Source organism: Zea mays, chromosome 7 (assembly GCF_902167145.1).
Source record: "Zea mays cultivar B73 chromosome 7, Zm-B73-REFERENCE-NAM-5.0, whole genome shotgun sequence".
NCBI lineage: Eukaryota > Viridiplantae > Streptophyta > Magnoliopsida > Poales > Poaceae > Zea > Zea mays.
Genome location: NC_050102.1, coordinates 135,276,401 through 135,347,846, shown reverse-complemented (window position 1 = coordinate 135,347,846; position 71,446 = coordinate 135,276,401). Strand labels below are relative to the sequence as shown.

The 71,446-nt window shown below is 44.9% G+C and overlaps 3 protein-coding genes and 1 pseudogene across 4 annotated transcripts; 1 reads left to right on the top strand and 3 right to left on the bottom strand.

Annotated features, from left to right (window-relative positions):
- Positions 1-31,611: 31,611 nt before the first annotated feature.
- On the top strand, positions 31,612-36,344 carry LOC100279992 (uncharacterized). The gene is made up of 19 exons (NM_001361012.1): positions 31,612-32,014; positions 32,221-32,294; positions 32,420-32,545; positions 32,637-32,730; positions 32,831-32,914; positions 33,071-33,214; positions 33,285-33,401; positions 33,492-33,560; positions 33,654-33,734; positions 33,878-33,982; positions 34,064-34,204; positions 34,296-34,388; positions 34,588-34,665; positions 34,749-35,003; positions 35,089-35,191; positions 35,287-35,461; positions 35,549-35,654; positions 35,765-35,854; positions 35,937-36,344. The coding sequence occupies exons 1-19, from the start codon at positions 31,760-31,762 to the stop codon at positions 36,138-36,140; spliced, it is 2,394 nt and encodes a 797-aa protein (NP_001347941.1). The 5' UTR covers positions 31,612-31,759; the 3' UTR covers positions 36,141-36,344.
- Positions 36,345-37,186: 842 nt separating this feature from the next.
- LOC100383089 (uncharacterized) lies at positions 37,187-41,943 on the bottom strand. 2 transcript variants are annotated; one of them, XM_035960661.1, is made up of 8 exons: positions 41,632-41,943; positions 39,350-39,937; positions 38,929-39,159; positions 38,749-38,814; positions 38,573-38,641; positions 38,299-38,370; positions 38,028-38,204; positions 37,187-37,890 (listed from the first exon to the last, which is right to left on the bottom strand). In XM_035960661.1, exons 2-8 carry the CDS (start codon positions 39,923-39,925, stop codon positions 37,777-37,779), a joined length of 1,305 nt encoding a protein of 434 aa, XP_035816554.1. In that variant the 5' UTR covers positions 39,926-39,937; positions 41,632-41,943; the 3' UTR covers positions 37,187-37,776. The 2 variants fall into 2 exon arrangements, with proteins under 2 accessions (XP_035816554.1, NP_001353738.1); NM_001366809.1 differs by lacking the exon at positions 41,632-41,943 and having other exon boundaries at positions 37,257-37,890; positions 39,350-40,106.
- An 885-nt stretch (positions 41,944-42,828) lies between these two features.
- Positions 42,829-47,525, bottom strand: LOC103632897 (pentatricopeptide repeat-containing protein At2g29760, chloroplastic). Its single transcript, XM_008654612.4, has 3 exons — positions 46,429-47,525; positions 45,669-46,335; positions 42,829-42,894 (listed from the first exon to the last, which is right to left on the bottom strand). Exons 1-3 carry the CDS (start codon positions 47,417-47,419, stop codon positions 42,879-42,881), a joined length of 1,674 nt encoding a protein of 557 aa, XP_008652834.3. The 5' UTR covers positions 47,420-47,525; the 3' UTR covers positions 42,829-42,878.
- A 21,357-nt stretch (positions 47,526-68,882) lies between these two features.
- LOC111589832 (uncharacterized) lies at positions 68,883-68,981 on the bottom strand (annotated as a pseudogene).
- Positions 68,982-71,446: the final 2,465 nt, after the last annotated feature.

Genomic DNA, 71,446 nt, shown 5'->3' with positions numbered 1-71,446 from the left:
AGCTATCGGAATGAACGTAGATATTGAAATGGTTGTTGATGAGGAGGAGGATGAGGTGCAAAATGATAATGACTTAGTAATCCTTGAAGGCAATGACATTAATGACGAACTTGCGTCTTCTGATGGTGTTGACTATGAAATGGTTGATAGTGATGATGAGAGTTATGATCCGGCTAACCCCGACACATATGAAGATTATTTTTAATCGATGTAATGCTATATGACTTTTTATTTCGCACCTGTTTTTAAATATATCTTTTTATATGTGCTTATTTGTTTACTCTTAATTACAGGTTTTTGGACAAATATGGTGGGCGGTTGGCTGAGGAGGAGGAGGGGGAGGAGGAGCGGGACGGTGGACGAGGCGGAGCAGGATGAGGCACAGCAAGCGGCGCAGCAGGACGACCTTGTCCAGCAGCAGGCGACGCAGTAGGACGACGACGACCAGCAGCAGGACGACGATGAAGCTCAGCAGACCGCCTTAGGTTCTGTTGCCTCAGGTTCGAGGAGCATCTACCTGCGAGGTCCCGCGAGTCTCCCTCAGTGTCCCATACTTTGGGACAGGCGGCCGCTGATTCGGCCGGATGGAGAGAGACATGTAACTTTATATTCTTCATTCTTGTTCATATTATGTGTTTAAAATCATAATATAAACTAATACTTTTTATTTATCACTTGGACAGGTCTTGGACGGTTGTGGATTATGCTGGGGGTCATCGTCGCCTCCCCATTGGCATCATCGGCCTGCTGTGCAGGGAACACTTCCCTGGACTGGTTGAGTACGCCGGAGTGACGGGCCCAGCCTACACCTTTGACCACTACGCCGTCGCCCCCGATGCAGTAGTCCGGGACGGCCGGGAATTCAATAACAAGGCGGAGCGAGTGAAGCAAGAGCTGTGGTAAGTCTTAGTATAATGTAAAATATGTCGCATTCGTTGCAAATTCTTGAAATAATGTATGGATACATCGTTTTTGTATGCAGGATTTCTTCAGATGCGAGGCTGGATACGAGGCTAGGGCGGATGTGGTGGCCACCACGAGATGTAAGAAGCTCGCCGTCGACATGTACTATGAGGCCCGAATCCAGGCCATCGTCAGCTACCACGACTCCGTCCTTGTGGAGAAGGTGACCAAGCAGCAAGCCCGAACCATGTCGTTGACCAGGGACCAGTACCTGTAGGTAAAGTCATGCATGTTTGGTACCAGTACACCATGCATGAATTTTATTTTATCTTCTTATCTGCACTTTATGTGTTTACTTTGTAGATGATTCCACATTGGTGCGCCGCACATCCTCTGTGCTGGGAGCAGATGGTGGATAGGTGGTGTTCGGATGAGTGGGACAAGGCGCACAACGCTAGACAGGAATGGTGTCTGATGATGCAAGGTCCCTCCCACCACCAAGGCAGCCGGAGCCTGGACCAATATGCAGAAGCATGGGTCACAACAGGAATCCTAATGATTCCCGTCGGCCAGGGTAATTCTCGTCGGCCAGGGACAAAGCCGACGGAGATAATGTAACTCCCATCGGCTAAACCGCAGCCGACGGGAATAATTTAACGCCTGTCGGCCAGAGAGTAGGCCGACGGGAGTTAACTTAACTCCCGTTGGCCAGAGCATAGGCCGACGTGGATTACTTAACTCCTGTCGGCCAGAGCGCAGACCGACGGGGATTAGCCTTTTATGAGCACGGGTGAACCCGCGCGGGCTCATTCTTTCTGTCTTCCTGGTCGCGCCGCCGCCTCCTGCCGTAGCCGCCGTCGCCTCCTACCCTAACCGCCACCGCCGCCGCGCTGCCGCCGTGCCGTCCCCGCTGCGCCCGCCCGTCCACGCCGCGCGCAGCCCTGCCGCCGCCCGTCCTCGCCGTCGCGCGCCCGTCTGCGCCGCCGTGCGCCCGGACGCCCGTCCCAGCCGCGCGCCCGTCCCGCCGCCGTGCCCGTCCGTTTGCCGCCGCCGTGCCCGCCCTCGCTCGTCCCCGCCGTGCCCCACACCGCCCACATCGCCCCCGGGCCTCCCATCGCGCCCACAAACGTCGCCGCCGCCTCACGGAGCGTCATCGCTGCCTCCTCGAGCGCCGCCGCCGCGCCCAAGCGCCGCCTCCGCCCCCGACCGCATCTCCGAACCGACGTGAGTTAATTATGTGTGTACATGTTAATGCATGGGATTGTGAATGTTAATTATGTGTGTACATGTTTATTTTCGTCGATTTTTTATGGCCGACGGGAATTAACTTTCATGTTATTAGTATTAATTTAATAACACATATGATTAGAGTGTGATTAGAGTTAATTTAATATCACATGTGTGGCTTCATGTTAGGTAATTATTAATTCTATTATTATAGTAGATTTAACTTATACTATTGAATTGTTAAATTTGATGTTATTTATTGATTAGATTTAACTTATAATATTAGGATGTATGAAGGTTTTGATATTGATAAATTTGATGTTATTTATGTGTATATATAATTATTTATGTGTATATATAATTATTTATGTATATATATATATAGTTTTACTACTTACCTATAGATGTATATATGTGTGACGTGTAGAAACGTGATTGTCTCACACACACTCTTTACTCGTACACAGCCGCAATAATGGGTGATAGACGTGATTGGATGTATGAAGGTTTCAAGAAGGGTGGGTGTCACACTAGTGAATGGTTTGCCAAGACACAAATGTTTCTGGACCATGCAGCCGCTTTGTCACAAATAGATAATATTAGGTATCCATGCAATAAATGTAGAAATATGACGAGCCACACCAAGAGGCAGGTCACACTACACCTGTGCTCACATGGTTTCGTGCCAGGCTATAAGGTCTGGTATCTCCACGGTGAAGATGTTGAACGAGCAACAGAAGTAGAAGTTGATGATGGTGAAGATGATGTTGATAGGATGGACCAGATGCTTGAGGATCTGCAGCCTGAACTGGCACCAGATCATCATGATTCACCTACACCGGAGGTTCAGAAGTTCTTCGACCTACTCAAAGCGTCAGAAGAGCCTCTTCATGGGCACACTGACGTGACCGTACTCGAATTCATGACCCGACTGATGTCAATCAAGTCCAAGTTTGCATTCTCAATTAATTGTTACAAGGAGCTTATGGATTTGCTTAGCGAGGTTCTTCCTACGGGTCACAAGATGCCCAAAGACATGTACCAGTCCAAGAAATTGCTTGAAGGTCTTGGTATGGAGTATGAGAAGATTGATGTTTGCCAAGACAACTGTATGCTTTTTTGGAAGGAACATGGCAGAGAACAGAAATGCTTAAAATGTGGGAAGTCGAGGTACGTGGAGCTTGTAAATGAAGATGGGGAGAAGGTGGTGACAAAGGTTGCACATAAACAGCTTCGGTACATGCCTCTCACTCCTAGAGTGAAACGTTTGTTTCTCTCGTGGAAGACCGCTATGCACATGAGGTGGCATAAAGATTGCACGGACAGACCAGATGGGTTAATGGTGCACCCGTCAGATGGTGATGCATGGAAGGATCTTGACAAATTTGATCCAGATTTTGCCAACGATGCAAGAAACGTTCGTATCGGCTTGGCAACTGATGGTTTCACGTCGTTCAATATGACCATTGCGCCGTATTCATGTTCGCCTGTCATTGCCATACCGTACAACCTTCCACCTGCTCTTTGCATGAAATATGAGTTTATGTTCCTATGTCTTGTTATAACTGGGCCTGAGCATCCTTGCGTACGCCTCAATGTGATGCTTCAACCACTGATTGAAGAGTTAAAGAAGTTGTGGCAAGGTGTGGAAGCCTATGACTGCTTCAAGAAGCAGAAATTCAATCTTCGTGTTGCAAATCTGTTCTCGGTTCATGATTTTATGGCGTATGGTATTTTCTCTGGATGGAGCGTGCATGGTAGATTGACGTGTCCTTATTGTGCTAAAGATACAAATTGTTTTCGTCTTAGTGCTGGTGGCAAGATATGTTACTTTGATTGCCATAGATGTTTTCTACCCTTCAATCACCCCTTTAGAAGGCAGAGAAAGGAATTTAGGAAGGGCACCATCGTCACGAAGGGACCGCCCAAGCGACGTAGTGGGATAGAAATTACAGAAGAGCATATGAAACTTGTCCTAGACGAGAGTGGGAAAAGGTATCAAGGTTTTGGTGAGGAGCATAACTGGACTCACATATGTGGCTTATGGGAGCTTCCTTATGCTAAGTCATTGATTTTGATGCACAACATTGACGGCATGCATCAAGAGAGTAACTTTTGCCAAGCCCTCATAAATACATGCATGGATTTCCCTGATAAAACGAAAGACAATGACAAGGCACGCATGGACTTAGCAGTGATATGTGATCGTCCAACCCAAGTGCTTAGAGAAAACGGAGGCAAACCAAAAGCTGACTATTGTCTGAAATCTAAGAAACGGAAAGAAGTGATGAAGTGGATGAAGGATATTAAATTCCCCGATGGTTATGCCACTGGTTTTAGAAGATCTGTGAACTTGAAGACAATGAAGATGAATGGACTGAAGAGCCATGACTTCCACATAATTATGGAGAGGCTCATGCCTGTAATGTTTCGGGGGTACATTTCCGAAGCTGTGTGGAAAACGTTAGCTGAAGTTAGCTATTTCTATCGACAGTTGTGTGCTAAAGAAATCAGAATAGATGTGATGGAACAGCTGGAGAAAGAGGCACCGGTGCTTTTGTGCAAATTGGAAAAAATATTTCCACCGGGTTTCTTCAATCCTATGCAGCATCTCTTTATACATCTTCCATATGAGGCTAAGGTCGGTGGTCCTATTCAGTATAGGTGGATGTTTCATATAGAAAGAGCATTAAAGAAGCTTAGAGCAATGGTGGGCAATAAGGCAAAAGTTGAAGGATGTATTTGAAAGTTGCCTAGAGGGGGGTGAATAGGCAAGTTAAAACTTTTTCAACAAAAACTAGAAGCAAACTGGGTAAAACTGAATTGATCTCGAAATTCACCCAGTTAACTTTGGAAATGAGATGTTCTAAATGATCCACAGGGTTCAAAGTAGTAGATCTGAGAAGGACACTTCTCAAAATCCACACACCAAAAAGATATAAACAAATCTTCCACGCAATGGTGAGAGAACGAAGAACACAAACAAACACAATGAGCAAGAACACAAGAGACACCAGATTTATCCCGAGGTTCGGTCACACCACCAAGGTGCCCTACTTTCTCATTGAGGCGCCCACAAAGAGCCGGGTCTCTTTCAACCCTAATCCTCCCTTTGCCGACCACAAAGGTCAAGCCCACACAATAATCTTTGCTCAAACGAGCGGGTAATACAAACTTTCTTGTGGTCTTCCACAAGATTTGGAGACTCACAAGAGACACCTAGTCGTCTAGGAGCTAGAAGCTCCAAGAGTAATGAATCCACAAAGAACTCGATGTAGTACCAAAGCTCGAATCAAGAAGAGCAAGAGAGATTTGGAGATGAAGCACAAAAACCGCAGCTCTCAAACTCACTCAAAGATTTCTCTCCAAAGATTTGAAATGGGAGAGGCAAGAGGTGTGTGAGAGAGAGTGGGAGGTGTTTCTCAGGTTGGGAATGAAGTTTTGTGCATGCTCTGCTTTGGGGAAGAGTGTGGGAGGTGTATATAAAGGTGCCCCCAAAAGCTGGTGGCCGTTAGGGAAATCTGACTGAAATTTGGTTGAACCGGTTCTAAAACCGGTTGAACCGGATTCCACCAGTCGGTTTTCGGTTCACTGGCGGACTCAACCGGAGACTGGACCGGTCCCAAATTCGGTTGAACCGGTTTCAAATTCGGTTCAACCGGTTTCAAATTCGGTTGAACCGGTTTCAAATTCGGTTGAACCGGATTCAAAATTCGGTTGAACCGGTTTTCCAAAAATCTGCACATGACTTTTTCTGACAGGACTGACTGGCAGACTGGCAGTGATAGAGGGGAACAATGCAGAAACCGGTTGAACCGGTTTTAGGTCCGGTTGAACCGGTTTTAGAACTGTTGCACAGATTTTGAGAAAACCGAAGTGAAACCAGGGTAAAATGGAAGTTTTAGATCAAGGATTTTGAGCTTTAGTACCAACACCAACCTTCTTTTTGGATCCCCCTTGATAGTACGATGATTCCTATACTCAAGTTAAATAAAATATAATTAAGTAAACTCCTTGAGTAATTGGTGTCTCATGTGTGATTTCTCCATGGTGTTGCTTCATAAGGATCACAAACATCTTTGTCTCACCTTTTGAAGCAAACACAAATCGAGCCTGTGACTTGTGCCATTTCACCATATATGAGTTCAAATCATGGCTTCAAGTCACCTTACTGATGCATCAACATGTTGTAACTCTTCATAGCTGATTAGTTCATCGACTTAGTGCAAGTACTCTCTTCTTCACCTTAGCCATGGTACCTCGGTATACAAGCCGTCGCTTGGCCTTCTCCTTCGCTTAGTTCCTCGAAGCCCTTTCCTTGCTATCTTCACCCTATCATGCCATTCTTGAGTCACATCCTATTGAGCATCCATTGAGAGAATCATTTCTTCAATATTGTGAACCTTGCTTGAATGTCATCTAGATATAACTGCTAAGATCAATCAAGCTCTAGTTTGATTCTCATATATTCATATATGGACTAATAGTAATATGGTCAAGCCAATTCACGATTCCTCATATCTTATTCACTTTGGCTTGACCAATCCTCTTAATCACTTCAACCTCTATTATGATCATATTTATGCATAGTGATTTCTCAGGACTTGTCCATATATTCAAACCAATATAGAGACCATATTATATCCATTTGCATTGTCTCACTGGTTATTTGACCTTGTGTTGAACCTTGTTCACTGATCATTATACACTATTCAAGTATGTTCATCATACTGAATTTCCTGTTCAACACTTAGCAAACTTGTTAGACCTTTAAATGTGTTGTTATCCAAATCACCAAAACTCACAAAAGGGATGAATGCACTTTCAGTATTGCTGAACAATTTAAACTAAAGGAGGTAGCACACTTCACAAGTTGTTACTTTGCAGAAGAACATGATGTATTTGCTAGAAAGAAAAGGTACCATGATGATGAACGAGAGATGCCTCCGTGTAGTGATCTTTCGATTTTTCAGACAAACGGCAAAGCCGTTGGTCCACCCAAGGCATATCACCTCGGTATGGAAGAACGGAAGTCTGTTTTACTGTACATGTTCACGAATATGCCTGAGGTGGAGAAATACTTTGTGTAAGACTTATTTTCTTAAACTGCTCATATGTGAATTAGTTTATGTTATCAAATATCTCATGTCATACAATAATATTTGACAGCGAGTTTGATGAACAAAACATGAGTGTCTCGGTAGGCCAACAGCGAGAGACATAGACAAATTGCGACGCGATGGTATGCATGGGCGACCTAATTTCATTATGTGGCTTCGGGACCATGTAAGTTTAATTATGTGGCTCCGAGAGCTAATTTCAGTTAACTAATATTACAGAATTTGCTAATGCTTTGTGGCATAATTGATAGTTTGGGGAGGAAATGAATTTGAATGATGACTTACGTCGGTTATCTATTGGAAGTGTAACTGCCAAAAGCTATGGACGTTACGACGTTAATGGATATCTCTTTCGTTCAAGCATTTTCAAATCAAGTCATCCTATGGCCGCCACTCAAAATAGTGGAGTCGTTACTAGGGCAACCGACATGGAAGGACACGAAGCCTGCTATTACGGGAAAATCAAAAATATAATCGAAATTACATTTGCTGGAAATAAGCCTTTAACGCTAGTTTTCTTTGAGTGTAAATGGTATGACCCGAAGTATTATAGGACCGAATTTGGGATGTCACAGATCCAACCTGAAAATTTGCTTTAAGGACACGACACATATATCCTTGCCCATCAAGTAGACCAAGTTTATTTCTCGACATATCCATGCAAAAAGTTGTCTAAATGGAGGGTTGTGTACAATGTAAATCCCCGCGAACGCCTATACACTCCTGGTGAGGACGAATATCAAATTGGTCACCTTGAGCAGGTTGATGAGGTGTTTCAAGAAGAAGAGTTGCCAACTAGTTTTCATATTGATCCTACACCGACATTAGATTCACTAGTTGCAGACGTTAACGACTTAACTTTTCCCGAGAGACAGAGAAGACAACCTGTTAGGAGAAAAGTTACATGGCGACCTCTGCATAGAAGAGAACAAATAGATCCTGATTTTGATGTATTATGTCATTTTTGATGCACTAATGAATAATTTCTTATTTTTATGCAGGATGCCGCCAAAATCAAAGAAGTCAGTGAAGGGGCTGTTCAAGGGCCTGGGCCTTTTTCAGGGCAGTTCTTCGAGCAGCAGCAGACGTCGAGAGCTGTTGAGCGCGATACATGGAGATGAGGTAACATATCTTGTACAAATAAATTTGTTTACATATTTACAAATAAATCTTGAGTTGTATGTACCAGGATGAGCAGCACATTGAGGAGCAGCACATTGAGGAGGAGGAGCACAATGAGGCTGAGCAGCACAATGAGGAGGTGGAGCACAATGAGGAGGTGGAGCACGTGACATGAGACCAGGCCGCACAACATCACCAGCCATGGGACCAGTGGGACCACCAGAGAGAGCAACAACAGGCGTGGGACCAGTGGGGCCAACAAGGCGAACCGACTGACAACCCGATGGATGATGGCTCGGGAGGCTCTTCAGCGACGCGCGCACGTCGCTCAAGAAAAAGCCACTCAGTAAAGCCTCGTCACGCGATAGAGCGAGAGGCTGATAGGACTTTAATCATGCCACATGGAGATCGGTGAGTGTAATATATTAACTTATCTCATATAACTATTATGTGTATTGTTAATGTTTTTGTGTAATACAGGAATTGGGAGGACCTGTCCTTTGACGGCAAGGGACACCACACTCAGGTTAACCTTACGTTGGGTTCTCTTTGCCACCTTCACTACCCTGGTATAGTGAAGGTGTCAAACGGTGATACCGAGGATGAGGTGCTCGTCAGTACCTGGGACGAGTACAAGTTTAAAAAGGAACGAAACCACACCGACAGACAGGGACTTGTGCGTAATGACTTTTGGGTTTGAATTCTTTATTATTTTTGTTATGTTTCTTAATATTGTAAAGCTATGACTTATACCATTGTATTTGTATTCTTTATGTTGTAGCTTCGATATCGGTTGCCTGACGGAGAGGATTACATGGGGCACACTGAACGTGTCTTCCAAAACAATGCAAATAAGCTGGTGAAGGATGCCATATACTATGCGAGAATTCAGGCTACAAACCTGTATTTTCAAAAGCATCCGGAAGAAGCAGGCCCCTTGAATAAAAAGGAAGGGTCCTCAAAGATATATTTGACTGGGGATCAATATCGTGAGGTTAGTATTCAATTTGTTTTACCCTTTATATTGATTGTTGTGATTGATATAATATGTAACATTGTGTGTGCAGGTGATGGTTCCATGGATGGCGTCTGTGCTTGATGCGTACTATGCTTGGTGTCGATATTGGGCTTCCGAAGGCTTCCAGAAAGCGTCAGCGCATCACAAACAATGTCGAGGAACCAATCCTAACCACAAGTTTGGCGATGACGACATGATACAAAAAGCTAAAAGAATGGTAAGTTTGATCTAGCTATGTCGATCAACAAATAGTACGATTGCTTATGAATGTTTTTTGTTTATACAGGAAGCTACGAGTGGCCAAAAGCCTAGTGACATTGAGGTCTACTAGGAGGGCCACAAAGGACTAGACCCAAACAACCCTGACCAGCTCTGCAGCCAGACAGCCACGGATCGGCTGGTGAGTTTTGGCCCAAAAGTACAAACGTTCAAAGTATAGAAATTCCTGCATTTGTAAGGTTGTGAATGATGTATAGGCGACATATGGGGAGGATATGGTTCGTCTCCATGGCCCTGACTTTGACTGGCGCCATGAACTGGTGGATCCATCGGTGGTGTACGCAAGTGGTGGTGGCAAAGCACATGGACGGTAAGCTCTAACTTATGAAATTATATGGTTGACACTAAATTGATTATGCAGTAATCACATTTTTTGAATCACTTATAGATACGCACTCTTCGACGGATTCATTGACTCGTCATCGGTGAGATCTCAGAGGACGGGTTCGTCTTCCCGTAGCTCATGCTCTCGTCGACTGAACGAGCAGGAGTTGGAGATTATGAGGATGCGTGAAGAGATGAGACAACAACGCGAATTTATGGAGGCTTGCAATGCACATAACCAAGCGATGTATCAAGTGAGTACACATAATCCGAACTCTAAATTCTTATATTTCAATACAACATCTTCAATAGTAACACATATGTTTAACAGTTAATGCAGCAACAGGGCATGACAACAAATTTTCCACCGCCACCACAATGGAGCCAGTTTGCAAACACACCAGCTCCACCACCACAGTTCAACACCCCTCTGACACATATACCTGCACCTGGAGATAGGGTACGCTTGATAACTCTCGATTAATGTATACACTTGTATACTTTTTGATATTTGCATTTAACGTGTTGATATTTGCTAACTTGCATAGGTTACGCCCGAAGCGGGTGGTAGTGGGTCTGATCCCGCAGCAGGGACTAGATTTGTTGACTCCCTCTTCACGTTCCCTCCTCCTGGTGGTGGTGGCGGCAGCGGTCAAAGCTCTAACCACCCAAGTGGTGGTTATCTCTAAACACTTGAACTCGTGCTCGTTATGTTTTTAACTCGTGGACGTTATGTTTGTGTAAACACTTGATCTTAACTCGTATCAGAAATGCTTGTGTATGTTATGTGATCAGAAATGCTTGTGTATGTTATGTGACGGATTTAACCTATAATGCGTTTGAGATGTGTATGTTCATGTGGATGATATATATGTTTGTGATGTGTATGTTCATGTGGATGATATATATGTTTTGTCATATGTTTGTCTGTGGAGAAATATCTAATTTGGTGTTGCTGTTGCAGAATTATAGGTTAACTCCCGTCGGCCCAGTTAATCCCCGTCGGTTTGACCATAGCCGACGGGAATTAACTATTAACTCCCGTAGGCCCAGTTAATCCCCGTCGGCTGACTGGGCCGATGGGAGTAAATAGTTAATCCCCGTCGGCTGTCTGGGCCGATGGGAGTTAATTAATAACGCCTGTCGGTTGTCCTGGCCGACAGGAATTAGCCATAACTCTCGTCGGCTAGTTAGTGGCCGACGGGGATTAATTATTCCCGTCAGCCGCCAACGGGAATAACCTTATCCCCGACATCTGACGCCTGTCGGCTGACAACCGACGGGAATAAGCCTTAAACCGACGGGAATTACTTATTCTCGTCGGTTTAAGGCTTATTCCCGTCGGTTCCTCGCCGACGGGAATTAAGTGTTTTCCTGTAGTGGGTACGCCCTCTTTTTTATTTAGGTATATAGCACTGGATTAGATATTATTTCTAACTATCTCGTTGGTTTTCTTGCAGTTGGAGTCACATGGTGGCCGACCTTGCTCCATCTTCTCGACCTATGCTATGGCCCATAAGGGCAAGACAACGTCCGACGTCACCTACAACCCGGATGATGGGCCCGATGCCTACACCAACCCCGCCGTCTATAGTCGCCTTCATGACTACACTGCCATGGCACAGGAGGTTGATGGCCCAGAATATGGTCCGAGCACCGAGCAGATCGACCCTGATGTGCTCATGAGGGTCGGAAGAGGCAAGAGAGATGGGCGGTACTGGATTGCCGACGGGGCAATCGACTCGTCCTCCACTCCCACTCTGTCTCAGGTGTGAGTAAGGAGCACGGGCTCGAGTCCATCCATACGACCTCGGCACGATAGCTCACAGCATCGCATACAGCAACTCGATGTTAGTGCTTCTGTAACTCGTCCGTCCTTGAGTTATATACCTTCTCTTTGAGTTACTATAACATTGGCTTGTAATATTACAGACCCAACTATAAGAAGAGAGGAGGGAACGTCAAGATATTGAAGCGAGGATGATGGCGGAGCGGGAGGCAGAGCGGGAAGCTCGCCTGGCATATCATCAGAGGATGGCGGAGATGTTCCAGTCCATGCAGAGCCTTGGTGCCGCACAGGGTTTCGCTCCGTCACCTCCATTGTTCCCTGCAGTTGACCCTGCTCTGTTCCATACTCCCGTGAGTATCAAAATTGTAGTTAGATGTTGGTAATGCATCTGGTATAACATATGCAATATCTTCTCTGTGCAGGGCCAATCTGGGCGGCATCCAACAACCCTCATGAAGCGTACAACCCAACGCAGCACCAGTCCAACCACCCACCTCCATGAGAGTTATGTTTTTGGTGGTTCGACTACAAAACTTATGTTGAATACTTATGTCAGAGCTTGTGAACTTGTGTTGATACTTCTGAACTTGTGTTGATACTGTTTGTGTTGAGCACCTCTAAACTTATGTTTGTATATTAATGTTTGTGTTGGCTATATATGTTTATGATGATCTGTGATGTATATATGTGATATCTGTGAAATATCTTTTAATTGTTTGAATAGAATAGGAAAAACAAATAAAAATGTGTGTACTGGTCTCTTTGCCAAGTGTGACACTCGGCAAAGAGGTGCTTTGCCGAGTGTCAGGACCATAACACTCGGCAAAGAACCAAGACCTGGGCATCGGTAAAGGTTCTTTGCCGAGTGTGGTGGCTCTGACACTCGGCAAAGAAGCACGCTTTGTCGAGTGCCATACATAAGCACTCGGCAAAGAACCTGACATGAGGACCCCGCTGGCGGATTCTTTGCCGAGTGCTGGCCGGCAGACACTCGGCAGAGGTAACTCCTTTGCCGAGTGTCACCTAGGACACTCGACAAAGACGCCGTCTCCGTCACCCGGCACCGTGACAACTGCTTTTCTTTGTCGAGTACTTCCTGGTACTCGACGAAGTGCCCGAGAAAAAGTACTCGGCAAAGAAGGCTTTGCCGATGCACTGTGTGTCGAGCCCTCTTTGCCGAGTGTTTTTAAAGCTTTACCGAGTGCTTCAGGCACTCGGCAAAGCCATCGATTCCGGTAGTGGTTGTCAGCATCCGAGGAAGTCTATACTCTTGACTGCTGTCAAGATGCGTTCGAGAAATCAATGGTTCATATTCAGAAGAGTGACTTCTAGACCCACAATAGAAGGGTCACTACTCTCAGGATCCTACGACCAAGAGACCTCTATTGGGCTTGATTAATGAAAAACTCTAGCATTCACTCTAGTTTTATTAAATGTGTGAAAGAGAATTAGGGTTACAACTTTTTCCTAATTGATTTTGGTGGTTGAATTGCCCAACACAAATAATTGGACTAACTAGTTTGCTCTAGTCTATAAGTTTTACAGGTGTCAAAGGTTCACAACAAGCCAATAAAAAGACCAAAGATGGGTTCAAATAAAGAGAGCTAAAGACATCCCAAAGGCAGCCTGGTCTGGCGCACCGGACAGTGTCCAGTGCACCAGGGAACTCAACGCTTAACTCGCTACCTTCGGGGAAATGGGAGGTCGCTCCGCTATAATTCATCGGACTATCCGAAGAAGCACCGGACAGTGTCCGGTGTCACACCGGACTGTCCGGTGTGCCAGCGGAGCAACGGCTACTTCGCACGCAACGGTCGACTGCAACGCATTTAATGCGCGCCTGCGTGCGCAGAGGACAGAGCACGCGCAGAAGGCACACCGGATAGTCTACAGGACCTGTCCGGTGCACCACCGGACATCCCAGAGGCCCCACCAGTCAGAGCTCCAACGGTCAGAACCCAACGACCGGCTGACATGGCTGGCGCACCGGACAGTTTCTGGTGGCGCACCGGACTGTCCAGTGCGCCATGCGACAGACATCCTCCCAACGGCCACTTTTGGTGGTTGGGGCTATAAATGCCCCAACCACCCCACATTCAATGGCATCCAGGTTTTCCACCTTCAACACATTACAAGAGCTATAGCATTCAATTCTAGACACAACGAAAGAGATCAAATCCTCTCCCAAGTCCGGAATCACTCCAAATCAAATAGTGACTAGAGAGAGCGACATTTGTGTTCATTTGAGCTCTTGTGCTTGGATTGCTTCTTTTTCTCATTCTTTCTTGTGATCAACTCAATTGTAACCGAGGCAAGAGACACCAATTGTGTGGTGGTCCTTGCGGGGACTTTGTGTCCCGTTTGATTGAGAAGAGAAGCTCACTCGGTCTAAGTGACCGTTTTGAGAGAGGGAAAGGGTTGAAAGAGACCCGGTCTTTGTGACCACCTCAACGGGGAGTAGGTTTGCAAGAACCGAACCTCGGTAAAACAAATCATCGTGTCTCGCTCTTTATTTGCCCGCGATTTGTTTTCACCCTCTCTCGGACTCGTTCATATTTCTAACGCTAACTCGGCTTGTAGTTGTGCTTAAGTTTATAAAATTCAAATTCGCCCTATTCACCCCCCTCTAGGCGACTTTCAATTGGTATCAGAGCCCGGTGCTTCATTAGAGCCTAACCGCTGGAAGTGATGTCGGGAGCATCCGCCAAGAGGGAGATCGGGACCGGCGAGAAGCCCGCCACAAGCCATGGGAAGGCTCCTTCCGGGGAGTCCGCTAACAAGGTGAAGGGATCCCCTTCACACAACAAGTCGCGTCAGAGTGGTGACAAGAAGAAGAAGATGAATAAGGTGGTCTACTACGAGACCGACTCTTCGTCGCCATCCACCTCCGGCTCCGACACGCCATCCGTAACTTCTAAGCGCCATGAGCGCAAGAAGTTTAGTAAGATCCCCCTACGCTACCCTCGCATTTCCAAACGTACTCCATTACTTTCCGTCCCATTAGGCAAACCACCTATGTTTGATGATGAAGATTATAATATGTGGAGTGATAAAATGAGGCATCATCTAACCTCACTCCACACTAGCATTTGGGATGTCGTTGAGATTGGAGTACAGGTACCATCACCGGGGGATGAAGACTATGATTCGGACGAGGTCGCCCAAATCCGACACTTCAACTCCCAAGCCACCATTATACTCCTCGCCTCTCTAAGTCGAGAGGAGTATAACAAGGTGCAAGGGTTAAAAGCGCCAAGGAGATTTGGGACGTACTCAAGACCGCACACAAAGGAGACGAGGTGACCAAGATCACCAAGCAGGAGACGATCGAGGGGGAGCTCGGTCGCTTTCGGCTTTGCCAAGGGGAGGAGCCACAAGAGATGTACAACCGGCTCAAGACCTTGGTGAACCAAGTGCGCAACCTTGGGAGCAAAAAATGGGATGACCATGAAATGGTCAAGGTTATTCTAAGATCCCTCGTTTTCCTTAACCCTACGCAAGTTCAATTAATACGTGGTGATCCTAGATATACACTAATGTCTCTCGAGGAAGTGATAGGAAAATTTGTGAGCTTTGAATTGATGATCAAAGGCTCAAAGAAAATCATCGAGCAAGATGGCCCCTCCACGCCCAAAGCACAACCGGTCGCATTCAAGGCGACGGAGGAGAAGAAGGAAGAGTCTACATCAAGTAGACTCCCCATCGACGCCTCCAAGCTCGACAACGAGGAAATGACACTCATCATCAAGAGCTTCCGCCAAATCCTCAAGCAAAGGAGGGGGAAGGACTACAAGCCCCGCTCCAAGAAAGTTTGCTACAAGTGTAGTAAGCCCGGTCACTTTATTGCAAAATGTCCATTATCAAGTGACAGTGACAGGGATAACGGCAAGAAGGGCAAGAGGAGAGAAAAGAAGAGGTACCACAAGAAGAGGGGCGACGATGCCCACGTGTGCCGTGAATGGGACTCCGACGAGAGCTCCACCGACTCCTCCTCCGACGAGGACGCCGCCAACATCACCGTCACCAAAGGACTCCTCTTCCCCAACGTCGGCCACAAGTGCCTCATGGCAAAAGACGGCAAAAGAAAGAAGGTAAAATCAAAATCCTCCACTAAATATGAAACCTCTAGTGATGAGGATAACTCTTGTGATGAGGAGGATAATTTGCGCACCCTTTTTGCCAACCTAAACATGCAACAAAAAGAAAAATTAAATGAATTAATTAGTGCTATTCATGAGAAGGATGAACTCTTGGACTCCCAAGAGGACTTCCTAATTAAAGAAAACAAGAAGCATGTTAAGGTTAAGAATGCTTATGCTCTAGAAGTAGAGAAATGTGAAAATTTATCTAGTGAGCTAAGCACTTGTCATGATATTATTACCAACCTTAGAAATGAAAATGCTAAATTAATTGCTAAGGTTGATTCTAATGTTAGTGATGTTTCAATTCCCAAACTTAGAGATGATAATGTTAGTTTACTTGCTAAGATTGAAGAATTGAATATCTCTCTTGCTAGCCTTAAAAATGATAATGAAAAATTAATTGCTAAGGCTAAAGACTTAGATGTTTGCAATGTTACAATTTCCAATCTTAGAAGTGAAAATGACATTTTACATGCTAAGATTGTTGAACTAAAATCTTGCAAACCCTCTACATCTACTGTTGAGCATGTTTTCATTTGCACTAGATGTAGAGACATTAATGTTGATGTTATTCATGAACACCTAGCTTTAATTAAGAAACAAAATGGTCACATAGCACAACTTAATGCCAAAATTAATTAGCATGACTTAGAAAATAAAAAATTTAAATTTGCTAGAAGCATGCTCTATAGTGGGAGACGCCCTGGCATCAAGGATGGCATTGGATTCCAAAAGGGAGACAATGTCAAACTTAATGCCCCTCCTAAAAAAGATTATCTAACTTTGTTAAGGGCAAGGCTCCCATGCCTCAGGATAACGAGGGTTACATTTTGTACCCTGCTGGTTATCCCGAGCACAAAATTAGGAGAATTCACTCTAGGAAGTCTCACTCTGGCCCTAATCATGCTTTTATGTATAAGGATGAGACATCTAGTTCTAGGCAATCAACCCGTGCTAAATTGCCTAAGAAGAAAACTCCTATTGCATCAAATGATTCTAACATTTCATTTAAAACTTTTGATGCATCTTATGTTTTAACTAACAAATCCGGCAAAGTAGTTGCCAAGTATGTTGGGGGCAAACACAAGGTATCAAAGACTTGTGTTTGGGTACCCAAAGTTCTTGATCTAATGTCAAAGGACTCAAAACCGTTTGGGTACCTAAAATCAAGAACTAAACTTGTTTTGTAGGTTTATGCATCCGGGGGCTCAAGTTGGATCATCGACAGCGGGTGCACAAACCATATGACAGGGGAGAAGAAGATGTTCTCCTACGAGAAAAACCAAGATCCCCAACGAGCTATCACATTCGGGGATGGGAATCAAGGTTTGGTCAAAGGATTGGGTAAAATAGCTATATCACCTGATCACTCCATTTCAAATGTTTTTCTTATAGATTCTTTAGATTACAACTTGCTTTCAGTTTCGCAATTGTGTAAAATGGGTTACAACTGTCTTTTTACGGATACATGTGTTACTGTCTTTAGAAGAAGTGATGATTCAATAGCATTTAAGGGAGTGTTAGAGGGTCAGCTATACTTAGTAGATTTTGATAGAGCTGAACTCGACACTTGCTTAATTGCTAAGACTAACATGGGCTGGCTTTGGCATCGCCGACTAGCACATGTTGGAATGAAGAATCTTCACAAGCTTCTAAAGGGAGAACACATTTTGGGACTAACAAATGTTCATTTTGAGAAAGACAGGATTTGTAGCGCATGTCAGGCAGGGAAGCAAGTCGGTGTTCATCATCCACACAAGAACATTATGACGACTGACAGGCCACTCGAGCTCCTACACATGGACCTATTCGGCTCGATTGCTTACATAAGCATCGACGGGAGTAAGTACTGTCTAGTTATTGTGGATGACTATTCTCGCTTCACTTGGGTGTTCTTTTTGCAGGAAAAATCTCATACCCAAGAGACCTTAAAGGGATTCTTGAGACGAGCTCAAAACGAGTTCGGCTTAAGGATCAAGAAAATAAGAAGCGACAACGGGACGGAGTTCAAGAACTCACAAATTGAAGGCTTCCTTGAGGAGGAGGGCATCAAGCATGATTTCTCTTCTCCCTACACGCCACAACAAAATGGTGTAGTGGAGAGGAAGAATAGAACTCTATTGAACATGGCAAGGAGCATGCTTGATGAGTACAAGACTTCGGATCGGTTTTGGGCGGAGGCGGTTAACACCGCTTGCTACGCCATCAACCGGTTATATCTTCACCGAATCCTCAAGAAGACATCATATGAACTCCTAACCGGTAAGAAGCCTAATGTTTCATATTTTAGAGTCTTTGGTAGCAAATGTTTCATTCTTGTTAAAAGAGGTAGAAAATCCAAATTTGCTCCTAAGGTAGTAGAAGGCTTTTTACTTGGTTATGATTCAAACACAAGGGCATATAGAGTCTTTAACAAGTCCACTGGACTAGTTGAAGTTTCTTGTGACATTGTGTTTGATGAGACTAACGGCTCTCAAGTAGAGCAAGTTGATCTTGATGAACTAGATGATGAAGAGGCTCTGTGCGTCGCGCTAAAGAACATGTCCATTAGGGATGTGTGTCCTAAGGAGTCCGAAGAGCCACCACAAGCACAAGATCAACCATCTTCCTCCATACAAGCATCTCCACCAACTCAAGATGAGGATGAGGCTCAAAATGATGAAGGAGAAGATCAAGAAGCTGAGCCACCTCAAGAGGAAAGCCATGATCAAGAGGGAGATGCCCATGATCAAGATGAGGAAGATGAACAAGTTCCAAGACCGCCACACCCAAGAGTCCACCAAGCAATCCAACGAGATCACCCCGTGAACACCATCCTTGGCGATATTCAAAAGGGGGTAACTACTCGATCTTGTGTAGCTCATTTTTGTGAACATTACTCTTTTGTTTCCTCTATTGAGCCACACAGGGTAGAGGAAGCACTTCAAGATTCGGATTGGGTGGTGGCGATGCAAGAGGAGCTCAACAACTTCACTAAGAACGAGGTATGGCATTTAGTTCCACGTCCTAACCAAAATGTTGTAGGAACCAAGTGGGTCTTCCGCAACAAACAAGATGAGCATGGTGTGGTGACAAGGAACAAAGCCCGACTTGTGGCCAAGGGGTATTCACAAGTCGAAGGTTTGGATTTTGGTGAAACCTATGCACCCGTAGCTAGACTAGAATCAATTCGCATTTTACTTGCCTATGCTACTTACCATGGCTTCAAGCTTTATCAAATGGACGTGAAAAGTGCCTTCCTCAAAGGACCAATCAAGGAAGAGGTCTATGTTGAGCAACCTCTCGGCTTTGAAGATAGTGAGTACCCTAATCATGTATATAAACTCTCTAAGGCGCTTTATAGGCTCAAGCAAGCCCCAAGAGCATGGTATGAATGCCTAAGAGATTTTCTTATCACTAATGGCTTCAAAGTCGGAAAGGTCGATCCTACTTTATTCACTAAAACTCTTGATAATGATTTGTTTGTATGCCAAATTTATGTTGATGATATTATATTTGGGTCTACTAACGAATCTACATGTGAGGAATTTAGTAGGATCATGACACAAAAATTCGAGATGTCTATGATGGGGGAGTTGAAGTACTTCTTGGGATTTCAAGTGAAGCAACTCCAAGAGGGCACCTTCATTAGCCAAACGAAGTATATTCAAGACATTCTAAACAAGTTTGGGATGAAGGATGCCAAGCCCATCAAGACACCCATGGGAACAAATGGTCATCTCGACCTCGACACGGGAGGTAAATCCGTAGATCAAAAGGTATACCGGTCGATGATAGGTTCTTTACTCTATCTATGTGCTTCACGACCGGACATTATGCTTTCCGTATGCATGTGTGCAAGATTCCAAGCCGACCCTAAGGAAGCTCACCTTACGACCGTAAAACGAATCTTGAGATATTTAGTTTATACTCTTAAGTTTGGGCTTTGGTACCCTCGGGGATCCACATTTGATTTAATTGGTTATTCGGATGCCGATTGGGTGGGGTGTAAAATTAATAGAAAGAGCACATCGGGGACTTGCCAGTTCTTGGGAAGGTCTCTGGTGTCTTGGGCTTCAAAGAAGCAAAATTCTGTAGCTCTTTCTACCGCCGAAGCCGAGTATATTGCCGCAGGCCATTGTTGCGCGCAATTGCTTTGGATGAGGCAAACCCTTAGGGACTATGATTACAAATTAACCAAAGTTCCTCTTCTATGTGATAATGAGAGTGCAATCCGCATGGCGAATAATCCCGTTGAACATAGCCGCACTAAACACATAGCCATTCGGTATCATTTTCTAAGGGATCACCAACAAAAGGGAGATATCGAGATTGCATATATTAACACCAAGGAACAATTAGCGGATATCTTTACCAAGCCACTAGATGAACAAACTTTTAACAAACTTAAGCATGAACTAAATATTCTTGATTCTCAGAATTTCTTTTGATGTCTTGCATACTGTTGGGGGCCTTCGGCTTCCGAAGGTCCTCAAAAACATGATTTAACAATGTCTCTGGAGTATAATGTGTAAACAGGTACCTTCAGACTTAGATCAAAACCACAGCGTGAAGATGCACAAAGAATATGAAGGATGGCGCAGAGCCGAAGCTATGCGCAGGGGAGCTTCGGCGTGATAGCAGAAAAAGAAACCGACTTAAAAGGGAAAAGGCTATTTAGACCCCGATGGATTGCTATAGAGTTATTAGCAAATGTAAAGGGCATGGGTGTAATTTTACATGGGTTGCGTCCCGTACCTATAAATAGATGAATAGTGCTCCCGTACTGTTCACGCTGACTTGGCATTTGCTTTCGCGTCACGCTTGTACCCCTGTTTTCCTTCGAGCCGAAGGTACATTTATAATTTGTTATTGTTGATATAGTAACGCAAATAAAAATAAGTTGATAATAATGTTTAAATTGTTTATGTTATTTTTCATATCTTGCATATGAATCCTTCTTCATCATTTATTGTGCTTATGAAGGTTTGTCCTTCATAACCTTCGTCCGGAATTCATTATATCCGAAGGGAGATAATGCTTCGAAGGACGAAGGACTTTAACATTTAACACTTTTTATGTTGCCTTGTTCTTAACTCTTAGCATTTGAGAGCAAATCCCCAACATTGGCGCCCACCTCCGGTGAACTCACTTCCACTTTTTGAGTTTCGAACACCTTCGGCAAGCATAGACCTTCGTCATGCCGCCAAAGAAAGCTTCAGCAACAGGGGCTGCCGCTCTACAGCCGCTGGACCCCAACCAGGAGACCCTCTCTCTTCGGGAGGCCCGAAGCCAGAAGAGGAAGGACACCAGTCCAACGCCTCTGGAGGACGACTTGGATCAAGAGATCAGAAATATGGAGATGCTCCATCAGCAGGTGCAAAGGAAGAAGGAAAAGATGGCTAGGCTACCTGACCTGCAAAGGCAGATAGACGAAGCCTCTGAAGAAGTTCGCCATCTTGCTCAAGATGAGCAGAACTGAAGGCCTCAGCACAGAGAGCTTCATCAAGAGGGCTTTTTCAATGAGGATGACTGGTATGAGGATTTCCATCATGTAAATTTTGCTTTTGATGATGCTTCTCCTCTGTCAGCAGAACTGCAGGCTACACCTTGGCCTCCGTCCTACAAGCCACCTCAACTCCCCATGTACGACGAACACTCAGATCCGAAGCAGTTTCTGATGAGCTACGAAGCAACGTTATCTTCCTATGGTGGCAATACTGCAGTAATGGCGAAGTCTTTCGTCATGGCCGTCAAGAATGTTGCACAAACCTGGTACTCCTCCCTTCGGCCAGGAACAATCACATCAAGGCAGAAGCTGAAGGATATGCTCATCACCAGTATCCAAGGGTTTCAAACGAAGCCGGTCACCGCTCAAGCTTTATTCCAGTGCACCCAAGATCACGAAGAATATCTTCAGGCGTATGTCCAAAGGTTCTTACGTTTGAGGGCACAAGCGCCAACAGTGCCCAATGAAATTGTCATTGAGGCCATGATTAAGGGGCTTCGGCCGGGACCTTCAGCCCAATACTTTGCCAGGAAGCCCCCTTAGACTCTAGAGAAACTGCTTCAGAAGATGGATGAATACATCCGCGCTGACAATGACTTTCGACAGAGAAGGGAGGAAGCTTACAGGTTCTCCGAAATAGCCAGGGGCTTCGGAGGGAGAATTCATCCTAGACATGTCAGATCGATTCATTCCACTCAGAATGATGACAGAGGAAGCCAGCAGCAGAGGCCGCAATATTCCTCCTAGGCTTCGGGGCAGCAGCAGAGCTATCCTCGGCCTCCAGCTCCAAGGGGCAGAGGTGCCAGGGGCTTCGGAGGAAGATTTGGGGATCAGCCCAGGAAAATATATTGCCTATTCTGTGGTGAGGACAAGGGCCACACCACCAGGATGTGCCATGTCACCATCCAGAAACAAAAGGAAATAGCAGAAGCTGCTGCCCAACAGACCCAGCCGAAGCAAGTTATGCATACTGCTTCGTACCACTCGCCTTATATCCCAGATTATATGGGCAACCACCCTGCAGCTTCTGTTGCTTCGGCAAGTCAACCTCAGGCATCTTGGCAACAGCCCCCACCTACACCACCAATGCAACGAGGCCAGCAGCCAGAAGGGAGTCAGCATACTCAACACCAACGAGACTTCAGAGAAGAGTCTGAAGCTCGCACAGTCAATAGTACTGTGCCAGAATCGAAGCACATTTACCAACAAATATCCTACCTCGGCAGCAGTTTTTGCATTCAGTATCATTTTCTTTTTAATAAGGAACAATTATTGAAAGCTTAAGTGTTTTTTGTCGTTTTCAATTTCTTGGAATAGCTTCGCCTTTGCCATAGTTCAAATATACTTTCTCCACAGAATAATGGAGTCCAAAAAGTTGTCGAAGCATAAGAACTTATGGTTACAGGGAGAACCTCAGAAATAACAAAAAGTCGTTCCTAAGGGAGCGCAGCGTAAGTTTTCTGCTCAAAAGTCGTTCCGAAGGGAATGCAGAGCTTACAGCGAAAAATAAACACTGATTCCGCTGAAGTAAAAGGCGAAGAAGCTCCTAAGGGAGGCTTATAGCGAAAAATAAACGCTGGTTCCGCTGAAGTAAAAGGCGAAGAAGCTCCTAAGGGAGGCTTACAGCGAAAAATAAACGCTGATTCCGCTGAAGTAAAAGGCGAAGAAGCTCCTAAGGGAGGCTTACAGTGAAAAATAAACGTCGATCTTCGGCAAATATCATTTTGCATAACATCACATCATCACATCATTTGCATAACATAACATCATACATCATATTACATCAATGACACAAGAAGGGGGTTCAATGTTGATATTCGGAGATTGTTTCGAAGAAACAGTGCCAAGGCACAAAAATAATTATTGAAGAAGCATACCTTCATCAAACTCTGAAATGAAAAGATCTATTGGTTACTGATTTTACGAAGATTTGATGTTTTTATGAAAATACGGATATTATTTACGAAGCATGAAAAGAAGGGAAGGTGTTTTTTCGCCGAAGGCTCAAAAACGGTATGTATGTAAAGTTTCATGCATCGTAAAGAATTGAACCATAAATAGCTTATATATTACATTCAAAGTTACAAAATATTACACATATTGTTCAACAAATATTACATTCCAAATGTTTTTACAATAACATCTAATCTTCCCTTAGAACTACTTCTGCAGCTTCGTTTAGTAGTTGATCAACAACTTTGTCCATGATAGCTTCGGCCATTTTTCTAATCTCGCCATCCCCCTTTACGTTGGGGTCCACTAATGGCTCGGCGGGCTCCGAGGGAGGAGAAAGTGCGGCTATGTTACAAAGTGTACACAAGTTCGAAATCAAAAAGTTACAACAAAAAGCCAAAAACTAGTAGTTAATACCTATTCGCCCTTCGAGATCCGCACTTTTCTCAGCGGCCTCTGCTACTTTTCTAGCGTCATGAATACCTTTTTCGCTTCTCCGTATAATTTCTTGAGCCATCTCCCGGCCACCATTTTCCCAGATGTCGGTGAAAATTTTTCCACCAACCAAACTTGTCTCGGTCGAAGGGTCTTTTATGTCTTCAGAAGATAAGTCGGCTTCGGTTTGTGCCAAGGATTTCACGTGATCGCAGCCTTTTTTCTCCAAAATAGTGGCAATCCCCCTAGCACCCGAGAAGGCACATATGTCTCTGCGACCATTCAAAACTTCTTCAAAAGCTTCAGCTTCGTGGCTGATCCATCCAATTGGGCCCTCGGGGTCGCCCCTTATGAAATTTTCTTCACTTGAGAACGCGCCAACGCTGGCGAAGCTGGTTCTTATTTTCTTAACACATTCTATAGATTTTTCATAACACCTTTTCTTGGATGCACGAAGCTCTTCAACATTTTTTTCTAAATGATTTGCCCATTGTTCACTAATTTCTCGTTTTGCTTCTTCAACTGTGCATTCTTCTTTAGCTCTGGCTAGCTGTTTCCGAAGATCCTCAATTTCGCGCTTCTGAGTCTCAGCTTGAGCTTTGAAAGCAGCTTCGTCTTCTTTTATTTTATTCACCAACGAATGTAATATTTTATCTTTTTCGAGACCTTTGTTCCTTAGTTCAATTACTTCGGAACGAAGGTTGCTCAAGGCTATGGTACACCCTTCTTCTTCGGCATCTTTTTGTGCCCTGAGGGCATTGCTAAGTATAAGGCCCTGCAAAAAAATGCGTTAATAAGTTTAAGCAAATGAAAAATTTTGGTTTCAAGGAATAATACAACGATCTCATTTTTTCACCTTTAAACTATTGTACGCTAAGCTGTCGGCCAACTCATTTTTTGACAGCACCGAGAGCCCGTCTTCTAATGTTGGGAATCTGAAGCTCTTGCTCATCTCCCGGCAGACAGAAATCTCCTTACTGTCAGGGAGACAATACAAGAAGTCTTCTTCTCCGTTGCCGTTGAATATCAGCGCCCCTTTTGGATATTTCAATTTTTGCGCATAGAACTGAGCTTCTCTTTTTTCTTTTTCGCTCAGATTTTTACCCGAAGCATGACGTAATACATAGTCAGAAGCTTCAGAAGATGCTTCGGGAATAGGTGTGGCGATTTTCTCAGATAAAGTTTCTTCTGCAGATTCTTTTTCTGTTTCTTTTTCAATTTCCAAGAATTCCCTCTTGGTAGGCTCTGAAAGCCCAGTTTCAGTTTCCTCTTGACTTTTGACAGCTTCGGCCTCAGTTTGTGTCTTTGGAACTTCGGCAGCTATCTTCGAAGTAGAGCTTGAAGATTTTATCGTTTCCAGTACATCTAGCACGTTAACCATTCTTTTCCTCTTGGGGGTTGTTGTAAGGTCTTTTTGTGCCCTCGGTATTGGCATTGGCACCTCAACTCTTGCTGAAGGACTTAAAATTTCCGATGTCTTTGTCTCTTCAGCCCTCGGTTCTTCTATTTTTTCCATCTCCGACATTTTGGCCGGCTCTTCAATATTCGACAGGGGGTCAGCTCCTTGGCTTCGGTGGCCGAAGAGGTCTCACCGACAAACTCAGGCACTGTGGCCGGTTCAATATAGCGTGGCCGGTGCGTAAGAACCTTCATCTTTTTCCTCTTCGGCGCTGGCTCACTAGGAGCGGCTGAAGCAACTTCCTTCACAGAAGCCGTATCTTTCCTTTTTTGCCCCCGTGTTGGGTAACGGTAGTCAGGATAGACGAACCCAATGGCATCAAGTACTCGGTTGAGTCTTTTCTTCTTCCGACCTTCGAAGGCCGCGGACAGTGCAGTATCTTCTGCCTTCGAGTATGGTCTAAGCGGTTCATCGCTTGTGGCCTCAATACATTTCAGCCAGTCATCATCTGGCTCGACAAACTTATCCCCATATCTGAAGGTATATTTTAACCTAACTAGTCCACCTTCGTCAGGTTTGCTGATGGTTTCCTTTGGCATTTCCCACTTTTCTACAAGTGGTCATACTCTGAAGGCAATGTGTTCCTGGGTCAAATCCCTTGTCCCGATGAAAGAGCAAACTACACCGAAGGCTCTCCGGTATTCTTCGGCTGCTTCGTCAATATCCACCTTCGGTTTCCGAAGGCCAAAACGCTGCCAGATGGGGCGCATGATGATATCTTTAATATCTTCTTGTGTCTTCAAGTCATTTTTCACATAGAACCATTCCTTCATCCAGTCCCCGAGCCATCTCTTTCGAAAAGTTGGCATGGGACATCTTGACCCAAAGCGGGCACCGAAGCTATAACAGCTAAAATTGTTATGATATTGCTCTTTACCCCATGGTTTCGTCTCATATAATAACTCATGCATACTACAGAAACTTTTTGCATTTGGCTCCAAACCTTGGCTCTTCACAGCCCATACGAAGATTCTCATCCTTATGATTGCTTCGGTAGTAATTTGATGAAGGCAGATTTCAAATATCTTCAAAACTTCTACCACGAAACTGCTCAAAGGAAACCGAAGTCCAGCCTTGAAGAAACTTCGGAATATCACAACTTCATTTTCCTCGGGAGTCGGACAAGTTTTCTCTCCTTCGTCAGCCCTCACAATAGATAAATCCCGAAAATATTTACCCCTCATATTGACAAGATGGCTTTGTTTAATGCTTGATTTTCCAAAAACTGCATGGCTTGGTCGCCAAGGTCGATCTTCGGAACCTTCACCACCACTTTACACATCATAGCTGTCACTGTCACCAGTGTCTTCAGATAAACCCTCTAAAATCTCCCTAGTGATCTTCTCTGTATTTGTCTTTGCTATTGATTCAAGAAAGCCGAGATTCATCTCCTCAGAAAGGCTCAGCTTCGATTCAGCGACAGCTTTCTTATCTTCAGACATCTTCGAAAATGCTGAGAAAGTGCTCTCGAAACCGAAGCTTAAAAATTTTAAAAAGCCAAGCAAGTGTTGGTGCGCAAGGGCTAAAAGTTGGGTGAGCAAGAGCAGATGGCAAGAAAGCGTGCCAAATGAACTCGTGGTGAGCTCTTATTTATACGCCTAGTGCGTTGAAAACAGGAGGGTCCCGCTTGTCAATGACTGTTGCTATTCTAGCAAAGGGAAGGTGTTTTTTCGGGCCTTCGGCTTAAGGCCTTCGTCCATGTCGCAATCTGAATTTATCACTCTGACAAATTAATATTGCGAGGGGCTACTGTTGGGGGCCTTTGGCTTCCGAAGGTCCTCAAAAACATGATTTAACAATGTCTCTGGAGTATAATGTGTAAACAGGTACCTTCGGACTTAGATCAAAACCACAGCGTGAAGATGCACAAAGAATATGAAGGATGGCGCAGAGCCGAAGCTATGCGCAGGGGAGCTTCGGCGTGATAGCAGAAAAAGAAACCAACTTAAAAGGGAAAAAGGCTATTTAGACCCTGATGGATTGCTATAGATTTATTAGCAAATGTAAAGGGCATGGGTGTAATTTTACATGGGCTGCGTCCCGTACCTATAAATAGATGAACAGTGCTCCCGTACTGTTCACGCTGACTTGGCATTTGCTTTCGCGTCACGCTTGTACCCCTGTTTTCATTCGAGCCGAAGGTACATTTATAATTTGTTATTGTTGATATAGTAACGCAAATAAAAATAAGTTGATAATAATGTTTAAAGTGTTTATGTTATTTTTCATATCTTGCATATGAATCCTTCTTCATCATTTATTGTGCTTATGAAGGTTTGTCCTTCATAACCTTCGTCCGGAATTCATTATATCCGAAGGGAGATAATGCTTCGAAGGACGAATGACTTTAACATTTAACACTTTTTATGTTGCCTTGTTCTTAACTCTTAGCATTTGAGAACAAGTCCCCAACACATACATAGCTCATTAATATACCTTTGATCATGTCTCTTTTATATGCTATGACTAATGTGTTTTCAAGTGTATTTCAAACCAAGTCATAGATTGAAAGAAAATTGGAGTCTTCGGCGAAGACAAAGGCTTCCACTCCACTCCATCAATTACTCATCCTTCGCCGTTGCTCCAAGCCACTCTCCAACTTTGGTATAATCTTCACTCATATTTTATTCGCCAAAGGGGGAGAAAGTAGTTAGAAGGGCTTATATTTCACTCACGTATCCGTTTTTGGCGATTCATGCCAAAGGGGGAGAAAGTATTAGCCCAAAGCAAAAGGACCGCACCACCACCATTTTTCAAAATTTGTGTTAAGAAAAGATTTTGAAATGATGAATTTTTCAATTAGTATCCTATTTTTGACTGGATCACCCTCTTCAAAAACTAATATCTAAAACCCTCTTGAACACTAAGAGGAGGATTTTATTGAGGGGGAGTTTTGTTTAGTCAAAGGAAAAGCATTTGAAACAGGGGGAGAAAAATTCAATTCTTGAAAATGCTTCTCAAAATCTTATTCATTTATCCTTGACTATTTGCAAAAAGACTTTGAAATGCATTTACAAAAGGATTTGCAAAAACAAAACATGTGGTGCAAGCGTGGTCCAAAATGTTGAAAATATAAAGAAACAATCCATGCATATCTTATGAGAATATATTGGTTTCAATTCTAAGTAACCTTTGCACTTACATTCTGCAAACTAGTTCAATTATGCACTTCTATATTTGCTTTGGTTTGTGTTGGCATCAATCACCAAAAAGGGGGAGATTGAAAGGGAATTAGGGTTACACCTTTTTCCTAATTGATTTTGGTGGTTGAATTGCCCAACACAAATAATTGGACTAACTAGTTTGCTCTAGTCTATAAGTTTTACAGGTGCCAAAGGTTCACAGCAAGCCAATAAAAAGACCAAAGATGGGTTCAAATAAAGAGAGCTAAAGACATCCCAAAGGCACCCTAGTTTGGCGCACCGGACTGTCCGGTGCACCACCGGACAGTGTCCGGTGCACCAGAGAACTCGACGCTGAACTCGCTACCTTCGGGAAAATGGGAGGCCGCTCCGCTATAATTCACCGGACTATCCGGTGAAGCACCGGACAGTGTCCGGTGTCACACCGGACTGTCCGGTGTGCCAGCGGAGCAACGACTATTTCGCACGCAACGGTCGACTGCAACGCATTTAATGCGCGCCTGCGCGCGCAGAGGACAGAGCACGCGCAGAAGGCGCACCAGACAGTCTACAGGACCTGTCCGGTGCACCACCGGACAGCCCAGAGGCCGCACCAGTCAGAACTCCAACGGTCAGAACCCAACGGCCGGCTGACGTGGCTGACGCACCGGACTGTCCGGTGCGCCATGCGACAGACAGCCTCCCAACGGCCACTTTTGGTGGTTGGGGCTATAAATACCCCAACCACCCCACATTCAATGGCATCCAAGTTTTTCACCTTCAACACATTACAAGAGCTATAGCATTCAATTCTAGACACAACCAAAAAGATCACATCCTCTCCCAAGTCCGGAATCACTCCAAATCAAATAGTGACTAGAGAGAGCGACATTTGTGTTCATTTGAGCTCTTGCGCTTGGATTGCTTCTTTTTCTCATTCTTTCTTGTGATCAACTCAATTGTAACCGAGGCAAGAGACACCAATTGTGTGGTGGTCCTTGCAGGGACTTTGTGTCCCGTTTGATTGAGAAGAGAAGCTCACTCGGTCTAAGTGACCATTTTGAGAGAGGGAAAGGGTTGAAATAGACCCGGTCTTTGTGACCACCTCAACGGGGAGTAGGTTTGCAAGAACCGAACCTCGGTAAAACAAATCATCGTGTCTCGCTCTTTATTTGCCCGCGATTTGTTTTCACCCTCTCTCTCGGACTCGTTCATATTTCTAACGCTAACCCGGCTTGTAGTTGTGCTTAAGTTTATAAAATTCAGATTCGCCCTATTCACCCCCCTCTAGGCGACTTTCAATGTGCTCTTGGATAAGACTAGTGGATCACATAGTGTGGTGTACATGATTAAACCCTCGGGACCCTTCTTGGCTTGCAACACTTAGCATTGTAGGTCTCTGTTGTGAACTTGTCGAGATTATAGAAAGAAATATAACATGACTACATGGTTATTGTCTTACATGCTTTTATTCTTTGGATGTACTGAAAGGGAGAATGATGGCTAAAGGGTTTAGTGCACACAAAATCATTTACATTAACTACAGTAACAAGTGTTTATTTAGATATGGAATACAACACTGGACAAAACATACATTCATTTATTGTTAATAAACTTTGAAAGTACATCTAACCCTCTATGAATTTGGTGAGTTGAATGACAAAAATACTAAAGGTCTAACCAGTTTACTAAGTTTTGAACATGAAATCTAAGTATAATGGACATACTACATTATGACAGTGAGAAGCATGCAAAGGTTCGACACAAAGCAATGGTGAGAATATTCCACAAGAGATCAGATGGATATGTGGGATATCACAACAGCAGAGAAAACAAACTTGTTCAGCCCACAAAGTTTTAGCTCACTTATGTTAGTGATGGAATTCCTAAAAGCGTAAGCCAAGAACAAAGGTGAAAGCAAAACCATCCAAACAATTTGTTTTGATGCCTTGTTAAGCAAACCAAGGTAGAGACAGGCATCTAAACATGCCCTTTATGTTGTCGTAGCACCACATGAGATATTGCCTTGTTATGGAAGGAGGCAAGCTTGTGATAACCACCAAAAAGAACACATGTATATATGTAGGGAACATATCAGGTGCAAACCAAGCACTTAATGCAAAATCGTGCAAGCAGTCATGGTAATTTTACAAAACAACACTCTCACCATGCATTAGCTTTCAAAACGACCCTTCCACCTCCCTTGTTACATTTTTAAATACACCCTTCCAGCTCCACCAACATGCTGGTTTGCACGTTTTTATACCAAGTGTTTGGTTTGCATCTGATCCATTCTCATATAGGTATTATCCCGCTGACACCCCTCAGTTTTCGATATCTAACCTAAATGTTTGTTTTCAATATGATCTTTTACAATACATCTTCAATATGAATTTGTATAATATATTTTTCATGCAAGTTTAAGAAAATAAATATATCAGGATACGAAGGAGGGAGCATTATTTGTTGTTTTCTTTTTTCACCTTTTTGGCGAAAACCCATGATGAGGAAGCAAATCTAACATTTATAATTGTTGAGCAGCAAGATCAATTAGTTTTTTCTCGTGGTGATGGAGAATCCATGTCCATGAGAACCTCTATTGTTGAGCTCACTGAGAGGTGATTCAAATAAGAGCCCAGCGGTAGTCCAAGTTCGAGTGAAGCAGCCCATATAGCACACGGAATAGGCCCGTTATGACGCCCACGAGCTCAAGCCGTTATTCAGTATTCAGCCCACGAACTTCTAGCCTTAGGGTAGTACAACCTCATTTACTTGGCGTCTCTTGAAGGATTTTTAGGAGGTTAATAAAAAAATCAAAATATAGATTTTTCGTGAAGAACCTGATTTTTCATACTTTCTATATTTCCTGTCTCAACTGCATTTTATGATCTAGATGCTTAAGACTATCTCTTGTATTTAAAAAAAACATTATATGGTCTCTAGGTTCTACATGCCTTAATAAATTCGTTTGGCTCAACCGTCCCTAACGACATCGGCACATCGCTGCCTGAAGCCCTGAAAGAAAACGGATCAACCTCTCAGACTTCATCCCGCCGTCGAGGTGCCCCATCCGACGGTGCCACCGCGGCAGCCACGCGCGCACCACAACCGTGCCGCCTGCCGCGCACATGCCGCACGCAACGTCCCCACCACAACACACGCCAGCCCCGTGCGCCCTACGCGATTCTAGAAGCCTCCGGGCTCCCCGCATCGCCTCCCCACCCCCATGTCTCCCAGTCCCTGTACCTCCGTATAAACCCTAGTACCTCTTATCCGTTCGTCACTCCCCAAGCGTCACACCGAATCACCACAGTCGAGCTCGAGCAGGAACAAGCCGTGAGCGCCTGCCCCCGGTGCTCAATATCTATTCCACACCTCATGGCGCCGGCGCTGAGCAGGACCCTGGGGCCGTCGTCGGTGGCCGCGCTGCGCCCGAGCCCGTCGTGCCGGGGTCTGTTACGGGCCGCGCTCGCGCCGCAGGGCAGGGGCGCCTCCGCGAGGTGCGCGGTAGGGGTGAGATGGGAGGCAGCCAGGCGGAGGAGGATGGCCGGGGTGAGGTGCGACGCCGCCGTCGCTGAGAAGCCTGCCGGCGAGGAGGAGACGGCCGGCGAGAAGTACGAGTACCAGGCTGAGGTGAGCTAGGGAAATTGGCCCGTTGTTGGTGAAATTTGGGATAGGGGCACATGAATTGTCACTTGTATGCTGCATTCAGTATGCTGTTTCACTCTGCTGTGCTGTGGCCAAATTCGTGTTTCACGATTAACAGAATTCTGCTTGTCTTCATGGAATCGGCAATTGAACGCTTCTGTGTTTATGTATCGTTTCTCTTTGCTCTGCAGGTTACCCGCTTGATGGACTTAATTGTACACAGTTTATACAGCCACAAGGAAGTATTTTTACGTGAGCTTGTAAGGTCAGTCGTTTGCTCGGCGTATCAATTGAATTGACTTGTTTTTATGACAAAGGATGGGTTGCTGCTATTCACAAACTGCACTCCTACACCCCCTGATCTTCCGACACAATTTATGTTGCATCCAGTAACGCGAGTGATGCACTGGATAAGCTGAGATTCCTCAGCGTAACTGATCCTTCTGTGTTGGCTGATGGCGGTGAGTTGGAGATAAGGATTAAACCCGACCTAGAGGCGGGGACAATCACTATCACGTAAGTTGTTCTTTAATCCATGGTCGTCAGCGTTTTAATTTATCATATGTGATCAAAATCGTTATCCAGACTCATTTTGTGAATGACACAGAGATACTGGCATTGGAATGACTAAAGATGAGCTCAAAGACTGTCTTGGAACCATTGCACAAAGTGGCACCTCAAAGTTTTTGAAGGCTCTAAAGGTGCACTTGTTTTTACGATTTAGCTACATTAATTTTCTGTTCCACGACAAACTCATTGTTTCCTTTGTTGATAATAATTTGCTTTCTCTGTTTTGTCCAGGAGAACAAAGACCTTGGTGCAGATAATGGACTCATTGGTCAATTCGGTGTTGGGTTCTATTCCGCTTTCCTTGTTGCAGAGAGGGTATGGAATGTCTCTTCTATGATATGGCTCAGCTGATGGACCTGCATTGCTTTCCAAAACCTACCTATTATTCCAGAGATTCTTACAGTTGCTATGCAATCTGAAAATGTCTATATATCTTGTTAGTAATTTTGTATATTCTTTGTCATCATACAGGTTGTGGTGTCTACTAAAAGTCCAAAGGCAGATAAGCAGTATGTGTGGGAAGCAGAGGCTGACAGCAGCTCGTATGTTATCAAGGAAGAAAATGATCCTGAGAAAATGCTTTCACGTGGAACAGAAATTACTCTTTATTTGAGAGTAATAAACTTAAACTCTTCCTTTATGATCTCCACCCTCTAGCAGAATTCTTATTGTCTTGTTGTTTCAGGATGATGACAAATATGAGTTTGCTGACCCTACCAGGATTCAAGGCTTAGTTAAGAACTACTCGCAGTTTGTCTCATTCCCCATATATACATGGCAGGAAAAATCAAGAACAGTTGAGGTAGGATTGTGATATTGTTTACTGTAATTCTGCTTCCTTTTGCTACAATTATTGTATTTGCATGTATACCTATATTTCTTGTCTGAACAGGTTGAAGAGGAGGAAGAATCAAAAGGTGAAGAGGCTACTGAAGAATCAAAAAGTGAAGAGGCTACTGAGGTTAGTTCTGTGTGAGTTCAATTTTTATTTGAGTTCGAGTTTGGTGTCTCTGTTACTGCTGTATCACCTTGCATGTATCCTCTTCTGTTATAGGGTGAAAAGCAGAAAAAGAAGAAAACCATAACTGAGAAGTACTGGGACTGGGAATTGGCTAATGAAACGAAGCCCATATGGGTAAGCTGACCCCAATTGATGTAGTACCATGATCTCTATATTCCTAGCTAAGTCATGTCAAGTATGTCGGAGAAGTACATTTACAAACTTAGGTTTCCATTTGCTGTTGGAGATATCGAAGTTTGTTACTTTGTTCCATGCAGATGAGGAATCCAAAGGAAGTTGAGAAAACTGAGTACAATGAATTCTACAAGAAGACATTTAATGAGTTTCTGGATCCGCTTGCTTACACTCACTTCACCACTGAGGTGTGTGGGGTTTCGAAGTTCACATCTTTTTCTTTTACTTTTGCACATGAAACATATGAACACAATGTATATTCTAAACAGGGAGAGGTGGAATTTCGGAGTGTTCTCTATGTCCCAGGGATGGCGCCTCTTAGTAATGAGGAGATAATGAATCCAAAGACCAAAAACATCCGATTGTATGTCAAAAGAGTGTTCATATCAGATGATTTTGATGGCGAGCTGGTATATTTCCTTTTTTCCCGCTATCATTAATAATAGTACAGTGCACTTGCAGTTGGCAAGGTTAAGCTAATTAATGTATCTTTCTCTGCAGTTTCCCAGATACTTGAGCTTTGTGAAAGGTGTAGTTGACTCAAATGATCTCCCTCTCAATGTTTCTCGTGAGATCCTTCAAGAAAGTAGAATTGTAAGTTCCCAAAAATAATTCTCATATATTGTATTTGATTAATACTTCTTCTGTTTTTTAATATATGATGTTTAGGACAAGCTAATTAGTTCATTTTTAAAATAGTTATCTTATCCTATACTTGTATATTTACAAATGGAGGAAATATATCATGCACAATGTATATTGATGTTTGAGTATGGTGTTCCCTGTGTTGTAGGTCAGAATTATGCGTAAGAGACTTGTTAGGAAGACATTTGACATGATTCAAGAGATTGCCGAGAAGGATGGCAAAGAGGTCAGTTAAGAACGAACATTTTTTTTTCATTCACAACTTCTGATTTATTTAATTTGTGTTGACACTTGTTGTCACGCATGCAGGACTACAACAAATTCTGGGAGAGCTTTGGCAAGTTCATGAAGCTTGGTTGCATCGAGGACACAGGAAACCACAAGCGTCTTGCACCATTGCTGAGATTCTACTCTTCCAAAAACGAGACAGATTTAATAAGTCTGGACCAGTATGTAGAAAACATGCCTGAAAACCAGAAGGCGATCTATTATATCGCTACTGATAGTCTCCAGAGCGCGAAGACTGCTCCTTTCTTGGAAAAGCTGGTTCAGAAAGATATTGAGGTACGTGGACTACTTGTTATTGGGCAGACAATCGTTTTCCTCTTAAGCTGTAGTTTTGCTTATAGTGCTCCTCTTTGTTCTGTAGGTTCTTTACCTCATTGAGCCAATTGATGAGGTTGCCATTCAGAATTTACAGACATACAAAGAGAAGAAGTTTGTAGATATTAGCAAAGAGGATTTGGAATTGGGTAAGCAAAAATCTTAGTTGTTATGTGATTCAGTATAAAACTCTTTGGGTTTGGCAACGCCCATGCCACATGCTTATACATAATGGCTGGTACAGGTGATGAAGATGAGGACAAGGAGAAAGAAAGCAAGCAGGAGTATACTCTTCTATGCGACTGGATAAAGCAGCAGCTTGGCGATAAAGTCGCCAAGGTCCAGATCTCGAAGCGACTCAGCTCTTCTCCATGTGTTCTTGTTTCTGGTAAATTTGGCTGGTCAGCCAACATGGAAAGGTGATTTCATGTTCGAGGTCCCATGCAACCTGATCGTTGCCGTAAAGCCTTATTTTTTCCTAACATGTGTTCTGTAAATTCTGATAGGCTCATGAAGGCACAGACCCTTGGTGACACATCAAGCCTGGAGTTCATGAGAGGTAGACGAATTTTTGAGATCAACCCTGACCATCCTATCATCAAGGACCTGAACGTAAGATTTTCCTTCACCGCATTATTTGTTAAAGGTTCATGTATCTAGTGTGTTCTTTTGCCATGCTCCAATCTCTCTGTCTGTCTCATGTATACGCCAAACCGTCACAGGCTGCTTGCAAAAACGAGCCTGAAAGTACTGAAGCCAAGAGGGCGGCAGAGTTGCTATACGAGGCTGCGCTGATCTCCAGTGGGTATACTGTAAGTGCAGCAAACCCACGCGCTTGTTGTTGGCCTATCTATGACTGTGAGTACGACGTGATTGTCCACCTCTGTTATCCAGCCTGACAGTCCAGCGGAGCTGGGAGGCAAGATCTACGAGATGATGACCATGGCCCTCGGCGGGAGATGGGGGAGGTTGGAGACAGAGGAGGCTGAAGTCATCGCCAGCATCGACGACGCGGACTCGTCTGAAGGTGCCACGACCACGACAGAGGTAGTCGAGCCCTCTGAGGTCAGGACAGAGAGCGACCCGTGGAAGGATTAGATAGTTCTGTATGCAAGGATTATGCCCTGGTGTGGTGTATGAGCACTGGATGTAACGAAAGTACGAACCAGAGCCAGGATAGAGGAATGCAGCGTTTGATAAGAACACTGGTGTTAAAAGTGTAGATCTCTGGTTTGGGTTGTGCTGATAAATTTTTGTAGGCTATAACCATCCAATGAAAAATGCCCTCTGCGCTTTCGTGCATTCTTTCTAGCTCCGGTCTTTGCAAATTCGTTCGTAATTATAAGTCATACTTCGGCCGTATACTAGTTTAAATTTCTTCAAATTTATTGGCGAGAAAGGAATATCACAGGAGCGCTAATAGGCCACAACAACAAACAGTAAGACCTAGGCAGAAGAGTGCTCGCTCGGACGGTCGGACCAGAAGATTACCTACCGGTCGTGCACGGCCCAGAACACAAGGACGGGCGGCGGGGACGTGCCGAAGCCCGGAATCCCACCGGCAGCAAGCAGGATGGTAGTGCGCGACGAGCACACGCTCAGGTCGCTTGTCCCATCCGGCGTCGCGGTCGCCAGAGCTCCCACCCACGAGCGGCCTGGCCGCACGCGGGCGGAATCGCCGCAGCGTACGGCCTCGCGCCGGCACGCCTCGGGCAGGTACCAAGCAGCAGCGCCTGTCCGTCCTGGAACCGTGGCGACACCGGTGGAGTGGAATATATATCGAAATGCTTGTTTGTTCTTTGTTGTACTGCCTGCGTGCGCCGGTTGTCTTGTCCGCTTTGGGTGGCAGCTGTACTGTAGAGTGCACACAAGTTTCACTGTCACGTACAGCTTTGTTTTTCAGGCCATGCCATCACCGAGTTTTTTTCTCCCAGGCCATGATTTAGTCGCAAGTCGAAGCCAGAGAAGGACACATCTCTGTATCTCTAGACAGTAGACGTGACATGCACGGGCACACGGCACAGCACATCTCCTCCCAGTAGTCCGTCGATCGTGCACCCTACCGTTTGTTAGGCCTCACAGACAGCCTGCGATGGCCGACGAACGATCTTCTCGCCGCGAGCATGATCGTACGTCGTAGCATCCATCTATCCTCCTTTCGATTTGTGGCGCAAGGAGAAATTTGCCAAATGTATGATGTTTCAACATAGACATCGCCGGACCGCCGCCCCCCACCCCCAAATTTATGAGTGTTTTCTTGCACCCTTAGCTATTATGCAAACAAAAACAAAAAAAAAGCATTGGAAACTACTAACAAAACAAGGCTCCTCGCGTTGCATCACATCCTGCAGCAGCTCATTTGGTCGCTGTGCCAAGTGCCAACACGCAGCCCACTGTTACTGCACTGCGCGCCATGCCATGAATGCACGCGACCGCCGAAACAGACAGAATTTCCAGCCATCTATCCAGGCAACGCCACAGGCCAGCGCCACGAGCTTTTCCTCAGTTCCTTCTGAACACGATAAAAAAACCTGACCGATGCAGCAGCACAGGCACAGCCGTGGGTCGACGCGGTTCAAGGCGTCGCGCTGAGCAGGCGCTGCTGCTCCCGGCACCAGCAGGCAGCTATACGCGGCCCCCTGCGCGCCCGCACGTTCGCCGATCAGATACTCCTCAGATGGAAGAAGCCCTTTTTTTGCATCTTTTACTAGTATGTGCAGCTGGGCATGTTCAGTCACATTTGAAACCCGTCCTGCGACGGCCCGATGCTCAGGTCCTGGGACGACGGGTACGCCATCTGCTGCTGCGCGACGTCACTGAATGCCCCATTCAATGCGTGGGGCGGCATCTGCTCCACAGATATCCAAAAGCTTTGCATCAGTATCGTCGTAAATTTTGATGCACACCAGTATGTTCGTATGAAGATGTTAAGAAAACTGCGCTAGGACCTGTTGAATCATACGTATACACTGAATAGATGCTGACCTGAGACCCGTCCTTTGCGCTTAACTGTGCCTGCATGATTCTCCTGAACACGTCCGGATTGGCCATGCCGGCAGCGCCGCCCTGGATCAGGCCTGGCTGCGAGAGCTGCAGCTGTGGGTGCATCATTTCCGGGGAGAATCCAAGGGAAGACGAAGGAACGCCAGGGAAGCGGAGAAGCTGATGGTAAAGAATATATGGCTTTGTTAGATTCTTACATGTATAACAAATGGAGAGAGAGAGAGAGAGAATGGGATTGCAGGAAGCATCATACATCTTTCGATAGAAGCCCTTCTATGTTGAGGTCGAGCCTTGGGTTTACCGTTGCGAGCTTCATTGATAAGAACTGCATGATGCAACAAGATCAATTCAATGTTTTGATGCTTGCCATGATCAGTATGTAATAAGGGATGTACAGAATTCTATTCATGTTCTAGTCTCGGTATCTAGCGATTCTACTTCCTCTCTTCCAAATGAAGACTTGGTTCGTAGCTAAGCCTTGATTGAGACAAAGTTGTGCGTATTTTAACATACAAGTTACTGATTACCTCGACTTGTCTTTGCAGGGACTGGACATAGTTGATGATCTCGTCAAGCATCACCGCCTTCCCAGTGACCTGGATTCCAATGGACAGAGATGTTCATTTGTAATGAAAACCAACATAAAAACACACAAGCAAGTTCTGTTCCCCTTTTCTTTCTTCTGTGTGGAAGATAGACCTACTTTGCTGCAGCCAGGAACGAGGTCCTGCAGCAGCTTCATCCTCTCGCTAATCTTCTCCCTCCTCAACTGCAGAGAAAAAAAGACGCAGCAAGCAGGGTTAAACATTGGGGTGTGAATTCCAGACCGCGATCCACAGCAGACGGTAAACACGGGGATGCCACCCGTTGATCAAATCCGTACCCTTTCTGCTAGGCTGTGGCTGTTGGTTGCCTGTCCGCGCCGAGCTCGGACATGAATGTAGTCTTCCTTCTGGGACTCGGAGGTCTCTCTCGCCCCCTTTCCTTTCGACTTGCCGGGTCCGGTGGTGGTTGTTGCCAGGCTGCTCTCCTCGCCTTTGTCCTTGCTGTGCACGCTCTCGTTCGCTGAGTCGGCGGGCAGGTTCGACGACTGGACCTGATCGCCTCCCATCACCTGATGCATGACAGCATGAGCATGAGCATCCATCCAGTTTATACGGCAGCGGGGAAGTTGCAGACACGAGCAGCAAAGCAAGCAAGGAGAGAGAGAGAGAGAGAGAGAGAGAGAGAGAGAGAGAGAGAGAGAGAGAGAGAGAGAGAGAGAGAGAGAGAGAGAGAGAGAGAGAGAGAGAGAGAGCGGTCACCTCGTTAGGCCTTCTCCTCTTCTTGGAGTCGGACGTCCCCTTGGACGAGCAGTCCCCCGCAGCAGCCGCCTCCGAGCTCAGAACCCCGTCGTGGCCGTTCCGGCCGAGCTCCGGCTCGCCCTTGTCGCTGCCGTCCTTCGTCCTCTGGTGGTCCAGCAGCGCCTCCGAGGATCCACTGAACGCGCTGTTCATGGGTTGATGATCAGCTGCTGCGCCGAAGGCAGCCATCACCCCGCCGCCGCCGCCGCCGCCGAAGCAGGAAGCCCGCGCGGCGCGCTCGATGAAGCCGGAGTCCACGGGGAAATGGGCGAGGCCCTGCGGGAGGAAACCGGGGACCGGCGCCAAGAAGCCGGCCCGCGCGGCCGACCTGCCGCCCGCGTCGGAGAGCGCCATGGCCTGGGAGGTGGACGCCCACAGGCCGGCGGACGCGAAGGCGGAGTCCATCATGGGAACCTGCTGCTGCTGCGGCGGCGCGCACGAGAAGGCGGCGGCGCTGAATTGGGTCTGCCAGTCCACCGGGATGCCGGAGGACGCGTTGCCCTCCATCCCTTTCTCGCCGCTCTCGTTCATGTCCATCGCTTCGCTTGCCTGTAGCACTCACACGAGAGACGCACGCGAGAGGCCGGCGCAGAGTGGCCGGGCGCACCGAAGGTCAATGGGTGGATCAGAGACGAGAAAGGCTAGAGAAGAAGAAGTAGCTCCTCCATTGGCCGGAGAGGTTCATAGGCAGGCAGGCAGGCAATATGATAGCCGGAGCAAGCACGCACGCAAGCGAGAAGCTAGCTCCCGTCACGGCCTAGAGCCTATGGCAGGAAAAGGAAAGATGCCCACAGCCACTGGAGATTGTGATGCTATCTGCTGTTCCGTTCCGGCGAGAGGCATAGGAAGAAGCGCTACGAAAGAGGGTGGGAGGGCATAGACCATACGGGAGGGAGAGTGAGAGAGACAGAGAGAGAGAGGGGCTTGTAGGCAAAGGCTTGTCAGATTTTATAGGGTCTACTAGCACTTGTTCAGTAGCTGTTGTAGTTTCACCAGTAGTGACTAGTGACTAGTGAGTGGTACATGCATGCATGGCGAGCCACCACACCGATTAGTAGCTGCAGGCAGCCGCTTTACTCCTCCTAATCACCACCATCATGGCCGGGCGTTGTTTAAGCTAGCCTCGATGGACCTTATTTTGAAGGGCGTCTCGCCTTCGCTTTATCTTTGTTAACAGCGCTTTAATCATGCTGTTTACCTTTGCTTTTGTTTACTTACTTCCTACGAGTAGCTAGGAGACTCACCCTCTCACACACGCACAGCCAGCGAGCAAGCGTAGAGAGGAAGGGGGCTGGCTCTGGCTCTGGCTGATCGATCAGGTTCTTCTTCACGGCACGGCACGGCACACACAGCACAGCAATACTCCTACTACTGCAATGGGCAATGGGCATTACCGTGCCGGCATCCCTGACAGTGCCAACTCCCACGGGCATTTGTTTATGGTGGGCGCAAGCGCAACCTCTCGCTCGCTTTCCTCGAGGCGCCTGGCTGTAAATTATGCCCCTCGCCTCAGCCTCCCCTGCCCCGAATCATTATTTGACTGCCGGGGTTTTATTTAATTTATAGTCGGCACGGCCAATTATTTACACGCCCTTCATGATCGGCATGATTAGTTTTGTTGAAGAAGAAAAATGGTGGTCAACATTAGCAGGGGTGGGGGTGCCGATCGAGGCATTGCCTCCCTTACTTACCCCCACGGCAAAGCAAGCCTACTTTCTTTCTTTCTTTCACATCTCGTGCATCCTCCGGTCAGTCTTCTATTAGGCCAATCTGGTAACTGGCCATGAAATCAGTTACTTCAGCTTAGAGGCAGAAACAGGGGAGGGTGGGTTTGAGAGAGAAGAAGAGAGAGAGAGAAAAAAATCAAAGGCAGGGTCTTTAGATCGTTGGGCTAGCTTCCGGTTAAGGGCAAGCAAGCTTGGGGCAGCTGATGAAAGAGATGCGGCTTCTGGGTTCATCAGATTCCCCCCCTAATCTCAAATCTTTCTTTGCGGCAAATAAACAAGTTTTTTTATTAAAAAAACTATTCGTTAGCCTCGGGCCACGCACAGGCTCGAATCTAGCTTTAGATTAGTTAAAGCAGGCCTCCTCCCGCCCATGCAATATTTCTATTCACTCCAAACACGCTTTTGCCCCCCTCCCCTGCCCTGCCCCTCCCCGGCCTTAAGCTTAAGCTTTTAAAACTTGGGTGTTTCTCCCGGAACAAAGAAAGAAAGAAAGAAAGAAAAGCATCAGGAAGGAACCTGATAAAAAATCTCCACGGCTCCTCCAATCCAATGCACACCGCCGAGAAGTGGCCTGCAAGTTACTGGGTTATTCCCTGCCCGCTTAAACTTTACCTTTCCTTCAGCACAGCAGCTGCCTGCCTGCCTGCCATTACCGACCCTCGCTAAGCTGCTCCATCCTCCCTAAAGCGGTCACGGAAAGCAGACCGGAACCGAATCTCGGGAGAAATGCTAAACTAAGGACGGCAAAAGGATACGAACACGACCTCAAGGCAAGCTCCGCGGACCACCCCGGGCGACGTGGATAACAAGCCTTGCTACTAGATTCCTAGCCACGGCCACGCAGCCAGCCCCGCTTTCTTCGTCCACGACCCACTGCCGTGCCGTGCCGTGCCGTGCCGCGCCGCGCCCCCCCTCTTCCGTGCACGGCAGCGGCGGCCGGCCTCGGCGTCGCGCACTCACACCTTCCCTCCTGCTCCGGGTGCTGGGAGGTGGGATCCCCATCCGCATCCGCCCCGGGCGCGGGATGGAATGGAATGGACCCCGACCGTCCACCAGATTATCTTCCCGCGCATCATTATGCTCGCCAGAAAGGTTGCTGCAGATCTGTGTCTTCCTCCTCCCCAATCATTGCCGTGCATATTCATGTGTACCTCGCGTTCGCATCACATCGAATGCGCCTGCGCCAGGACCGGACCTGGATGATCTCAGCTCAGCTCAGCCAGCTCCTCAGAGTTTGCTGGCAGCAGGGGACTGATCACTCTTCATCAGAGAGAGATAGAGATAGAGAGATGAAACGTATACTGAAAAAAATAATAAAAAAAACGCAATGTTCGTATGGATGAGATGAGACTTGTCGTGTTGATCTTTGTCGGCAAGGCAACGGGCCGGGCCAATTCGGTGCTGGTGAGGCCAGAGGATTCCCTGCAAGCAAAACAGCTCCAAGAAATAACAGCCAAAACTACTCCGAGTAAACTAATGGAACAATGCCTGGCGCGGGATTAGCTGGCAATCGTCTCTTTCGGGTTAGTGTGTATCTAAAAGGTGAAGAGCAAAAAGAGAAGAAGAAAAAACACACACACACACAGCCCATGTTATATGTATGGAGATAAGATCTTCTTCGTCATCGGATTCGTTCATCGCACCCTGCTCTGCTCCCTGTGCAGACAGACTCTGTCCTCCTGCTCCACAGCTTCAAACGAGGTTCCTTTTTTTCCCGCGCTCAAACAAAGCTCTAATGCTAAACCTTCAAAACCTGACGATCATCACAAGAGCATCCCCCTTCCCAGCAGATGGTTTGGGGGTTTTCAATCAGAACACATGAACAGTATAGCAATGTAAGATGCAGGGAACTAGAGAACAGGAAGGGAAGGGGGGGTTTTGATTGGGACAGGCAGAGCTAAGCTGCTTCCAAGTAGAACAGAATGATCAGACCAAATCCACCACGCCTACCATAATTCGTACGTACATGCTTCAAAAGTTTGCGCGTACAGTTACTAGAGAGGTGCGTCGATAGGCACGGAACGCAAAAGGCAGCCCTCTAATGGGATCATTACCAAGAACGAATGATGAGAGTTGAACATGGATGATTCGATTGCAGAACCAAATAAAAAAAAAAGGTACAGACTTATTGTTGGCGGCTCTCACACATGAATACGGTCTGGAGAAAGAATAACTAAGGCAAACTTCATCATCTATATTATTTTATTGAGAGACTATGTCGAACCCGGAACCTTTAACTTAGGGCTTATTTGGATGCATGAATGACTAACAAAAGATTATATGTCCCTAAACCCCCTTCAATCCTCGTGTATCCAAACAATCCTTAGGACTGATTTAATAGACATGGAAATAGAGGAGATCTATGGGGGAGGAATTCCCCTATCTTTCCGATTGCAGAACAAGCTGAGATGGCCCATAATATCTCAACGTTGCGAGGACACACACCGTGTGCTAATTCAGCGTTCGGACCCCCATGTGATAGGGTACAGGATCTCTAATTGTGCTTAGGAAAGTGTATGCCGCACCTTTCTGAAAACCATAAACAAACCACGGGCCGTGGCAAAGCCAGCTGCTGCACGCGACATGCAAGTGAGTATATTTTTGGTAAAGGTCTATGTTAGGTGTAACCTTGGAGCCGGGGGTGTTACGATCATCCAAACCGAGACTCCAAAATTACTCGCTATTCTAAACCCTGATTATGCATTATGTCACACGCTAGTGGTCTTATTATACTCCTAGAGTAGTTATTAGAGCTGCAATGCAAGCTACAGATTAATCTGCAAAAATACATATCTGGGGAACACTAAAGAACTGTCCCCGAGAAGGGAAATAAACTAGTACAGTTGATAAGGGCAGCAGGCTCCTTGTTTTGTCAAGGCCAACCTGTTAATGATGATTGCCATGGTGCTAGGTCTACTGTGTATCATATAGCATTATGTGTGTGTACATCTGTGTATGCGTGCGTGTGTTTGTTGCCTTGTCTGTGAAGGGAGAAAGAAAAAGATCCAGACATATACTAGCTAGTCCTTGCTTTTCTGGTGCCTATTTCAATGCATTGAACAGCTAGAGTGCAAATTATCCAACTGAACAAGTGATGTTGTCCATGATAATTCACGTAGAACCACCAGTTTGCTTGGTCTTGTACAATTAGTTTACTGATATCTTGTTTTGAATGGAACAGGGTTATTAGATTCAAATTTTATGGCTCTCTGGTTGCAGTGCTATCCCTAAAGCAGCAGCAAACACTAAAACATGTGAGGATATATGCATCCTTCCTTCTATACAAATTTATATAGGATGGGATTTAATCCCCTCCAATACCCCTCAATCCACCTCAAACCGAACACGTCGTTACCTGATGATTCAACATAGAAAAGGACATACGTGCTTGCAAATGCCTGATAAGCGTGCATTTGCATCGAACATGTCCTTTTGTCTACCTGTTCAAAGTCCCCTACATCCCACCAGGCAGTAATAACAACAGCACGGTGGAAGTGATTACTTACCCCTCCCCCGTTGCTGATCTTTGTCCTCATCACAAGTAGCAGTCTTTACTTTTGCTCAAATTATTAATTGCTACAATTTCTTGTGCAGAACGCTTCAGGTCTCTTTCGGAATTAACAACACAGTCATGCAAGTGAAATATAGAACTAGCAGTACTGGAGGTAATTGCCATCTCAGACATGTAGCATTTCCGAATTTCCTCCTACTCGAAAAAAAACACTTTGCTCCTACCATTTATTGTGATCTATATGTCCACCCATCTCAAAAAGTTTGACCAAGCCTAACATGCAAATAAACCATGAAAGCATTGGACCATACAGATCTATATTAATTATTAAATAACATGATAATGGTATGCAACCTCTCCTACAGAGACACGGGCACACCACAGTGCTAGCGAGTGGTGATAATGTACAAGGTATAAGTGCTTATTAATGATGTGGTAATAGAAATGTACCAAGCAGGTAGATTAAGGCAATGTGTGAAAAAATCATAAAAGCTAATAGGTTGAATGAAAATATATATGCACAGATTAGGTTGCCTCATTGTCAAGCAGAAACTAAAATGTACCATGCCTCAAAAGGAAATCTATAGACCTAATTGGCCCTATCACCTCTCCTGTCCATTTATCTTTCCAAAAAAAAAAACAAGTTTATGTGAGGTTGCCACCCACAACTGAATGTAGCAAGTACGTGTCAGGTAATTGATGTTTCCTAGTCCCTACCATATAAAAGAAGCTAGATTTATCTGAATTTAATGACACTTTTGCGTAGGACATACATCTCAGGTTCATGTTCAGTTTTGAATCATGCTGACTGAAAAAGGGCAATAATTAGGTTTCAAGTTGCTGAGACACAAGAGATGTCAATCATGTTGTTGGTTCAAGGGTGCCATAGTATTCAATAGACATGAAATAAAGTCAAGAGATTCATGTCACATTAAGAATTCCTCTAGGCAATAATAACCATTGCCAACAGTTGTCTCGTATAATATACATTTTAGTGTATAATAACTAAAAAGAAGAAACATCATTGCTATCAAAATATTACCAGTAATCCCCGCAAGAACAAGACCCTTTTCTGAAATGATGAAACCGATTTGCATCCCTAACAATTATGCACCTCCCATAAATCTTGCTTATAAGTTTTATGGCATTATGACAATCTCCGCAGATCCGGAGGTTATTTACTACCCTAATAGGCGTGCCAGGAGCAGTGCTGATCAGTCCAAAGGCTATTGCGAGTTTCTCACTATGTAGAGCTAGTGAGCTCTCTTTCACATCTTCATCGTCAATATCTAGCAGCACTTGTGAAGTGTCAGGAGTGTATCCTGAACTTTTAAGTTGTTGACAAATCTCACCTAGCATCTTATATATATCCCTCTTCCTCGAGTGGCTTTTGTCTCCAGAAATGAACTCATGAATTACACCATTAAGTTCCACTGAACTGCTCCCAGGGGTCTTCAGCACGCCACGATCCAACATAAGCTTTCTCACCTTATGCACTCCTCCCCAGTTGCCATCTAGTGCATATATGTTGGATAACAACACATACCCGGCGTGATCATTTGCGGCAGCCTCAATAAGCCTGTGGCCAACCTTCTTTCCCAACTCTAAGTTCTTATGAGTTCTGCAAGCACCCAATAGGGCCTTCAACATGGAAGCATCTGGCTCCATCGGCATTGTCTGAATTATCTCCTCAGCTTTCTCAAACATCCCTGCACGGCAGAACAGATCCACCATGCAACCATAATGTGCAATGTCAGGTTCAATCCCATAAAATCTAGACATTCTCTGAAAATACTTCATACCTTCCTCAACTAACCCCCCGTGGCTACAAGCATTCAGTACAGTGTTAAAAGTAATCTTGTTAGGCATCAGCCTTGTTGACTCCATCCTGGTGAAGAGCTCCAGAGCTCTCTCACTGTAACCATTCGCCGTAAAACCAGCTAACATTGCATTCCAAGTATCCAAGCTCCTCTTTCCTCCAACATTGTCAAACACATAAACTGCACCCTCAATGAACCCACACTTTGAGTACATGTTTATCAATGCTGAGCTCAGTTTCTCCTCAACTTCAATACATTTCCTGAAGACATACGCATGGGCCCAAAGACCGTGTGCAAGTGCCCCCAAGTATGCAATTGCAGAGACAACGCTCACTAATGTCACCCGATCAGGCTGACACTCCTGGCTCGCAAGCATCTCCCGGAACACTGCGATTGCCTCATCATACTCCCCATTCACGACGCACCATGAAAGGACTGTGTTCCATGAGACGCTGTCCCGGGACGGCATCCTGGCAAAGAAATCGCGGAGCAAGTCCTCGTCCCCACCCTCCTGCGCGTACCCGCGCAGCAGGCAGTTCCAGGCGACCATGTCGTTGTCGGTGCCGCCGTCGAACACCCTGCGCGCGTGGGGGAGCATCCCGCAAACGGCGTAGGCGTGGACGAGCCTGCAGCGCACGCGGCGGTGCGAGGCGACGAGCCCGCGCTTGGCGGCGTGAGCGTGAAGCTGCGCGGCCGTAGCACGGTCCCTGGCGCGCGCGCAGGACGCGAAAGCGAGCTCGTACGCCGCGGGGTCCGGGTCAGCGCCCGAGCGGAGCAGGTGGTCGAACAGGCGGAGCGCGAGGTGCGGGTTGAGCCGCATGCGCGCGGCGTACGAAGCAGACGCCGCCGAGGCCAGGGAGGCAGCGGCGGCCTGGGCTTGCGCATCGCATAACGGCGATTGCGGCTGCGGTTTCTTCGCGGTGGTGGCGAGCGTAGTAGAGGTGAGGAAGAAGGGGACAGTAGGGGGCGGCATTGCTCTGGCAGCGAAGCGTGTGCGTGGAGCGGGAGAGCACGGCGCGCGCCACGCGGCCACTGGGTCGCGCCCGGCCGGCAGGAGAGCCGACTCGCCGAGAACGCACGGCACGGGACGAGGACTCGAGGAGGCCGCCGTGCGTCGCGCTCGTGCAGCGGATGAGGTGGAACCGTGGAAGTGCGATTGGGCATTCAGGCCCATGTAAATTTCTTGAGGCCCAAATCTTGCTTGAGCGGTCCAGAGAGAAACGGAATGGGTCGTATAATCGTATGGTCCTTGAGAAACAATACGTAGCTCCTCCTTGGAGACCGAATTTTTTGCATTTTGGTCCTTCATCAGAAAAAAATTCACGTTTGGATCCTAGAAAATTTTAATGTCATTTTTGGACCCTTTACTCGGCGCCGTAGCCTGTGGCGCCGAGGTAATACAGCTCGGCGCCACAGGCTATGGCGCCGAGGTACGTGCCGCGTTGGCACAACAGACGTCGTGGCGCCGACGTGGTACCGAGCTCGGCGCCATAGATCTTGGCGCCGAGCTCCATTCTATACAGAAAACTTGTCTAGCTCAGTTGGTAAAATACAAGGCTTTTAAACTTGTGGTTGTGGGTTTGAGCCCCACGGTGGGCGTTTTTTTAATACTTTTTTGTCTTTGTCACTTTTTTGTCCATATTTTTCGTTTATGTCGCTAATTTGTCCGTCCTGATTTATTTCTCATCCAGTTTTATTTTTGTGACTGATTTATTTATTCGTCCAGATTTTTTTTATCCGGCGAGCACAGCCAAGAGAGAGGAAAGTTAGAATGGCTGCCGCAACACACGCCAGCCAATTTGATTTCTTTGTCTCTACTAATTGGCCCCATGTGCATCTGTTATGTACGGCTCACTCCCACCCTTCTTTCCTACGTGTGATGTTCAGCTATTTTGCATTGGTATGTTGCAAAGTTAAGATTTTTATCTGGCCAGCCAAAATTGCATGGGCATGCAAACACCCAAATAGCTAGCCAATATAGCTGGTATCTGTTGGAGGCAGTCTTAGAGATGGCAATGTGGTACCGATCCCCGATTCCGCACGGGAATTCCTTCATTAGAAGATAGGGATGGGGAAGGTTCTCATCCTGCGGGGATGTAAATGGCTCTGATCCCCGATTCCGCACGGAGAAACAATACTTATATATGATGATGTTTTTATGTAATGTATGATGATAAAAATAAATAATTACATTGTTAAGATATAACTCGTTGTACAAATATGTTTATTTTGATGTACACATAATGATTTCTAATATCTGACAATGTCTATAAGTGACAATGTTTAATATTAATAATAAAGAAAGTATGTCATGGTTATAATTTAAGCGGGGATGAGGGTCCCCGACGGGAGAATTTATCTCTGTGGGGAACGGGGATGGGGTAAAATGCCCCACAAGATTATAATTTAAGCGTGTGCGTGGAGCGGGAGAGCACGGCGCGCGCCACGCGGCCACTGGGTCGCGCCCGGCCGGCAGGAGAGCCGACTCTCCGAGAGCGCACGGCACGGGACGAGGAGGCCGCCGTGCGTCGCGCTCGTGCAGCGGATGAGGTGGAAGTGGGATTGTGCGTTCAGGCCCATGTAAATTTCTTGAGGCCCAAATCTTGCTTGAGCGGTCCACAGAGAAACGGAATGGGTCGTATACTCGTATGGTCCTTGACGATACGTAGCTCCTCCTCGGAGAGAAGTGTATCTAGATTAGAGATGGCAATGTGGCCCCGATTTCCGATTTTTCATAGGAAATTCCTTGAAGTATTGGGATGAGAAAGTCCCCCGTGTAAACGGGAAAAAATCCTTCCCCGACGGGTAAACGGGGTCTCATCCCCGTTCGCCACGGGGAACCGTTAAACTTAAATATAATGATGTTTTTATGTAATATATAATGGTAAAAATAAATAATTATATTGTTAATATATAATTCGTTGTACAAATATATTTATTTTGATGTACACATAATTATTTCTAACATATTACAGTGTGTGTATAAGTGACAATGTTTTATATTAATAACAAAGAAAGTATGTCATAATTATAATTTAAGCGGAGACGGGGATTTATATCCCGCGGGAAACGGTGAAGGAGAAGAAATACCCCCGCAAGAGTCCGTGGGGATCCCTGCAGGGAACTTTTTTTGTCGCAGGGACGGATATGGGGAGCCAAAACCCGACGGTGAATTCCTCGTTGCCATCCCTAATCTAGATTGGTTCTTCAAACACTAAATACATATAAGAAACTCGTTCATATAAAATAATATATGTAGGTCTTATAACTTATTCGCTAGAACTCCTTAAAATATGGCTCATTTACGTGGGTTATATGAGTTTAACAATATATAGACTTAGAGTAATGTGGTAAAGACATTCTTTTGTCAAGACATGTTTATTGTGTTTTTATGCTTACACCCTTAAATACTCTATAAGCTATGAGTGTTTATGTGTATTGTGCATGCCCTAATATAGTCAAAAGGTGGTTTCACGTGAGAAATAAATAAATTTTCTAAAAAAAACTCTTAACCTTCTAGTACATTTTAGTTGTATCATAAAATATTATTTAGGGTATATTCTAGATTTAGCTTTAAAATTACTGTAATAGCTCTGTCAGACAACTCAACACAGTATCATGATGTAATTGGCCTACTATGTTGGATGTATTGGTTTTCTCATGAATGATTAGCTGTAGCCATTATTATGCTAAGCTCAGTCTTTTCTAGGCATTTACAAGTGTACCAGTGTGTATGCTTAGGCTAGTTTGAATAAAAGTTTCACGAAAGTCTCATAGACATTAAGGACTGGTTTGTTCAGCGAATTTGAAGGAATCTATTGGGGAGAAATCCATTTGCTATTCAAATTTGAATAAGAAGGTGATTTCTCCCCATGGATTCACTTCAAACCCTGTCATTAAATTAGCTCTAAATAAGTTAATATAACATAACACCAAAATAAATATTGGAAAAAGGTTTTATGAAGATAAAATTTCTTTACACTGGCTCCAATAAATAAGATAACTGCGAGTCTTAAAAATATGAACATGAAGATCCTATTGACAATGAGGAGTTTGTGGCGGTTTGTCAACGTATTTATGTACGAGCATTTACATATATTTATTTAAAAACATCCAACAAGGCTTAGATAAGTAATTTTCAGGCCATATGGACTTATTGAGATTTTTTTTTTCAGATCACGTGAAGAACACTTCTTCTAAAGTTAAACAGAAATCATCAGACATAAACTAGGTCCCAGGATGGTGCGTTTGCGGTGATAATAACAATCAGACATCGCGAGATTATAATAGAGTGTGTTATGCAGTGATGTAAATATTTATAGGGATAGTTGTGTGCGCATATAGGCAAGTGTCTTAGTATATACCGTGAATCCGTGATTCGCAGAAAGAGAACCAGCCAATGGTCCCATTTTCAGAAAGAAATTATTTAAGCTACACGATAAGTTTGGAAACTTAAATCTTTTTTGAAATTCTCGGGGCTTAAATTTCCCCTCAATTCCCCGGGGACATGAATACCAGAAAGGATTTAAGGGATATTTGATTTGAAGAATCAATCCATTATAGATGAGCTAGATGAGCTAGTATATAATAAATCAATTTCATAAATTTGATGAAATAAACTCATTTATCGTATTATTATTAATTATTAGTATATAAGGATTTAAATGATGATAGATTAATTCATTTTATTCCACAAACCAAATAATAAAGTAAGGAGCGAGAAGATAATAGACTATCTTATTAATCAAACAAACACGCTATAAGTATCAAACTAGCCGTAAGTTATTTTGTTCTCGCTGCTGGAACCTAGAAAATCCTGCCATTTCGAACAGGGGCTCCGAAGATTAGGTGCTGGCACCTTAGGTATACATGATGTCTAACGTAAATAAAGAAGGAAGGATGTATTCATGTTCTTCTCACTTTTTTGTGGTTCGTAGAATAAAATAAATTGGTTAATCCATATTTTATTTCCCATAGGCTATAATTAATAATAATATAAGGAATAAGTTTATTCTACCAAAAATATATAATAAACTTATGATACATCACCTGATCTAGAAATCTAGAATGAATTCACTCCTGAAACAAAAAGCCTTTAGACACGTGCTTCTCGGTAGGAGTTTAGGACGGCAAAGCAGAGGCTGCACTAAGGTAGCAGAAGCAAGCTATCCACAAGCACCACACCGGAATATTTTAAGCGCTAATGGCGAAGCTTAAACCGTGAACTGTTTCGAGCGTGGACCATCATTAGCCACCTTTTTATACCCCGGATTCTCACAGCTTTTGAACGATGCTCCATTACTCTGCTTTCTCGTCGTGCACCAGTATTTGACACTCCACATTCTCCCTGCCACTCAACCAAAAAACCAAGGCATCATACAAGTGTAGAAACATTGTGGAACATTTCTCTATCCCTCTTCTGTGTATTTCTCTACAGATCTAGTGTTGGTGTAGTTATAAACCAAAAGAGAGATGAGTGATGCTGGGAAATATAGTGGAGATATTGAGCAAGTGGTGGTACCGTTACTCTGTCGAAGAGTTGCAGATAGTTATGACAGACTCGGTTCTATGTAACCAACATTAACATAGTGAAAAACCCGGTCCGCCACCTGGTGGCGAATCTGAGTAAATAGATGAAGGAGTTGAAATAGACTCTAAGCCAGGTTGGCTAACTCCAACATGAATGTAGGCAAATATTTTAGGCTTGGCTAAACCACAAGATAAATCTTTGTGTTTTTGTCTCTCTGTTATGTTTGTTTACTTTGCTATTTGCACTTCACTACTTATCTTTGGTACAAGATATTCTTGAAGTGCAGGATCTTTTAAAACAGAAACGGTATTCTGCTATGTGATCTACATGACTTAAACCCTATTCTCTCAGGAGAAAAACATGAGCCCTAACCACTGCACCGCCTGATGCTTTGTGTTAAACAAAGTATAGATGGTATTAACCTTGTTCTCCCAGAGAAAAGCTGAGCCCTAACCACCGCTCTGCCTGATGATTTGTGCTAAACAAAGTATAGATATTAAGCCTATTCTCCCAGGAGAAAAGCCTAAGCCCTAAACCCCTACACCGCCTGATGCTTTGTGTTAAACAAAATATAGATATTGTAAATATATATATATATATACTAATGATTTTAAAATAAAAAATCGCGATTGAATAAATATTTCGATTAAGTAAAATCTACATGTATAATATATTGAATCCGTAACAATGTACGTGCATGGGGCCTTGCATGATGAGTTTTGTCTTGAATTCTTGCTCCACTTAAATTCATGGTCTACATCCGCCACCACAAATGATAGATAAGAATTACTTTCTAAACTCCCTCTCCGAGTTACCAATGCTTGTCAAACAGGGTAGTGGGACTAAAAACCAAAGTCCCATGATAGTCCCTCCTCCAACTCCCATCTCTAATTCCCATGCTCTTTCTTACCACTTGACAAATGAGCTCTAAGCATGGACTAGTTTAGCAACACCATTTTTCTATAGAATTTCTATTTTTCAAAGAAAATTAGTTTATTTTTTCTCAGAAAAAATAGGAACTCATCGAAAAATAGAGTTGTCAAACTAACTCTAATAGAAAATAGAGTTGTCAAACTAACCCTAATAGCGTTTACTCCCAATCGAGACTACAGCCCGTTTGTCTGTTAGTGGGCTCCCGCGACGCTGACAGCCCCGCGTCAGCTCGACAACGAGTGCCATGTGCGATGGCGACGCCGACGCGGCGCTCGTTCTAATCACCATTATATTACAGATCGAGAGCACCGTGTAGCTAGTACATGACAATAACACTGTCTTGTCAAAGCATCAGAGTTTGGTTGCTCACGTCGATCTTAGGACACGACGTACGGCATCTATTCTGGTCTCTCTCGACGTTGTTGCGGGCAATATAGAAAGGTTCAGATGCATGACTGCCTGGCGCCCTAGCTAATGGCCTTCCTTATCCTCGCCATCCACATTGCTGCTAGTGCGTCAACACCCTAGTAAATTAATTAAAAGTAGATGCGTAAGCCGACTTTAAATTACATGCGTGCCAAAGTTTGTTTGCATCACCCCTCTCGGCCCCTCGGCTGTCCCAACTTTAGTTCGTCGTGCCGCTGTGTTCTGGCCTAATCTTAGGCGTCAATGCTTTGTTGACACTGGAGACGTACTCCTCTTTTTCGTGGCAGCAACCAATCTACCAGCTGCACCACCCTGTGTAGTAACGTTCGTTCTTTCAGTTTTAATTTGTCCTAAAACCTCTAGAAAAATACAGTAATATACAACGGTATCACACGGTGAGTCGGTGATGCAAGAGGGATGCGTATTTTGGCAACGATATGATCGATCTTCCATAGAAAAAGGAAACTGGAAGAAGATTCCATCGGCCATGTCTTTGCATTGTTTATTGTTTGGTTAATTAGGTGCTGCAATCGAGTGACACGCCTGTTGAGAAAGAGAGATCAGGGCTTATCCACGCCCGTCCAGTGAGCGGAGAGTTGAATGGGGGTAAAATATAATACTCGGCGCAACTAAACTCGGGAACTGCCTCGTTAAGGAGATGATGTATGCAAACGCGAGTAGAGTTTTGCTTTACGCCAAGAAAGAGATGTTTATGCATGCGCACGCGAGTGCGCAACTTCTAGAGGAATTAAATAAGGCTAATGATGAGATACAGCTGGCACACGAGTATGCACATGGCAAAACACCGGGGGCTGTTTGTTCAGTTTAAAATCAGATTCTGCCCGTCAGTTTCCGGTTTGGACAATCAATCGTTTTGTTTCTAGGTCGTTTGTGTGAGAATCGTTTTTCTAAAAATCGTTGAAATTAACCTGAATGTAGAATCTGTTGAGTCATCGTCGTGAGAGTAATCTGTCACTTTTCTAGACCCTAATTTTTATAGACCCTTCATCTTGCTCCACACGTAAGTTACATAATATTTAGATTATCAATAACAATTAAATTATTCACAAATCCAGATTCTAAAAAGGAAAACTCTTCAGACAAAAGCTATACCGAACAAACCCGATATCAGGCTTATTTGGTTCAACTTTTTTCTAATTCGCTTTTCTGAGAATCTGGCTGTAAGGAGAACTTGATTGTGGAGAGAAACTATGTACCGTGTAGATTATATGCGGAAAAAGATAAAATAGTCTATAATATTTAAGATGTATAAAGTGACGGTTTTCCCTACTATCACAATGACTTGGCGGATTCGGTTTTAACTAAAATGATTCTCATATAAACGGGTTGTGCTGAAAAATTAGACGTTTGATAATTTACAACGGTTTTTGATGGGCATAAGCTGAAACAAAAAGTGATATCTTCTTCCCTCTAGCTCCTCTGCGGATGGTGGCAAAGCTACAACACGCCGGTACAGGTACCGTGGTCAGGAGAGACGATGGAGCACACTGCGTACGACACTACTCTCTCTCTCTCTCTCTCTCGCCCACCGTCGTCGTCTCGATCCATCCATCCAAGTAAAAACAACGAATCGAGACCCGCGTCTTTCCTGCGTGGTGGAGTGACGCGCTGACATACGCGCCAGTGGATCGGCGTCGACCTCCCTCCCTGCCTGGTCCCTGCTCTGCACGCGTGCGCGTGCCATCCACAGCGAAGAGGAATCGTGAAGCGAATTAAAAAAGGCGACAGGACGCGACGCCCCGCGCCGCGCCATCGGCCCCGGGTGTGGGCGACGTTTCGCGCCGCGGTTGGCGGGCGCCGCGCGCGCAGGTGTCCGCCAACGATTTGCCGCCCAGCGACCACCAGCGATGGCAATGGCAAATCCGGGTGGCGGCGTAGAAAGAGCTAGCTGGGCGTGCGCCCGTCAAGTCCCAGGCCGGCGCACTTGCGGTCAGCCGTGGTCGGACGCGACGGGATGGATTGGACCTGCGCGCCATTTTGACAAATCCTGCCATTTTTTTTTTTGTCTTCGGGGTGCCACTGTCTTGTGTCTTAGCGTAGCGCTGGTGGGACTGCTCGTTTTCAGCTGTTTGGACTGCCATAAAAACAAAATACCGTAGAAGCTACGGTCGTAACTGGATTATAGGCGTAGCAAGCCGCAACGAATAGTAAATTTCTGATTTTTTTTTTTTTTGCAACAACAACTACTCCTGCTGCTGCTGTACCTGTTCGTTTGAAATTCTGGTGGAAAGCAACCATGTTTTACTTTATTTTGATTTGTATTGAGGGGGGAAATTCGCTGTACCTAGCTATGCTGTAACACCACAATTTGCCTCTGTCAACTCTGCATGTATGCCTACCGCTTTCGACCATAGTACCCTGAGACTTTGACTGCCTATATGTTCCGCTCACTTTCTCCTCCATATTGCAGGTTTTAGGTCACATATCATGTGTCTTTTCATCTGGATCTTGTGCTCAATCCCTGGTTATCCAGTTCGTGCTCACTGAAAGCAAGTGCCTTTCTTGTTGAACCCTGGCCACGAACAGCTCAGCCGCCCGTGCATGTAACTGAGCTGTGGTCTGGTGGTCTTGCATGCGTCCATAAAAACTGTATCGGGACATGTGGACCGGGCAAAGAGTTCAGCAAAAAGGGGGGGAGCTTGTGTTCGTCGCATCCTGAATGTGTATGATGCACTCTATAGCACTAGGACACGAGCAGATTCGAGGCCTTGTGGCTAGCTAGTGGGTTGGAGCAAGGCAGCCGCCGTGGAACTCTTTCCTGCGAGCAGCATGTTGCATGTGCTCCCAAATCGGATCACTACATAAGACTATGGTGGAGGCTATTGTTTAGGAACATGAGAATTTGGGATAGCCATCTCATGCATGCGCTGTGCCGTTCAAAAGGAACGCCATCGCACGCAATGGTGTGTTGCTGCAATCTTGTTTTGTTTGTTCATTTATGACTTGTATAGATAGTACTCAATGTGGAAAACAATCAGAGGGCCGGAAACGTGCATTTGACCTCGTGCCGTCTACGTGTTATATATAGCCAGGAAAAGCCCCTGGCGTGGCTTATAATAAAGGAGACAAATCATGTGGAGGGAAGGTTCTTGACTTTCCTGATTACAGAAGATTTATAGCATATTCTATCTATAGTAAAGAACCTTCTGGATACATGCGAACAGATTCATTCAATACTCCCCCTCAATCACAACTTTCCTAAGTTGAGATGGTTCTTGAAATTCTCCAACTTTCGTACACTCAAGTCTTTGGTGAAACCATCAGCCACTTGATCTTCAGAAGGAATAAAATCAATTTGAAGTAATTTGTTGTTTACTCGTTCCCTAACAAAGTGAAAATCAACTTCAATATGTTTAGTTCTAGCATGAAACACAGGATTTGATGCAAGATATTTGGCCCCCATGTTATCACACCACAACCGTGCAACAGGCGGACTGGATACCTTTAATTCTTTCAACAAAGTCTGAATCCAAATAATCTCAGCAGTCGCATTAGCCAATGCCTTATACTCAGATTCTGTACTTGACCTTGATATTGTAGCTTGTTTCTTTGCATGCCATGATACAAGATTATTTCCCAGAAATACCGCAAAGCCTCCTGTTGATCTTCTGTCATCAGGACAGCCTGCCCAATCAGCATCTGAATATGCACTTACCAAGGAAGAAAATGACTTGTTTATCTTTAGACCAAGCCTTGCACATGACTTGAGATATCTCAACATTCTTTTAACAGCCACCCAATGTAGTGTTGTAGGTGCATGAAGAAATTGACAAACCTTATTTACTGGGAAAGCAATGTCAGGTCTTGTCAATGTAAGATACTGCAAGGCTCCTACAATACTCCTGTATCTTGATGCATCTATAGGACCGAACAGATCTCCTTCATAAACTGAGAGTTTCTCACTAGTGGATAGAGGTGTGCTTACCGGCTTGCAATCCGCCATATTTGCTCTTTTCAATAGATCATTTACATATTTTTCTTGTGTGAGAATAATTCCATGCTTAGTCTTGGCGACCTCAATACCGAGGAAATAGTGTAAGTCACCTAAATCTTTTAATGGAAAATCATTATGAAGATCTTGAAGTAATGCAGTCACTGCCTCTTGTTTAGAGCTAACCACAATTATGTCATCAACATAAATTAGCATGAACATAATGATGTCACACTTACTGTAATAGAATAAAGAGGTATCGGCTTTGGATCCTTTAAAACCAAGGCCATAAAGTTTCTTACTTAACCTTGAGAACCATGCTCTAGGCGCCTGCTTCAATCCATATAGAGCCTTATCTAACTTGCAGACATAGTTTCTTCTGGAATTGTCCTCATACCCAGGAGGCTGCTTCATATAGACATCCTCTTCAAGAATCCCATGCAAGAAAGCATTGTGAACATCCAATTGTCTAATGGTCCAACCCCTGGACACAACAATAGAGAGAACAACTCGAATAGTGGCAGCTTTAACAACAGGGCTGAAAGTATCTTCATAGTCAATACCATATCGTTGCTTAAAACCTTTTGCAACCAACCGAGCCTTGTATCTATCTAAGCTGCCATCCTGTTTATGTTTGATTTTATATACCCACTTGCAATCAATAATATTACACCCTTTCTGAGGAGGAACCAAATGCCATGTTTTATTTTTCATTAATGCATCATATTCAGCATCCATTGCCTGTTTCCAATTATTATCCTCTAATGCTTCTGATAAGTTTTGTGGCTCGCCAATAGACGTTAAGAAAGAATATTTAACTGTACCGTCGGTGTAGTGCTTCTCCTTGCAAATACCACTTTGTAAACGAGTCTTCGGCCTTTGATAAAGTTCGCCCCCAGCCGAAGGTGCTGTAGACGATTCCAGCACGGGATCTAGAGTGGATACGGCCACCGGGAGCTCCGAATCGAACGCCCTGTTAGGTGCGTTGGACGTAGGATCACCCACATGTGTTAGAGAGGTTGTCGTTGGTCTAGGCAATGTGTCATGGGACGATAATCCAGGCTCATACTCCTGGGCAGATACACTTGCCGAAGTCATTGGAGACACAGATGAATCACCTTGGGGGTCAGCATGTGATGACGCTAATTCCTGCACGATTTCATGCGCTGGGAAAGCATTGTTAGCAGGATTAATGGATGAATCAGTCACATGATCACTTATGCTACGAATGCCACTAGTAGGTTTTAACAAATAGGTAGGTAAAAGATTAATTTCATCTTGAAATCTACGACCAGCATTAGAATGAAGAAATTGAAAGGGAAATAGAGATTCATCAAAAGTTACATCTCTAGAAATATAGACTCTTCCAGAATCAGGATCCAGACACTTAAACCCTTTATGAAACGGACTGTATCCTAAGAAGGTGCATTGCTTGGAGCGAAATTGGAGTTTATGGGTGTTGTAGGGTCGTAGATTGGGCCAACAAGCACATCCGAAAACACGAAGAGAGGAATAATCTGGTTGCTGGTTGAACAGACGAAAGAGGGGTGTGTCATATGATAGTAACCGACTGGGCGTTCTATTTATTAAATGTGTGGCAGAAAGAAAAGCATGCATCAGGCCAAAATTTTAGCGGCATGTTGGCGTGAGCAAGGAGAGCTAGACCAACCTCAACGATATGGCGATGCTTGCGTTCGGCTGCCCCATTCTGTTGATGTGTATGCGGGCAAGAGATATGGTGTGTGATGCCGACTTGGGCGAAAAAGGGATGCAATTTTTGATATTCTCCCCCCAGTCGGTCTGCATAGTTATAATCTTGCGATTAAATAAGCGCTCAACAAGAGATTGAAATTCTCGAAATTTGGTAAATACCTCAGATTTGAATTTAAGGAGGTAAATCCAGGTGAACTTACTATAATCATCAATGAAATTGACATAGTACTTGTGTCCACCAACTAATTTGGGTGCAGGACCCCACACAACATAATAAATAATTTGTAAAGGATGTTGGGAAACAGTGTTGGAATGAGGAAAAGGTAACTGATGGCTCTTGGCCTTTTGACAAGCATCACACACCAAATGTTTATTTGAATTTGCTAAGACAGGAAGATTAAATTGACTGATAACTTTGTCGACAATCGGAGAAGCCGGATGGCCTAAACGAGAATGCCATCTATCAAAAGAAATTTTTTCAGCTCCATAGGCATGCTTTGTTGTGCGCCTAGCAGGGAGAGAATAGAGCCCACGATCACATCGCCCCCTAAGCAGAGTTTTCTTCGTTGCCTGATCCTTAATTAAGAAAAAATCAGGGTGAAATTCTATAAAAATAGAATTATCAGATGTGAGACGATGAGCTGAAACAAGATTTTTGTTGGCCTCAGGGACATATAGAACATTATTAAGATGAAGATCACGACTAGGGGTTGTAACAGTGAAAGGGAAATGAGCCCTTGGGCCATTTCTAAGTATTTTGGTGATTGATTGCAAACACAAGTGCTTAAATGTGAATCTATGCCCATGGATGAACAAAGTGCAAATCATGAGTAAAGGTATGTTTCTAAGCCTTAGTACATTGGTTTTGTGTACTAATATACTTGTCTAAGTGTTAGGAACAGAAAGAAGAAGAGTTGGCTGTGTACAGCCAAAAGGCTGTTTCGGTCTGGGGCACCGGACTGTCCGGTGGTGCACCGGACTGTCCGGTGGTGCACCGGACAGTGTCCGGTGCGCCAGGCTGCCTCGGGCGAAGAGGCCGCTCTCGGGAAATTGCCGACGGCGTACGGCTAAAATTCACCGGACTGTCCTGTGTGCACCGGACTGTCCGGTGAGCCAACAGTCGGCTGGGCCAACGGTCGGCCGCGCGATCTGCGCGGGACACGTGGCCGAGCCAACGGTCGGAAGGGGGCACCGGACTGTCCGGTGTGCACCGGACATGTCCGGTGCGCCAATGGCTCCCAGATCTGCAACGGTCGACTGCACTGTTTAAGGAAAGAAATCGGGCACCGGACAGTGTCCGGTGTGCACCGGACTGTCCGGTGCGCCCGACGACAGAAGGCAAGGATGGCCTTCCAGATTTGTTCTCAACGGCTCCTAGCTGCCTTGGGGCTATAAAAGGGACCCCTAGGCGCATGGAGGAGAACACCAAGCATTCCTACAGCATTCCTAAGCACCAAGACATCGATCTCGCGCATTCGTTTCATTGTGATAGCATATAGAGCTCTTGTGGAGTTGTGAACTCTTTGAGTTGTGTTGCGAGATCTTGTTGCTACTTGTGTGCGTGTTGTTGCTCTGATCTTTTGAAGTCTTGTGTGCGTTGCTCATTCCCCCCTTGCTCTGTGTTTCTTTGTGAACTTCAATTGTAAGGGCGAGAGGCTCCAAGTTGTGGAGATTCCTCGCAAACGGGATTGAGAAAAAGCAAGCAAAACATCGTGGTATTCAAGTGGGTCTTTGGACCGCTTGAGAGAGGTTGATTGCGACCCTCGTCCGTTGGGACGCCACAACGTGGAGTAGGCAAGCGTTGGTCTTGGCCGAACCACGGGATAATCCACTGTGTCATCTCTGTGATTGATCTCTTGTGGTATTGTGTTGTTGAGACTCCTTTATAGCCACTTGGCAATTATTGTGCTAACACTTAACAAGTTTTTGTGGCTATAAGTTTAAGTTTTACAGGATCACCTATTCACCCCCCCTCTAGGTGCTCACAATTGGTATCAGAGCCGTTCTCTTCAAAAAAGGGACTAACCGCCCGAACAGATGGATCCTAAGGGGAAGGGAATCGTGATCAACGATAAGGAGAAGGAGTCCTTCGTCAACGAGCCCAAAGATGACAAGCCTACCGACTCCGGCTCGGGCCATAGACGGAAGGAAGGGAAGAAGAAGAAGACAAGGCGCATCAAGGAGATCGTCTACTACGACGACAGCGACGAATCTTCGTCTTCCCAAAAGGACAACGACGACAACGACTATGACAAACAAAAGACGGTTAACTCAAACTTTTCTTTTGATTATTCGCGCATTCCGCATAGCTCAAATGCTCATTTGCTCCCCATTCCACTTGGCAAGCCTCCTCACTTTGATGGAGAGGACTACGGATTTTGGAGTCACAAAATGTGTACTCACCTATTTTCTCTCCATCCAAGCATTTGGGAGATTGTGGAAAGTGGAATGAAATTTGATAGCTCGGATAGCCCTTCGTTAATTAATGAACAAATCCATAAAAATGCACAAGCTACTACTGTGTTGCTAGCCTCTTTGTGCAGGGACGAGTATCACAAGGTGAGCGGCTTGGACAATGCCAAACAGATTTGGGACACCCTCAAGATCTCTCATGAGGGGAATGATGTCACCTTACTCACCAAGATGGAGTTGGTGGAGGGCGAGCTCGGACGATTTGCGATGATAAGGGGCGAGGAGCCGACACAAACATACAACCGGCTCAAGATCCTTATCAACAAAATAAGGAGCTACGGAAGCACGCGATGGACGGATCACGACGTCGTCCGCCTAATGCTAAGGTCATTTACCGTTCTTGATCCTCACTTGGTGAACAATATTCGTGAAAATCCTAGGTACATCAAGATGTCGCCCGAAGAAATTCTTGGAAAATTTGTAAGCGGGCGAATGATGATCAAGGAGGCGAGGTACGTGGACGACGCGTTGAATGGCCCAATCCATGAGCCTCAACCCATTGCTCTCAAGGCAACAAGGAGCAAGGAGGCACTACCCAGCAAGGTGGCGCAAATTGAGGCGGCCGGTCTTAATGATGAAGAGATGGCCCTCATCATCAAAAGATTCAAGACGGAACTAAAGGGTCGCAAGGGACAGCCAAGCAAGACTAAGACCAAGGGAAAGCGATCATGCTTCAAATGCGGTAAGCTTGGTCATTTTATTGCTAACTGTCCCGACAATGATAGTGACCAGGAACACGGGAGCAAGAGGGAAAAGAAGAAGCATTACAAGAAGGCCAAGGGCGAGGCACATATCGGAAAAGAGTGGGATTCGGATTGCTCCTCCTCCGACTCCGACAATGAAGGACTCGCCGCCACTGCCTTCAACAAGTCATCCCTCTTCCCCAACGAGCGTCACACATGCCTTATGGCAAGGGAGAAGAAGGTATGTAATCAAAACAATGTCACTTATGATTCTTCCAGTGATGATGAGTCTAGTGATGATGAAATAGATTACTCTAGTTTGTTCAAGGGATTGGATATAACTAAAGTAGATAAAATTAATGAATTGATTGATGCCTTGAATGAAAAAGATAGACTCTTAGAAAAACAAGAAGACCTTTTGTATGAAGAGCATGACAAATTTGTAGAGGCACAAAAATCTTATGCTTTAGAAGTTAAAAGAAATGAAGTGCTTTCTTGTGAACTATCTTCTGGTCATGAAACCATTGCTACTTTAAAAAGTGTTAATGATGACTTAAATGCTAAACTAGAAGTAGCTAGTAAATCTGATTCTTGTGTAGAACATGTTGAGATTTGCACTAGGTGTAAAGACTTCGATGTTGATGCTTGTAGTGATCATTTAGTTTCAATTTCTAAATTAACTGAGGAATTGGCTAGTCTTAATGCCCAACTTAAGACTAGCAAGAATGAATTTGATAAACTAAAATTTGCAAGGGATGCCTACACGATCGGTAGACACCCCTCAATTAAGGATGGACTTGGCTTCAAGAGGGAAGCCAAGAACTTAACAAGCCATAAGGCTCCCATTCCCGCTAAGGAGAAAGGGAAGGCCCCTATGGCTACTAGTGCTAAAAGGAACCATGCCTTTTTGTATCATGATAAGAGACAAACTAGAAATGCTTATAGAAATTATAATGCTTATGATGATTTTGACTCTCATGCCATGTTTGCTTCTAGTTCTTCCTATATGCATGGTAGAAATATGTCTAGGAAAAGTGCTATTCATCATATGCCTAGAAAGAATATTATTCATGCTCCTAGGAAAGTAGTGAATGAACCTTCTACAATATATCATGCTTTGAATGCTTCCTTTGCAATTTGTAGAAAGGATAGAAAGGTAATTGCTAGGAAGTTAGGGGCAAAATGCAAGGGTGATAAAACTTGCATTTGGGTCCCTAAGGATATCTGTGCTAACCTTGTAGGACCCAACATAAGTTGGGTACCTAAAACCCAAGCCTAAATTTGCCTTGCAGGTTTATGCATCCGGGGGTTCAAGCTGGATTATCGACAGCAGATGCACAAACCATATGACGGGGGAGAAGAAGATGTTCACCTCCTACGTCAAGAATAAAGATTCCCAAGATTCAATTATATTCGGTGATGGGAATCAAGGCAAGGTAAAAGGGTTAGGCAAAATTGCAATTTCTAACGAGCACTCTATCTCTAATGTGTTTTTAGTAGAGTCTCTTGGATATAATTTGCTATCGGTTAGTCAATTGTGCAATATGGGATATAACTGTCTATTTACTAATGTAGATGTGTCTGTCTTTAGAAGATGTGATGGTTCACTAGCTTTTAAAGGTGTATTAGACGACAAACTTTATTTAGTTGATTTTGCAAAAGAAGAGGCTGGTCTAGATGCATGCTTAATAGCTAAGACTAGCATGGGCTGGCTGTGGCATCGCCGCTTAGCACATGTGGGGATGAAGAACCTTCACAAGCTTCTAAAGGGAGAACACGTGATAGGTTTAACTAACGTGCAATTCGAAAAAGATAGACCTTGTGCAGCTTGTCAAGCAGGTAAACAAGTGGGAGGAGCACATCACAGCAAGAATGTGATGACCACCTCAAGACCTTTGGAGCTGCTGCATATGGACCTATTCGGACCCGTCGCCTATCTGAGCATAGGAGGAAGTAAGTATGGTCTAGTTATTGTTGATGACTTTTCCCGCTTCACTTGGGTGTTCTTTTTGCAGGATAAGTCTGAAACCCAAGGGACCCTCAAGCGCTTCCTCAGGAGAGCTCAAAATGAGTTTGAGCTCAAAGTGAAGAAGATAAGGAGCGACAACGGGTCCGAGTTCAAGAACCTTCAAGTGGAGGAGTTCCTTGAAGAGGAAGGGATCAAGCACGAGTTCTCCGCTCCCTACACACCACAGCAAAATGGTGTGGTAGAGAGGAAGAACAGGACGCTCATCGATATGGCGAGGACGATGCTAGGAGAGTTCAAGACCCCCGAGTGCTTTTGGACGGAAGCCGTGAACACGGCCTGCCACGCCATCAACAGGGTCTACCTTCACCGCCTCCTCAAGAAGACTTCGTATGAGCTGCTAACCGGTAACAAACCCAATGTATCCTACTTTCGTGTATTTGGGAGCAAGTGCTACATTCTAGTGAAGAAAGGTAGAAATTCTAAGTTTGCTCCCAAAGCTGTAGAAGGGTTTTTGTTAGGTTATGACTCAAATACAAAGGCGTATAGAGTCTTCAACAAATCATCGGGTTTGGTTGAAGTCTCTAGCGACGTTGTATTTGATGAGACTAATGGCTCTCCAAGAGAGCAAGTTGTTGATCTTGATGATGTAGATGAAGAAGATGTTCCAACGGCCGCTATACGAACCATGGCGATTGGAGAAGTTCGGCCACAGGAACAAGATGAACGAGATCAACCTTCTTCCTCAACTATGGTGCTTCCCCCAACTCAAGACGATGAACAGGTTCATCAACAGGAGGCGTGTGATCAAGGGGGAGCACAAGATGATCATGTGATGGAGGAAGAAGCGGAACCGGCACCTCCAACCCAAGTTCGAGCGATGATTCAAAGGGATCATCCCGTCGACCAAATTCTGGGTGACATTAGCAAGGGAGTAACTACTCGGTCTCGATTAGTTAATTTTTGTGAACATTACTCTTTTGTCTCTTCTATTGAGCCTTTCAGGGTAGAAGAGGCCTTGCTAGATCCGGACTGGGTGTTGGCCATGCAAGAGGAGCTCAACAACTTCAAGAGGAATGAAGTTTGGACGCTGGTGCCTCGTCCCAAGCAGAATGTTGTGGGAACCAAGTGGGTGTTCCGCAACAAACAAGACGAGCACGGAGTGGTGACAAGGAACAAGGCTCGACTTGTGGCAAAAGGTTATGCCCAAGTCGCAGGTTTGGACTTTGAGGAGACTTTTCCTCCTGTGGCTAGGCTAGACTCCATTCGTATCTTGCTAGCATATGCCGTTCACCATTCTTTCAGGTTGTTCCAAATGGATGTGAAGAGCGCTTTCCTCAACGGGCCAATAAAGGAGGAGGTGTATGTGGAGCAACCCCCTGGCTTTGAGGATGAACGGTACCCCAACCACGTGTGTAAGCTCTCTAAGGCGCTCTATGGACTTAAGCAAGCCCCAAGAGCATGGTATGAATGTCTTAGAGATTTCTTAATTGCTAATGCTTTCCAGGTTGGGAAAGCCGATCCAACTCTTTTCACTAAGACTTGTGATGGTGATTTGTTTGTGTGCCAAATTTATGTCGATGACATAATATTTGGTTCTACTAATAAAAAGTCTTGTGAAGAGTTTAGCAGGGTGATGACGCAGAAATTCGAGATGTCAATGATGGGCGAGTTGAACTACTTCCTTGGGTTCCAAGTGAAGCAACTCAAGAACGGCACCTTCATCTCTCAAACGAAGTACACGCAAGATCTGCTGAAGCGGTTTGGGATGAAGGACGCCAAGCCCGCAAAGACTTCGATGGGAACCGACGGACACACCGACCTCAACAAAGGAGGTAAGTCCGTTGATCAAAAAGCATACCGGTCAATGATAGGGTCATTATTTTACTTATGTGCAAGTAGACCGGATATTATGCTTAGCGTATGCATGTGTGCTAGATTTCAATCCGATCCTAAGGAATGTCACTTAGTTGCAGTGAAGCGAATCCTTAGATATTTAGTTGCTACGCCTTGCTTCGGGCTCTGGTATCCAAAGGGGTCTACCTTTGACTTGATTGGATATTCAGACTCCGACTATGCTGGATGTAAGGTCGATAGGAAGAGTACATCGGGGACGTGCCAATTCTTAGGAAGGTCCCTGGTGTCATGGAATTCTAAGAAACAAACCTCCGTTGCCCTATCCACCGCTGAGGCCGAGTATGTTGCCGCAGGACAGTGTTGCGCGCAACTACTTTGGATGAGGCAAACCCTCAGGGACTTTGGCTACAATATGAGCAAAGTCCCACTCCTATGTGATAATGAGAGTGCTATCCGCATGGCGGAAAATCCTGTTGAGCACAGCCGCACAAAGCACATAGACATCCGGCATCACTTTTTGAGAGACCATCAGCAAAAGGGAGATATCGAAGTGTTTCATGTTAGCACCGAGAACCAGCTAGCCGATATCTTTACCAAGCCTCTAGATGAGAAGACCTTTTGCAGGCTGCATAGTGAACTAAATGTCTTAGATTCGCGGAACGTGGATTGAATTGTAGCATATATGTGTTTATGCCTTTGATCATGTTAATTCTGCATTTTGTTGCTTATTGTGGTGCTCAAGTTGTACAAACACTCCCTGGACCTCACAAGTCCGTTGCAAAGTGATGCACATGTTTAGGGGGAGATGTGTTACAACTTGACCCTTTGAGACTAACCATATGCTTGAGTCTGCTTGATTTAGTCTCGAAGGAGAATTAAAAGGGAAAAGGTGGACTTGGACCATGAAAGACTTCCACTGCACTCCGATGAGAGGGTAACTTATTCCAAGTTCATCTCGTGAACTCTTATTGCCATTTACTCTTAATTGAAGATCTTGGTGAGGCAATGGGGTTGAAGGGCCAAGATTGATCCCGTTTTGGTGTTTGATGCCAAAGGGGGAGAAAATAAAGGCCAAAGCAATAGATGGATCAGCTACCACTTGAGAAACTTTGAAAATAGTAGAATAGAGCTTTTGGTTTGTCAAAACTCTTGTATTATCTCTTTTATCAAAAGTTGGTTTCTTGTGGGGAGAAATGTTGATTATGGGAAAAAGGGGGAGTTTTTTGAAATCTTTGATCCATATCTTTTGGAATGACTCTCTTTATGCTTCAACATGTGTGTTTGACTTAGAGATAGAGATTTGAGTTTAATTTGCAAAAACAAACCAAGTGGTGGCAAAGGATGATCCATATATGCCAAAATTGAATAAAACTCAAATTTATTTTATTTGAAGTGATTTTGCACTTGTTCTAGTTGCTTTATGTTGTGTTGGCATAAATCACCAAAAAGGGGGAGATTGAAAGGGAAATGAGCCCTTGGGCCATTTCTAAGTATTTTGGTGATTGATTGCAAACACAAGTGCTTAAATGTGAATCTATGCCCATGGATGAACAAAGTGCAAATCATGAGTAAAGGTATGTTTCTAAGCCTTAGTACATTGGTTTTGTGTACTAATATACTTGTCTAAGTGTTAGGAACAGAAAGAAGAAGAGTTGGCTGTGTACAGCCAAAAGGCTGTTTCGGTCTGGGGCACCGGACTGTCCGGTGGTGCACCGGACAGTGTCCGGTGCGCCAGGCTGCCTCGGGCGAAGAGGCCGCTCTCGGGAAATTGCCGACGGCGTACGGCTAAAATTCACCGGACTGTCCGGTGTGCACCGGACTGTCCGGTGAGCCAACAGTCGGCTGGGCCAACGGTCGGTCGCGCGATCTGCGCGGGACACGTGGCCGAGCCAACGGTCAGAAGGGGGCACCGGACTGTCCGGTGTGCACCGGACATGTCCGGTGCGCCAATGGCTCCCAGATCTGCAACGGTCGACTGCGCTGTTTAAGGAAAGAAATCGGGCACCGGACAGTGTCCGGTGTGCACCGGACTGTCCGGTGCGCCCGACGACAGAAGGCAAGGATGGCCTTCCAGATTTGTTCTCAACGGCTCCTAGCTGCCTTGGGGCTATAAAAGGGACCCCTAGGCGCATGGAGGAGAACACCAAGCATTCCTACAACATTCCTAAGCACCAAGACATCGATCTCGCGCATTCGTTTCATTGTGATAACATATAGAGCTCTTGTGGAGTTGTGAACTCTTTGAGTTGTGTTGCGAGCTCTTGTTGCTACTTGTGTGCGTGTTGTTGCTCTGATCTTTTGAAGTCTTGTGTGCGTTGCTCATTCCCCCCTTGCTCTGTGTTTCTTTGTGAACTTCAATTGTAAGGGCGAGAGGCTCCAAGTTGTGGAGATTCCTCGCAAACGGGATTGAGAAAAAGCAAGCAAAACATCGTGGTATTCAAGTGGGTCTTTGGACCGCTTGAGAGAGGTTGATTGCGACTCTCGTCCGTTGGGACGCCACAACGTGGAGTAGGCAAGCGTTGGTCTTGGCCGAACCACGGGATAATCCACTGTGTCATCTCTGTGATTGATCTCTTGTGGTATTGTGTTGTTGAGACTCCTTTATAGCCACTTGGCAATTATTGTGCTAACACTTAACAAGTTTTTGTGGCTATAAGTTTAAGTTTTACAGGATCACCTATTCACCCCCCCCCCTCTAGGTGCTCACAAACAGTAGAATGACCAATGTGACTGATTTCCATACCTGTCCCACTCACCGTGTGCATCTGATCATGGCCCTTGTATCTGTCATGGATCGACAATTTCTCCAAGTTGCTGGTGATGTTATCTGTAGCGCCTGAATCCATGTACCAGTTGGTGTCTACTCCGTAGGTTGCACCTGCATATTTTTCTCTCTCCCACGCTGATCGACTCAGTCCTGGCAACTAGGGCTGAGACGATGGGATTGTAGTCGAAATCGAGGCCAGCAAGAACGTACGAGACCAGCTCGTCGTCATCGATGGCCTTGCCAGCAGACGCGATCTCATCGGCGAGAGACCGCATCTTGGCGACGTATTCTGCCATGGAGAGATCTCCCTTCTTTGTTGTGGCGAGCGCGATCCTGATGTTGACGGTGCGTGCTCGTGACATCGAGGTGAACATGGCCTCGACAGCACTCCATACTTCAACAACAGTCTTGCATGTAGTTAACTGAGATAAAATATTTGGAGCGATAGAAGAGAGCAGGAATCCCAGGACCTGTTGATCTGTAGCAATCCACTCAACGTAGAGCGGGTTCTGCACCTCCTCCTCTTTGCCATCTGCTGTCCTCTTCATGGTAGACGCATGGGTCTTTGTGATGCCTGTGAGAAATCCCTCCAGGCGTGCGCCCCTCACGATGGCCAGCACTTGCATCTTCCATAGTGTGTGGTTGTGTTTGGTTAGCTTCTCGGAAACAACTTGGCCGACCAAGGGATTAATGGCGGCGGCATAGGAGGTTGACATGGTGGAAGATAGATTTAATCTATTTTGATGGCTCCGATACCATGTGGAAAACAATCAGAGGGCTGGAAACGTGCACTTGACCTCGTGCCGTATACGTGTTATATATAGCCAGGAAGAGCCCCTGGCGTGGCTTACAATAAAGGAGACAAATCATGTGCAGGGAAGGTTCTTGACTTTCCTGATTACAGAAGATTTATAGCATATTCTATCTATAGTAAAGAACCTTCTGGATACATGCGAACAGATTCATTCAATACTCAACTCCCCCAGACTGATAGTACTCGGTCCTTTGCAACTTAGGGCTAATTTGATAACCACGGAATTGATGGGATTAAGGGGAGTGAGAGAAAATTAGTTTTTTTCCTCACTTAATTTCTTTGTCAACAAACTAGCCCTTAGGGTAAGACATTGCGACTTTTACACGTACGTAGGTTTTAATATGTGATTCATCTGTTCTAAAATATAAACATTTTTAATTTTAGATGCGTTATTTTTACTATATATATCTATAGATAATATATATCTAACTGTATAATAAAATTATCTAAAAAACCAAAATATCCTATAATTTTGAACGAAGAAAGTACAGCATCACGGTTTTTCACCACCAGTTTTTCTAGGTCACTTTGCACCACAGTTTATCCAGAACTAGTAATGATATTTATCAACCCCTGGTTCAAAGACCAAATTTGTTATGAAGAATGTTCTAATTAAAATGTATAAAGTTATTTAAAATACAACATATTTATTATCATGGAGTATTATTATAATTTAATTTAACATGTTATGTGGTTTGTTAAGCTAAGGGAAGTTTTCATGCTTCATAACTATTGAAATAGATATTTATCATAATATATGCATGCTTATTGTCGGAGTGCTAACTCCGACTGGGTGGCGGAATGCGCCCGCCCTAATCCTGAAATGAGGAGCGGGCTTTGAGGTTTGCCTGACTGGAAGTAACGATGAAAACGGACGGAAACGGACGGAAAAAACCTTCTCCCGTTTCCGCTCACGTAATTCTTCGTCGGAAATGGGAGCGGGAGCAGAACAACCACGGGCGGAAACGGGTCCGGGTTATACGGGTTTACGGAAACGAACCAAAACGACCGAAAATTAACCGGAAACGAACGGAAATTGCCTCAACGGAAAAATTAACCGGAAAAAAGTCCACATGACCACATGATTACATGACCAGTTAACCACATAGCCATTGAACAACAGGAAAATAAGTCCACCCCACGTAGCCATTGAACAACAGGAAAATAAGTCCACCCCACATAGCCATTGAACAACAGGAAAATAAGTCCACAATAGTACATGAGCACATAGCACAAATCCAAATCCAACAAGTAAACTTACACTCACTCAACCCACATAAATTCAGTCTAGACACAATAATAGTTAATGGAATAATAGTCTCACTCACACATTGACACACACACATATGGACACAATATGAGTTCTTCAATGTCTTCATGAGTCCATGACATCAAACACACATTTGCAAGATTTCTTCACAGCTCGCCATCTTCATTCATGAATTGGGAATCACTATCTCGGCCATGTTCCTACATTTTAGAATAGATCTGTATAAGTATTTGCAAATGATAGGTAGCAGTAAAGACAATAGGAACATGGGCACATGGCAGCAAGGTAGCAGCAATCAACAAGTTCCAGCAAGGCAGCAAGGTAGCAGCAAATTACCTCATCATCCATCAAGTGGCTAGCATTAGGGGATAAAGGATCTGTCCCTAGGGGTTTTAGTTCAGCCACAATTGAAAGAACACTTTTAGAATCTGAAAGTTAAGAATATATACATATGTAATTCAATATACACAGTTAAAGGCAGACATATAATAAATACATAAGAATAATTGGACAAACATATACCTTTTCTTACTGCATTGATCCAATCCTTGGTGCATATTAGAGCTTCCACCACCTCAGGGTCAAGTCTATTACGATATGGAACAATGACTCGGCCA

Excerpts from the sequence above, each read along its gene's own strand:
- LOC100279992 (NM_001361012.1), top strand. The coding sequence starts at position 31,760 with ATGGCGCCGGCGCTGAGCAGGACCCTGGGGCCGTCGTCGGTGGCCGCG. Across the intron at positions 32,731-32,830 it reads AGTTTTTGAAGGCTCTAAAG|GAGAACAAAGACCTTGGTGC; the intron begins GTGCACTTGTTT and ends TGTTTTGTCCAG. Across the intron at positions 33,983-34,063 it reads ACACTCACTTCACCACTGAG|GGAGAGGTGGAATTTCGGAG; the intron begins GTGTGTGGGGTT and ends TATTCTAAACAG.
- LOC100383089 (XM_035960661.1), bottom strand. The coding sequence starts at position 39,925 with ATGGACATGAACGAGAGCGGCGAGAAAGGGATGGAGGGCAACGCGTCC. Across the intron at positions 38,815-38,928 it reads GCCACAGCCTAGCAGAAAGG|TTGAGGAGGGAGAAGATTAG; the intron begins GTACGGATTTGA and ends TTTTCTCTGCAG. Across the intron at positions 38,205-38,298 it reads AAGGGCTTCTATCGAAAGAT|CTTCTCCGCTTCCCTGGCGT; the intron begins GTATGATGCTTC and ends CTTTACCATCAG.
- LOC103632897 (XM_008654612.4), bottom strand. The coding sequence starts at position 47,419 with ATGCCGCCCCCTACTGTCCCCTTCTTCCTCACCTCTACTACGCTCGCC. Across the intron at positions 46,336-46,428 it reads CGGGGGGTTAGTTGAGGAAG|GGATGTTTGAGAAAGCTGAG; the intron begins GTATGAAGTATT and ends TCTGCCGTGCAG.